The 72,089-nt window shown below is 26.4% G+C and overlaps 3 protein-coding genes across 3 annotated transcripts in view; all 3 read left to right on the top strand.

Moving 5' to 3' along the window:
- Nucleotides 1-7,788, top strand: part of LOC145831741 (uncharacterized) — an 18,575-nt gene extending 10,787 nt beyond the window's left edge. Inside the window, exons 6-9 of the mRNA XM_082939067.1 lie at nt 3,462-3,623; nt 5,419-5,592; nt 6,255-6,533; nt 7,248-7,788. Coding sequence (XP_082795193.1) covers nt 3,462-3,623; nt 5,419-5,592; nt 6,255-6,533; nt 7,248-7,385 — 753 coding nt within the window. The 3' untranslated portion in view covers nt 7,386-7,788. The remainder of the gene's footprint in view (nt 1-3,461; nt 3,624-5,418; nt 5,593-6,254; nt 6,534-7,247) is intronic.
- A 9,975-nt stretch (nt 7,789-17,763) lies between these two features.
- On the top strand, nt 17,764-64,302 carry LOC145837790 (uncharacterized). The gene is made up of 17 exons (XM_082945239.1): nt 17,764-17,844; nt 18,465-18,615; nt 18,788-18,887; nt 21,923-22,019; nt 24,394-24,483; nt 28,334-28,448; nt 29,315-29,367; nt 30,891-31,103; nt 31,238-31,456; nt 32,797-32,937; nt 33,279-33,357; nt 49,643-49,818; nt 56,113-56,220; nt 56,390-56,590; nt 59,949-60,099; nt 62,974-63,047; nt 63,986-64,302. The coding sequence occupies exons 1-17, from the start codon at nt 17,806-17,808 to the stop codon at nt 64,034-64,036; spliced, it is 2,058 nt and encodes a 685-aa protein (XP_082801365.1). The 5' UTR covers nt 17,764-17,805; the 3' UTR covers nt 64,037-64,302.
- Nucleotides 64,303-69,586: 5,284 nt separating this feature from the next.
- On the top strand, nt 69,587-71,461 carry LOC145846923 (folylpolyglutamate synthase, mitochondrial-like). The gene is made up of 2 exons (XM_082953473.1): nt 69,587-70,303; nt 70,385-71,461. Exons 1-2 carry the CDS (start codon nt 69,799-69,801, stop codon nt 71,353-71,355), a joined length of 1,476 nt encoding a protein of 491 aa, XP_082809599.1. The 5' UTR covers nt 69,587-69,798; the 3' UTR covers nt 71,356-71,461.
- Nucleotides 71,462-72,089: the final 628 nt, after the last annotated feature.

Below are 72,089 nucleotides of genomic sequence, written 5' to 3'. Positions count from 1 at the left end.
TTCTTTTGTTTGTTTTAGTAAATTTAAGGCGAAATAGGGATTGTCGCTATCCAAACGTTCTACTTATACAATGTTATGGGCCTGATTTAATACTTATAATTATACTTATACATTAAACGTAATTCGAATCTGTGATAATGATTATATTTAAAATGAAATTGCAAAACGAAAAGATGATAAAAAACTGCACAACATAAAACTAATAAATCGAATTATCAATTCTTTTAAAACACGAAAATACTTTAATCAAAGAAGCCAAAAACTAAACGTTTAAACCAAACTCAAAAAAGTGTTCTAAAATCGAAATAAACTCGACAAACAAGATTAAAACCATTAACAACCCTAAGTGCAGCGAAAAGCTGCACTGACTTCAGTTTGCTGCAATGCAGCAGAAACTAAAAGCCAAAACTACGCGCAATTTTCGAATTTATACTCCGCTTAAAGGAAAAAGAAGAAAGTAATTAAGAGACAATTACCACGAGAGTGGCACATTTCCTCTCCATACTTTCGTACTTTAAAAATTTATGCTCGACTTTCCGAGAAAAAACATTAATTTTTATTCATTAACACTTGTAAGAATGCTTAAAACTCCCTATGTAGAAAAATGAACGAAAAAACGACCGCCGACTTTTATCTCCTTAGTTTAAAAAGTATTACTTTACTTTGAAAATTCTATAAATTGGTTTAAAATACACAAAATTAATAAAAGTATGATATAATTTTAAAATGACAGTAAAATGTAGCAAGTTTAAAAAGTTTCTTCGTATATCTTGTACCTTATCCGTCTCCTGGCCACATCTTTCCGGTCTGTTGGCGCTACGGAATCCTCTGATCCGTCTCCTGGCCTCACCTAACGGTCTGTTGGCGCTACAAAAATCCGTCTCCTAGCCTCACCTAAGCGGTCTGTTGGCGCTACGGAATCCTCTGATCCGTCTCCTGGCCTCACCTAACGGTCTGTTGGCGCTACGGATTCTGTCTCCTGGCCTCACCTTAGCGGTCTGTTGGCGCTACGGAATCCTCTGATCCGTCTCTCCGTACATCTCCTCGTTCCTCTCCTCGTACATAAAGCGCTCGGTCTCCTCGTGCCGCTCCTCGCCGATTCGTTTCTATAAAATCCTTGTTTAAACTAAAATCCATAAAGCAATAAAGAAGCGAACTAAATTTGCTTAAACCAGATTGAAACCATTCACAACTAAGTGCAGCGAAAAGCTGCACTGACTTAAAGTTGCTGCTATGCAGCACAACTAAAAGTCCAAATTACGCGCGATATTCTTAATTTATACTGCGCTCAAAGGAAAAAGAAGAAAGTAAGTAAGAGACAATTACCACGAGAGTGGCACAGGATAAAAAGTTAATAGTTGTGTATAAGTTTACAAATATTTTCGTAGTTATAGATTATTTTTAATGTAAACTACTTATAAATATGATAAGCACTAGTCTGCACTGTACGACCCGTATAGTGTGAAAAAGTTGTGTTTTTTCATAATATACGCTTTACTTTATAAAATAGTTTAAAGTCCAATTAATACAACTTTTTTTTGCTATATTTTTATATGTGCTTTTATCACTACTACGCTTTTTTTTTCAAACTTAAAATATCTTTTTATACTTTAACGTTTTAAAACAGCTTAATAGATATTATTAATTGATATAAAGGTTATCTAAAAGACTCACAGTAGTTTAAATTTTACACGTGTTAATTAAAGTACTCCTGTTTATAAAATCCTAAAAAAGACTAAGCCCATAAGTAGTACAACTTTAATTTAGTTTTAATTTGTTCCACACTGGTAGTAAAGTTTTCTAAAAAAGTGTTTATTTTATATTATAAATGATATAAATTTTATGATATAAAGTGTTTATATATGCCAACAGTTTGTTTCTTTAAGTATTTTTATTTTCTTAACTTTTTAAGCAAATTTATCAACTAAATTATTTACTTCGCGATTACTACTACTAGTACTTTTCAAAAAAAAAAAATTTACACTATAAAAACTAGATATATAAACTCAGACTAGTTTGTAGTCACTCAGCTAATTTTGGTGAGATTTAGTCTATTTTCATCTGTATTAAAAAGTTGCAACCCTGAATACGGCTAAATTATAAAACTTTCGAACTTTGTTTTAAATTTATTAAAGTTAGTGTGAGTTGTAATAACAAAGTTTGACGTGTTTACATGGTTTGTCTTTTTTTCAAAGACTTATAGTTTTATAATTTCTAAAGCTTATAAATTTGTACCTTAAACACATTAATGTTTATGTTCTCTATCAGTCAAAGTTTAAGAAAGTTTCAGAAATTCAAAAGCATAAGATGCTAAGAGTTTACAGAATTTCTGTAAAAGTGTCCGTTTTTTTTTGCTGTTAATTTTCTAAAAGGGTTTAATTGCATTTATGTTAAAAAAACTTATCTAAAATAAATACTGTGAATCTATTTGCTTGAAATTATGAATAAATCCCTTAATTTCCGATAACTATCAAATTTTTTGTATACAGTTGTTTTCACAAAACCGTTTTGATTCTATAGACTGTTCTTTAACTAAATACACGAGAAAAAACACTTGGTCACTGATTAGTAACAACATTGTCCTCACTAATTATAATGTATCTGATGTTATTAAAAAACGTAACTAGATAGCAATAGATTTATTTTTATAACAATATCTTCTTTTTTTTTACAAAGTTACTAGCTTCATTCATCAAAGATTTCTTTTTACCATATTAATAAAATTTTATAAAGATAAAATTCTATTATGTTTTATAATGCATACTAGTTTGTGCACATAAGCTCTTTTACAGAAACACTGCACTATTTTTTTTTATTTCCTTTACTAAATATTTTAGCTTTAGCGATAAGTTTTTTTGATAAACTTCTGTTAATGCATTTGTTTTTCGTATGAAACCTGAAACACTTGAAGTCAACGTCTAACAACAGTTTAAAAGTAAAAGTTCTTTTTCAAACTAATCATATAAACTTTTTCATTTATAAAACTTTGCTTCTAAAACGTGGTGTTTAGTAATAAAATTCTTAATCTTTTTCTTTTAAATAGATGCTTTAGTTCTAATAACAAATTTTCACAGTACTCTTTCTTTATTAAACAAACATATGTTCACTCAACTAAACTCCGTTTAACATTTTACAGAGCTCCAATATGTTTGATTAATAAAGAAAGAGTACTGTGAAAATGTGTTATTATTATTATAAATTCCAGTGAACTTGCTTCGCTAGGATCTCTATTAGCAAATGATTAACTTTAAATTTTGAGTTTATACTTTAGTTCTATCTTTTTAACAGCTTTCTAATGAAGAATAGACATATAAAAAAGTTCAAATGTAAAGTTCATAGTTCTACAAAAAGAACTAATAAATGTATAGGGATACTTACTTAAGTAAAATATTATTAGATTTATACTTAAATAGAATATTAAAAACAGCATACAGCTTATATTAAGCAATTTTATTTTTCAGTGTCAAATGGAAACTCAGCAGGCCGCAATGGAGTACAAGCAAGTGGTAAACGAGCACAAAGCTGCTAGGGACATGGTACGAGTAGCAGAAGAGAGAGTGATGCAAGCTATTGACAAGCTTGATCCAACATGGCAGGAAACACTTAACCAAGCTAACATGAAAGTAAAAAACTTATGAATGTGCATTTTACTAAGCTATTTCTATTCAGATTTTGTTTATCTATTTTTAATAGTTGTAACAGTAGTTATTTGTTAAAACCGAATTTAGTTATAAAAGTCTGGTTCAACCTCAGAAGTAAATATTATTTTTTTCAGTTAAACAAAATTACAAGATTTTTTGTTTCAATAACAGTATAGTTTCAATAAGTTTCTGTAACTTGAAATTAAGTTATATAGCAGTGAATTGTTAATTAAAAAAGGATCAACAATTACTAAAACTGTTAGCTTTTCATTAGTAAACCAATTAGTTAAGTAACCATTACTAAAGTAAAGTAGTATTTAAAAAAAATTCAAAGTTTCATACTCGGTTACATAGTTTAAACATTAGTTTTTATGCATTTCAGCTAGTTATCCTTAGCTCAAGATTAAAACAGGGTAGCCACACACTCAGGATAGATTTAATTAAAAAAAAAAAACACAGACGGACTCAGGCTAAATTGTTTATCTTTTATGGAACTTAGGCTAGTTATAAGAATATTCTAGTATTTAAGTAATAAAATTTTCAATAAATTCAGGCTAGTGATTTTGTTAAATTTAAAATGAATATGAAATGAATATTTTTTAAGAACAACAATTAGAGTTTTCAACTTGAATTGAAGAAGATAAATACAAGTTTAACATTTTAAAGAATCCATTTACTTAACAATGCTTCGCCTTGTAGGGATCTTCTGTCATAAATAAATCTAAAACAAATAGATATAAAGATATTAAGGCTTATCTTAAATTTGCAAAGTGTATATAAATAAAAGTATATAAAAGATTAGTCAAAAGCTTGAACGTACTTTCAATGAGTCTAGAAAACAAACATGTTAATAAATTATGTTAAGTGCATGAACACTAGCTAAAATTCAAAAACAAAGTTTGTTAAAAAATGAAATAGTTAATTATTAAATTGTTGTAATTAAAAAGATCTGAAAAACTTATAAACTTTAACAGATATTTTCTAGTTACTACTTTAAATGTAAATTAAAATTTGTCTTTAAAAGGTGTTGACCTAAATTTGCAAACTACATAAAAAAAAAAGACTCGTGGCAGGTTTCAGTCTACTTTAAATAATTATATAAACAAAAAATTGTTGATAAATTTATAGTAACAAAATTATTTTGCTACTAAATTAAGTTGTGAATTTCCCTCTGGTTTGAAATAAAAAACTAGTAAATATCTTTAAAAATTGTTTTAATAAAACTGCAATAGAAATCTTACATCACTGTTGTAAGTATAAAATACAGTCTAAAACTATAAGCGTTATGTAAAAATTTTAATTTAGTTCATATACCTTTTTTTTAATCAGTACGCAATCAAATTATGCTTTCTAAAGTATAGTCAAATATTTTATTTATTTGTTAGTAGAAAAAAAGTTAATTATGTTTAGTTTTTATATGTCTTTTTACTATACATATTGATCTTAAAATAATTTTTTGAAATATTATATTTATACAAAAAAAAAGCTTAAATTGTTTTATTTTTTACCAAAAGTTATCAACTTAAGCTTTGTTTAAAATATAAAAAAAAAATCTTGCAGTTTGAATATTGTGTCAATAAGTTGGAAATAATTTTCATATTATTATGTAATTTCTTATATGGTAAACTTTTGTTATATGTTTAAAGAACACTACAATATAAATAACTTATACCTTAGCAAAACATTAAAAAAAACTTTTAGCTTAACTATACAATAAAGTAAACTAAAGAAAACGTTTTGAATTTAAGCATGCATGACTGAGTTTATGTTGGCTTAGGTGAGTAGAGCTTCGAAAGAGAAGCAGCGAGTTCACCAACTTCACATGCAAAAGGCAAAGAAGTTTCAGCAAGCTGAACAGCAGATGCAAGAGCTGAAAACAAAGTTGGAACGGTTCATTGTGAAGTCAGAGCCTTACTTCGACATACAACGAGAGTTTCAGCATAAGCTGGAGGTTAAATTAAAGTTTGTATCTATTTTACTTAAAATTGTACTATAACATATAGTTGCATGTTTGTGGGCTGGTATGCGTTAATTGACTTTTTTGTGGCTATAAATTCAAACTAAAAGCTTTACATTGTTAAATAGAACTGAATTAATTAAAAAAAAAATTATGCGTTAAGTATTTAAGAAGTTAATTAAGTTTAAACGCGACAAATTTTTGTTAATTTTTATTCAAAAGTTACTTAAAGTTATTTTTAATTTTACGTCAAAATTAAGGCTTGCAACAATTACACAAAAATACCTGAAATACTTACCTTTTTAAATACTTTATCTTTTTACCTTTGTTTAAAAAATTGTTTTTTTTTTAACTCAGTGGTGATTTTAGGGAATACTTATGATCAAACAACCAAAAAGTCCTTAAAAAACCTCACTTTTTTTAAAGTTAAATATTATTAAATTTTACTTATAAAAAAGTGCAAAAGTGTCCCCTCGTGCAAAAGTGACACCAACCCATTTCAGGTATTTGTGTAGATTTTGCAAGTCACTTATATCCAAAAATTTGAAGAATTTCTAATATTTTTTGAAATGAACCCACTGTTTAATGAGTACATAGTGTGTATTGAAATCATGTTTATTTTTGTTATGAACTAGGATGTTAAATGATAAATGCAGGTGACAACAAAAAAACTGAATGCATTAGAATTAAAACTTCTTGAATTTCGCCACAATTACACTATCATGCTGTCGAGGTTACGTCAAGATTCTTCGTCTAAATTAGAAAGAGGATCAGGTGTTGGAGCAGAAAAACCAAATTTAATTGACTCTATGCTTGCATCCCAACTACCCCGGCCAGCACTTAATTACTTGGAAAAATTCTCAAATCAGGTTTTTCCTGATTCTCTGCCGAAACCGGAAAGCAGTTCAGAACCTACTCTCTTTGATAATAACCAAGTAAAGTTCTGATTTTTGCTAATTTGCTTGTACCACTAAATTAAGTTAATTAATTAGTTAATTTTCAATACTAGTTTAGAATAAGTTATAAGAATATGTATAAGACAAGAGTTATCGAGTTGTAAAAACTTGAATTTTTTTATTGTAAAGAAATGTTTTTTATTTACTTTTATGAAGAATAGACAAGATAAACAATTCTCGTAATATGTTATTTAAATAACTATTCAAAAATTTAGTTTATAACTTAGTTTAAGGTTTTAAGTTTCTATAAACTTAAGTTATAGAACATTTTTTTCTCAAAATGTGCACCAATAAAGTCTATTTAAAGGTTCTTAATAATTTAAATGAGTTGTAAAAATATTTTCAAAAAAATTGTGTAATTTATCTTAATTTAGTTTTATAGTGATTTTTTATGATGTATATGTATTTTATTAGTAAAAATTGTAAATTGTTTAAAGTGCACAAGTTTTTTTCTAAACAGTTTACTGTGTGCAAAATTTTTGAAAACTATGAGAGCCACAGTCATAGAGCATTGTGTTAATTTTTGAAATTTGAATAGTATAAGTATTATATTGTTTACCCTCAATAAATATTTATCCATAGAACTGCTGCTTTTATTATTAAATTTTTAGATGTACTACTTTTTAATAAGACAGTCATAAATTATTTTTATTAGAATTATTTTTTAATACTTGTAAATTAAAATTCTTACAGACTATTCATGACTACAACCCATATGATCTTACCTATCTGAACGACACTGATAATGAAGTTACAAGTGACGTGGACATTTCCAGTATAACATCATCAGATCTCAACTCATCTATGCAGGAATATATTCAAGATTTCTAGTTCTGTAAAAAAGTTATTAAATTAAACCTTTTTTTATCATTGTTAATTAGTTTTAATAATTAATATTTGTACTTTCTGCTTGAAAAAGCTTTTATTCTATAAATAAGTATAATTAAACTATAGTGTTATTAACATAAGTACTTGAAATAAAAATGTCTTTTAGAAACTTATTTTACAAATTATTTAGTCATTTCGATATTTTTATCTGCAAACGTTTCTTTACGAACTAACTTTTGATGCTTTTATTCGACAATTTTTTTTATTTGAAGTGCTTTACATTTGAACAACCAAAGTTTTTTTAATTCCCATATAAGGTTTTATTGCAAAACTGCAAAGAATTTTATTTTTCAAAAGTTTTATAATTTTTGAAAGTTTATACTAGAATAATAATCAAGTAGCTTATACGTTTACAAAGTTTTTTTTGAAATTTTTATAAGATTTAAATCACACAATCATGAAATTGAGCAGATTTTTATGTAAGCAATGTTTTTTTACCTTTTAACTTATTCAAAAATATAACAAAACACATTTCTTTTTTTTTAATTTATTTGAGTACTTTCAAGTAAGTCTTGTCAAAAATTGTTTCTTACTAAATTAAACTGAATTGAAATAAAAATATAAAATGATGTATTAATCAAGTGTAAAAATTAACTAAATGCTAATACTAAAGAATTTTGCTGTACTAATAAAACTTAAAAGAATAAAATCAAAGTAAAATAAACCAGCTAAAAAAACTAACAATAAAAATAAAAAAACACTTTTTAAAACAATTTAAGTAACTAATTACTTTAAAATTTCTTAGTATAAGAATTTTAAAAGTGTAGTTTTATTTTTATTGATAGTTGTTATAGCTGGTTTATTTTAGTTTGATTAAAATCTAAAAGTTCAGGAAATACAAAAAAAAAAAGGAAAAAGTCTAGAAAAAATGGGGATTTTCAAAAAAAAATCAGAAAATTAAATATAGTTATGCTCTTTTAGTAAAGTAAAGTTATCATCACTAAAACTGCAGTTTGCTAATGTTGTTTTTCTAAAATATATTACTTTTGCAGTTTATCTTTTTTGGGGTCTAATTAAACTTTTGAAAAAAAATAAGAAGTTTTATGATCTCATATAAGAATTTACTATGTGGTAGAGAGTGAGTTTATTTTTTGTTTCAAGGTGTGTAATTAGAATCACTTGTACAGAAAACTAAAACTTTCCCTATAGGGTTTTCAAACTCAGACTAATCATTGTTGTTTTTTATTTCCAGATCCGTTTACAATACTTAAGTAAGTTTGTATACGTATTTGATATTTTAATCAACTCAAAGTCAAAACCAACATATATCAAGAATTCTTTGCTTTCTAAAAACAAATTCTAAATGGCTCAGTATAGATAAGAAGAATTTTTAATGCGAATGGTGTTCATTAGGGTAAAACTATGAAAACGGCCACCTTTAAGTTTTCAAAAAAAAAAAAAACATTTCCAAAATACCACAAAAACAGCCTATAAAAAATTTTAGACAGTTTGAAGAAACTTTTAAGTTCGATTTTTTGGATTTTAGCTGGAAGTATTTTTACATGCGGCAATTATCACAAAAACACATTATGCACAATTTAAAGAACGTTTTATGGTGGTACTTCTTGATTTTTTGAACAAGAAAACCTGCAAAAATTTATAAAGGTTACATTAAAATAAAAGTCAAGAAGATTACATAGAAAAGTCAGAATTGTTTTACTTTATCTATGGCAACCCTGGTAGTTCTTACATTTAATTAACAAATTTCTTAAAAATAAATTGTATACATTCTTAATTATTGCCACACCAATTTAATTAATAACCAAAGTTAATTAGTTCATTTTAACTTAGAAAATTGCAATGAACTTTCATAAATCTATTTTAATAAGTGTAAATTATTTTATGCAAGATTTTGTAAAATTCATATTAAAGTTTCACTATTTAAGAATAACTTTGTTAAAGTAGTATTTTAGGTTGTTTAAATATTCTGTTATAACATCCCTTCTAAGTTACATTATTGTGTTTCTTAAGTTACAACGCTTGAAAAATATTTTTTGTTGTTAAAAATAGTTCAAATTTTGTTCAGTTTTTTTTTTAATTTAGAGAATATGTTGAAACCTAAATTATACATAAAATTTAAATTTAAGAGTCTAAGTATGTAAACAGGCACAAAAAATGTTTGAATACTAAACAAAATTGTTTAAAGGTTAAAAAAAAGACTAGCTACTATGAACTTCATATTTTAGAAGTGTTTTCAGTTTTTTTTTTTCAAAATAAAAATCGATCAATACCTAATAAATTTGGGTAAACAAAATAAATGAGAATCATTGAATGAAATTTACAATTATAGATTAGAATATTATAGTATATGCTGTTATTCAAACTGAACAAATCTTATTAGTAAATTATCTCCATACATAATATGACTATTTTAAGATGTTAAGTAACTATCAGTGTATTCCTGAAAGAAATAAAAATGATAACCCAAAGGAAACAATTTTAGATTAGTTCAGATATTTATTAATTTAAGTATTTTTCAGATTATCCTAGAACTCTCTAAGCTGAAAGAGCGTCTTTAGCAGAATTTGAACCTGCGCGAGCAGAACATCATTAAGGAATAAGATAATACAAAAGATAACCTTAGCAAAAAAGCTTAATTCAGGGATGTGCAAACTGCGGCCCATGACGCGTAAAAGATCGGCCCGCAAGCATGATTTTGTTAAAATGGTATTAAGAGTAAGAAAAAAGTCATAAGTATAATTGACAGAAGATTTAAAAAGTCGACGTTGTGATTGAAAATAGAACTGCAGCCCGCGAAAACTTTTATTTTCGAAGTTTTGCCCGCAATTATTTAATTCCTGCAGACCCATGGTTTTTTTTTTTTTTAAATTAATGGTTTAGTCAATGACTAAAAAACGCTCAGATTATTTGATTCCAGGACCTTGTATATTGAATAACCTTTCGGTTATCGAGTTGTTTACCACTTGAATACACTTTAATACATTCGACTTTAGTATTCCTTAACGACTTTTACTACTCAAAAAGATACTCAAAGAGATTTAGTCTTTTATAAAACTAATATGTTTAATTTTTATTTTGATAAATTTATAATAAACTTTAATACATTTAGTAGTTTAATGTTATTAGCTTGGGCTACAAATAAACAAAAAAATTTTTGTTAATATCTTTAAATATCAATAGCATTTAAAAAAAAATCAATAAATATTTGTGATTTTTTTGACTTTAAATTTAAAATAAATTTGTTTTTTAAGTAAGTAAATAAGCTAATAATAAATAAAATATATAAATAAGCAAAGCTAATATTTTATACTTTTATAGAAGTTGGGTTCAACAAAAATATCTTTTTTTCTACATAAAATCTTTAACAAGTCCTGGACAAGACGTTAAAAGGTATCCGTGATGTGCGACTCGATTACCGAATGGTTCTTTGTGCACCAGGTTCTAGGACCTAACATTTTGAACAAGTGTTTTGTCGTTCAATAAGCTAATAATACAAACATCAACACAAAAAAAAGTATTAGTTTTTTATTGATTTTGATTTATCAAAAGAAAAGTATGAAATAGTTTTTTACTATAAAAACTATAAATTTTTATTAATACTTTGGTAAATTAGAAAGTTTATCAGATGCATAAACAAAGACTCTGATAATTTAAACTTTATTCATCTGTTGAACTTAAAACAAACGCTTTAAAATTTAACATTAATTACAAACAAAAACAAAGATATTATAATTTTACAAGTTGTACAACATTTTTTTATTCAAAAATTCCATAACTGACCTTTGAGCATAGACCACAACTGCTAAATATTAAGTATGGGGGAACGGGTCAAAGTTACACGAACACAAAATCGCACGAGGTTACTAAATTGCGCGAGAACAAAATTGCATGAGTGCACAAAATTGCAGAGGGAACAAATTTGCGCAAAGACAATTTTGCACTAAAGGTCAATTTAGCACGAGTTACATTATTGCACGAGAGTAAAAAAACAGAAAAAAATATAATCAGTAAAAAAAACTAAACGATAAAAAAAAGTTACTGACCGAGGGTAAGGGTTAGTGGTAACAGTGATAGTAAAAAAAAAAAAAGTAAATTAATTAAAAAAAGCTACCGACCGAGGGTAAGTGTTAAGGGGAACAAATATAGTATTAAAAAATAATTTAAAAAATATAAAAAATTGAAAAAATATTTATTTTTTTTTAAATTTTAAAATCATAAAAATAAAAAGTAATTTACCGACCGAGGGTAAGGGTTAGGGGTAACAGTGAAAGAAATGAAAAGCAAAAACTAATTTGAAAAATTAATATTGTTTATTGATTGTCAAGAAAAGCGCCCAAAAAATTGATCCAAGGAACTGATGTACGAAAAAATATTTTGGTTATCGAGTCTATGGTTAATGTCATGTCCAGGACTATAAAAAAGAAAAGAAAAAATTGTTTACCCGTGCAAAAATTTCTCCGTGTGAAATCGTCTGCTTGTACAAAAGTGTCATCGTGCAAAAGTATCTTTGTGCAATTTTGTGCACTCGAGCAATTTTGTACGCACGTGCAAATTTGAAAGCTACCCTTAAGTATAGCGTAAACCTGAAATTTTTTTACAAAAAAAAAATTGCTTTAGTTTAAGTCGTCAATCGTCTATTTTTGATTAGTAATAAAAAAAAAATTAGAAGTTTTTAAATAGCTCAAATAATAGCAATTCGTTTCAAACGGTCTCTAAAGAAAGATTTAGCAGAAAATGTCAGAACAAACTAGATAAAATTGTTTTGACAAGTATATTTTTAAACAGATTAAAGAGACATAAAAATATAATCTGTTATGTTTCAGCATCACGTAAATTTTAATAACAGTTTAATTTATAATAAAATGTTTGCTAAATACAGGTTTATATAACTAACACTAGAAATCAGGTTTAACTATTCAAATAATTTGTTATCTTAAATCAAGCATATTGGAACAAAACATTATTAAAATATTTTTTTAACTTAAATTTTTGTCGTTTAATATGAAAACAGTAAATTTACTTTAGATTGGACTAATTTTGAAGTAATTTTTAAGTTAAACACGCAATTTTTTTAAGTATTAAGAGCACAATCCTTAATATCGTTTTTTACAGATTTAAAAAATTAGCTTTTTCTTAAAAAAAAGCCCTTGCATGTACTTTGTTAATGAATTAACTGAACAGTAATAGTTTGTCTACAAGGGAGGGTATTTGAAATCAATGGTGCTATCTTAGCAAATAAAACAGCTGATATTGTGAACTGTATACAATAATAGGGCTATTTATTACAAATATTTAGTTTTAGTTGCTTTCTAAAGTTTTAAAAAGCAAATGCTTTTAATACCAACAAAATAAATGTAAAATAAGAATTTGAGGTACCAAACAGTGTGGTGCCCATGTTTAACTATAGTTTAAACTATTAATATATACAAATATTTTTATACTTTACAGTCCTGGACAAGGCGTTAAACTGTACCGTTATGTATGACCTGGAAACCAAAAAGTTTTTTGTACACCAAGTCATAGCACTAAATATTTGAGCTCCTTTTTTGTTGTTCAATAAACAATACACTAAGAGTGAGCAGCTTTTCTAATTGCTGGCCAAAATTGTTATAGATAATATTTCTATAGGCCAGTCTTATTGATAAAGTCTTATTTGACCCTTAATTAAAAAAAAAGTATGATAAAAGTTTATAAAATTTTTCAAATTGCAATTAAATAGTATTTAATAAGCACTACTTTTTACTTAAAATCAAGTTAATAGCTCATTTATAAATATTTTTTTTAGTTTTACAAGATAAAAAGTAGGGGTAATAGGCCAGAGATTTCTGTTAACCAACCAGATGTAGCTTGCAGTCAGTAAATAGCCCACTCTTAGTTTATATGTCAATATTTGTTGTAGCAGGGTTGCCAAAAAACCTGGAATCCTTGAAAAACCTGGATTTTAACAATTTAGGCTAAAAAAACTGGAATTACACAAATTTTGAAAAAAAAAACTAGAATTATTGAAAAAAAATCACTATTACACCTGAAATTTTAACAATAATCACTAAAAAACCTGGAATTTTAAACAACTTTGAAATGTTAAGTAGTAAAATTTCAATTTGACACAAAATATTGATTGTATTGAAAGCTGTTCAAAAATATAGGTTAAATCGTTTGCTAACAAAAGATCCTAGTGAAGTAACTTCACTGGAATATAAATAAAAACAAATTGTACAGTAATCTTCCTTTATTGTACTAACATATGTTTCTGTCTGTTAACAAATCAACACACTTTAAATGGGTTCTGTAAAATATAATTACTTTAATGAAAGAATAGAAGCATAAAAACAATTAACAACAGTAAAATTTGAATCAGTTATTCTTTCCATTAACGTGAGTTGTTTGTTTGTATTATAATTTGTTGTTTTGTTGTGCATTTTAGTTTACTTTACTTATTTTAGACATAATAATCACAAATGTTATATAGTTTTATAATAGTCTGATTTTATATTAAGTATTTTACCTATTATTAACTATTATCTGTAAAATATATTTTATTTTAATAAAAACATGTATACACTTACTTTATTCTATGCTTCTATTCTTTCATTACAGTAATTATTTTTTTACAGAACCCAGTTGAAGTGTGTTGATTTGTTAACAGGCTAAGTCAGTTTTTTTGAAAAAAGTTAAAAAACGTCAGGTTAAATCTGTTTTTTAATTTAAAAAAATTGAGAAATCATTTTAAGATCAAATTAAGATGTGAATTAATTCCAAATAAACATTTAGTTATTTAAGACAAAATATGTCAGTATTTGTAAAAATAAATGCTTAAACATTTAGGTGAATCTCTAAAAAAAATTAAAGAATCTTCCTTATTTTGTTTTGAGTAGGTTATATATGTCATAATTATGAAAATTCATAAAAAAATACAGTTTAAACAACAGTTTAGTTCAACAACTTAGCTGTTTGTATGAATTTGTTTTGATAAGCTATGTTTTTCAGAGCTTTGTTGTTTGAACTGTTTAATTTCTAACTTAAAGGCTTTATACCAAATACTTTTTAGATTAAAACTCTTAGCAGTTAATTCATATATTTTACTGTTTGTTTAAAATTATTAGGAGATATTCACAACACTAAAACTTAGCTTTAAGATATAAGTATTAAATTTTGTGGGAGTACATGTTTTAGGTTCAATTCATTTTCTATATAAGAACAAAATATTAAAGGTTTTTTTTAATTCAAGAGTAAGCTTTTTAAATCTGATATTACATCAACAATCACTGTATTTATTTAGAGTTTAGGATTTATAATTATATATCAGTTTTAAGTTTTAGTCAAAATACTATATAAAGTTGTTTTTCTTATTTTAATACTTTTGTAAGCGTTTCATTATAAAATTTTAATAAAACACAACAATGCAAGTTGTTTTACTATAAATGTTATGGTTATAATGTTTTTACTTAGTGCTTACAGGGTTGCCACTTTACCTGGAAAAACCTGGAATTTGACAATTTAGGCTAAAATAACCTGGAAAAACCTGAAATCTTGATCAAAAAACCTGAAATTTTTAATAATTTTAACATTTTCAGTTTTAAATTTTGATTTGACGCAAAAAAGTTATCATATTATTAAGATTTTTTGTAATCTTCAAATTTTTTTTTTTTAAACATTTAAAGTAACTTTACAGTATCTTTTCAATATTTTTCACTATTTAACACAGTTTCTTAATAGAAATTAACTTAAAACTAAAAATAGACCCAAAAATATGTACTTTTAAAAACCTGGAAGAAATTTGAAAAACCTGGAAAAAATTTGAAAAAATAAGTGGCCAACCCTGTGCTTAATTAAACTGAACAATTGTGTTTAGTAATATATACTAAATTTTTACACTATTAATAGATTAGATATAACACTTATTCTAAAACTTATCACTAAATCTGTTATGTTAAGGGTATAGGGGGTAAATCACCTTTTTCACAATTTACAGGGCTGCCACTTTACCTGGAAACCTGAAAAAACCTGGAATTTGAGAATTTAGACGAAAAAACCTAGAATTTTGAACAAATATCACTAAAAAAACCTGGAATTTTAACAATTTTCACATGTTCAGTAGTAAAATTTCGATTTGACTTCAAAAATCTGTCATATAAATAAAAAATTTTTGTTTTCATCAAATTTTTTTTATTTAAAAACATAATTAAAGTAGCAATACAGTATCTTTTCAATGTTTTTATATTTTTTAAACAGTTTCTTACCTTAAACTTAACTTAAAACTAAAAACAGACTCAAAAATGTGTACTGTTAAAAACCTGAATTTTTTTTTTGAAATATTGAGTGGCAACCCTGTACTAAGATCAAATTTTAAAGTTTTCAAAGAAAAATAAAACCAGTTGTAAAAAAAAAATTGTTAAAATACTGATTTCACATACTTTAATTTTAATTTATGAAAATTTCATATAATCAGTTAGTAACAAGTAGAACAGATTGCAGTTATTTTAACTGTTGATTTTAAACTTCTATAAGATGATAATTAAAATATAGTAATACTTACTAATAAACTGCTTTAAAAAGTAAATAAAAGATGAAGATGATCTCCGGCTTAAGTCAATGTTTCTTTAAAACTATTAAAAATCTTTGCACAGTGTATAAAGAAAATTCTTGTGCATACCAAATTATTTACTAAATATTTTAAAAGTACTCTTTGTAATGGAAGTTAAAATAAATTAAACCAAATCAAAATCTGTCAACAGTGAATAATTAAAATACTTTGAGATTAAATAATTGTTCTAAAATTAACCTTGACTTTCTAGCAGATATTTTTATTTTAAAACATTTCCTTGAACTTAAAAAGTATAAGTTGGAACCCTGTAATAGTTATAAATGTAATTGAATATTTAAATCATCAGTTGTTATTTTTGTATTTATCTTTACAATAAACTTTTTATTTTACATACTAACTAAGTATACCTTTTATTTTTATTGGTGTTTTGTTGTATTCAGGGCTGCCAACATTCAAGATAAGTCAATGCAGTTTGAAATTTTTTAAAAATTTCAGAATGACTCAAGATAAGTTGAATTTTTTTAAGCTCAGTATGACTCAGACCAGTTTGGTTTTCATAAAAAACTTAGAAGAGTTTTGAATTTTTTAAGAATTTTTAGTCCACTATTTTTTAGTATTAAATGAGGCTTAGTTGTTTCAGCTTCAATATTTTGATATTTATTAACCAACTTTGTTCAAAACCATGTTTTTTTTATTGAACTTTGAAAGTCTATAAATTTGTTTATTAAGGTATGTAAGGTTTTTTAAAGCATTTAAAAAAATTAGGATGACTCAATACAGTTTTTTAAATGATTTTCCAGGATAAACTTAAAGTATGAAAATCCTCTGACTTCCCTATTTTTTTTTTCCTACTGCTGGAAATTTTTGTGATAATAAATCAAATAAAGTTTTTTTTATAAATAAAGTATTTTTATAGTTATAAAACTAAACTAATTTTAAAGGAATATTAAACAATATTTTAGTTTAGATTTTCGTTTTAAATTTATTTTATGTGAATAAGAATACTAAACACAGTGAGTTGATATTTGTTTTAATTTTAATTGGTGTAAAGTTAAAAGGAAAAGTTATATTTTAGGAAACTTAAATAATTCTGTTGTATTCACTACAATTTTTTTTTTTTCCTTGTATGTATAATATTTTAATATTATTTCAGTATTGTAAGAGTAAAAGTTAGGTAACAGTTGTTGATATTTCTTAATTAGTAGTTTTTACTTTATCATAGCTAGTTCTTTTAATTTTGTAAGTCTGCCAATGATAAATATTTGTTCTTTAATTTAAATTAAAAAATGGAAATTCACAGATTTTTAGAAAAAAGTATAGTAAGTTACTTAAAAAAGAAGCACTTAATATGTTTCTAAAGGTACAAAAGTAATAAGTTTTAGATATTTCATGGTTCGATTTTGTCGAGTAAAGATTGAATATCAGTATGGCTGAATTGCAGTACAAAACACTTTAATAATTATTGGCTAAGACGATTTTAAGGCTTAGATAAAAACATTCTTTATTATATTATTAACTATTTTGTTATTGGTGTAAATTTACAAGGTGTTTATCTTCCACAGACAAAAAGCTCTTGTTAAGCATTTAAACACAAAATCCTTAAATTAACTACCAAAATAACATTAAACATTTTTTGCTATATTTCTTTTATGTATTTGTTGTGGAAACCCTTTATAAAAGTTCTTATAAAACATTTTAAATATTTTTTTTTAGTTTACTAGTATTAATTTTTTTTTCTTTGAAAATTCTTAAAAAATTTAATAGTCATAGTAAAACTACTAGTATAATTTTTTTATTGTGTCAATATTTTTTTTAGTTTAAGAGTCTTTTTGATAAGAACTTATCTTTTAATACACAATGGAACAAGAGGAATTTCATTCAGAACTTTTAAGTAAGGTTAGAAATAATACCAAGCAGTATATGATGTGTTTTCTATATGTTTTTTTATTTAAAAGAAATGTGTATTAAACTAACTTAAGTTTTTATTTACTAAATGCAATTGATTAAATAGTAATCAGTTGTTAGTAAATTGTTCTACATTTTATATTAAGCTCAATAAATTTTTCACTTCATTAACTTATAATTTTAGAACAAAAAAATTATTAACGCAATCTTTAGATCAAACTTAGAGTTTGATACTTAAATCAAATGTGCAGAAAAATCTTATTTGATTTGTAAAAATTTTCGAATGATCAATAGAGTAAATTTATACTGAATAATCAATACATTTTTTTACAATTCTCTAAGAATTTTTACCTACAACGTTTTGTTAATCCTCATTGTATGATATATTGACATACAGTTATAAATTGTAATAACTTATGTTTTTATAGTACATTGCTATTTGTTTTAAAATTAAAAATATTATAAACATTTAGCTTTTTTATTACAAAAATACTAATATTTTAGAATTTTACTAAATTCAACAATAGAGACACACGTTTCTATAAATTATTAAATATTACTTTGTTTAAATGCATCAATTGCTCTACTCTTAAATTTATATTAATTTTCAGGAGTTGGAAGATAAAAAACAAGAAGTTCATGAATTAAAAAATAAGTACAATATTCTGAAGTTAAAATGTGATGACTATGAAGAAGATGTTGTACTTTATGAAAATCAAAAAGAGGACTTGATTAAAAGCAATAATCAAAAAAAGAGACTTGGTTAATTTCTTTAATGCTATTAATGCTGTACTTAGTTCTTAAAATTTTTAGCATCAAGTAACTAAACTTCACATTTGATCCTAAAATATTTTTTGTACGTACTTGTCCGTTTATTATGAAAGGTAAGTCGGAGTACAAAAGTTTTTTTAAATAAATTAATTTAATTTTTCAGAAAAGAAGGTAAATGAACTAGAAGAAAAGTTAAATGATTATGAAGCACTTCTTTTACAGAATCAAAAAAAGATTGAACTAGTCCAATCAGAAAACCATAAGTTGTTTAAATTATTGTTGTATTTAAATGTTTATTTAATAATAAAAAGATAAATATGCTTTGAACAAGTCAATATCTGATTAAATTAAAAACTAGTGTTATTTTAAATATTACTGTAAATTTTCTGTATATTTGTGGACTACCACTCTATTAGGCAAATGAGAAAAATTTTATAAAAAGTTGGAGTCTTTCAGGGTTTGTGCGCGTCAGGCTAAGTCAGGCTAAATCAGTTTTTTTGAAAAAATTTGAAAAACGTCAGGCTAATACAGTTTTTTTATTTAAAAATTTGAGAATCTCAGTTTTTCTCAGTTCAAATGCTTAAAGATTTTTGATAAAAATAAATTGAGAAACCTTTTCAAGATCAAGTTGAGATGTGAATTTTATTCTAAATATAAATTTAGTTATTAAAGACAAAATCAGTCAGTGTTTGTAAAAATAAATGCTTAAAACCTTTTGTTGAATCTCTAAAAAAAATTTAAGAATTTGAATTATTTTGTTTTAGTAGATTATATACTTAGCTGTTTGTTTGAATTTGTTTACATCAGCTATGTTTTTCAGAGCTTAGTTGGTTGAACTGTTTTAATTTCTAGTTTAAAGGCTTTATACCAAATACTTTTTAGATTAAAACTCTTAGCAGTTTATTCATATACTTTACTGTTTGTTTTAAGTTATTAAAGATATACACAACACTTAAACTTAGCTTTAAGATATAAGTACTAAGTTTTGTGAGAGTACACGTTTTAGATACAGTTCACTTTTCTTTACAAGAACAAAATATTGAAGCTTTTTTTTAATTCAAGTGTAAGCTGTTTAAATCTGACATGACATGACATCAACAATCACTGTATTTATTTAGAATATAGGATTTATAATTATGTATAATTTTTAAGTATTAGTCAAAATACTATAATAAACATTTTTTACTTAGGGTTTTAATACTTGTGAAGCGTTTCATTTCAAATTTCAATAAAACACAACAATGCGCATTGTTTTATTATAAATCATCTGGTTATAATGTTTTCACTTAGTGCTTAATTAAATTGAACTGTTTTGTTTAGTAATATATATTAAATTTTTACACTAGTAATAGATTAGATATAACACTTATTTAAAAACTTATCACTGAATTTGTTATGTTAAGGGCATAGGAGGGGGGTCAATCACCTTTTTATACAATTTAGTCTTATTTTATTGAGTTGTAACTCTAAGCTATGAGTCACTTTTTGCAGATTTTTAAAGCTCAAAATATTTTAAGATTAAGCTGGTTGAAGTCATAGACTACAATACTACTAATCAAGACCCCCTAATACCTAAAATGACTTCTAAAGGGGATTTTCCTTACTTTGAAAAAATGTCAGGCTAATTTTGTCTCAGTCAGGCTAAATGAAAAAAAATTGCGCACGAACTCTGTCTTTGTTTTTTTAAGTAATTTCATCATTTTTGTTTTTATAAATGTTTTAATTTTAATTATTATGTCAATTTATTTTCCTAAAAGTTATTAATTGCAGAAGTCTTTCTGTTAAAATAAACTTATACTTTATGAAATCAAAAAAACAATTTAAAAAAAACTTACAAAAAAAAACACGCAATACATTCTAAAAAAAAAACAACAAAGATTGAGCAATTCATCTATAAAAGGTTCATAAATAAAGTATAAAAAATAAAATAAAAAACTGATTAAAACTTGTTTTTTTAAGTAAAAGTAGGCAAAGTATTTTACTTTATCTGTATTTACAAACAAATTATGAATATAAAATTTTTTTTTTTAGTTCATGAGAAACACAAGTTTAAAACTATAACAACACATAGTGAAGTTTACTTTACTTTAGATGTTTTTAAATATATATTAAATTTTGTAGTAGCTTGCCTCCTCGTAGACACTTTTTGTTGTTGATAAGTTTTTTCATAAATTTATCACACATAAGTTATTACAGAAATTTTAATTTTCATAATTATTATCAAGTGCAGCTTTCATTTCTGCTGAATACATTTTTCCTCTCAAAACTAAAATACGTCATCAATAATATTACTTGATAAATTTAGATTGATAGTACTATTCTCCATCGGCTCATCTTTGTCTGATGAAATGTCTCCTTTTTGCAATGTTTGCTGCCCTTGAATAAACAGTTTGCTTCATCTAGAACTTTATCTTGGAAATACTACCTCTGTCATCATCTGTTGTTATGTGACAAATTCAACCAAGTCATCTAATAGTTAAAAAAGTTTAAAAACCCCTCATTTTAAACATCAACAAAAATATTGTTGAAAGTCAGCAGAGCAGAAGCCTGGATTTATGTATGCTATGAGACAAGCTCAAGTTCAACATAAGGGTTGATCGTACCAATTCTATCATCAGACCACAGATTTTTGGTAGACTGAGACCGTTTTCGTCCTGATTAAGACTCATAAGTCAGTCACAACCGAAAACTTGCAGTCTTGAATCTACAAATGGGTTATATATGCAAGCATGAAGCAGCCATTTGCTGGCATTGATTGACGTCAGCACTGTCTTTTGCCGTGCAACGTTCAATACATTGTCTGCTAGACAAGACAGCTGGTACGCTCGTATTTGATACAATCAAAAAAAACATTAGCGAAAGTCAGCAGTTGCACTATAAAAGACAATGCTGACATCACTGATCAATGCCAGCAAATGGTTGCTTCATGCTTGCATATATAACCCGTTTGTAGATTGAAGACTGCAAGTTTTTCGGTTGTGATTGACTAAGAAGTCCTAATCAGGACGAAATGGGTCTCAGTCTACCAAAAGCCTGTGGTCTGATGATAGAATTTTACATTTTAAACATCCTTTGCCTTTGCAGCATTCAAGTTTGTTGTTAAATCCACTTTTATTTATTTTTATTACAGTAGATTCAATAACTTTAATAGTACATTTTTCTGATCTTCTTTAAAGTAACTAGCTGCATCTGGTAGTTAAGCAAATCTACCGCAACACTCTAACAGAAACTCTGCAAAGTTCTAAAGTTTCTCCTTTAAAAGTTGGTGGTTATTGTTGCTAACCATGTTTTTTTATAGACTTGTACTGGAAAAAGTAAGCACAGATGAAAATGTTGCATTTTATCAGAACAAAGCAATAAAACAAGAAAACTTGAATAATTTTATTCAAAAAGAAGTAAGTTTAATTGATTAATATCTGTAAAACTGGAAAAGCACAAAACTTAAAAAATTGAATTATGTATGTATAAAAAAGCTTATTTATAGATTTTTTAATATATTTTAAAGTTTTTTTTAATAGTTTTTATAAGGTTTTAAGAGCAGATGTTGGTAAGCTTGCTTGTTATATAACTTGACCTTGTGAAGCATATCAGTACATAAAAACTATGTGCACACTAGTCTAATAGTTAGCATTGTTTTATCAAATACTACTGTTATTAAGGGTAATTTTTTTTTTGATACAAATCGTGTTAGAACGTATTTTGAAGTATCAAAAAGTTAAAAGAAACTATAGTAGGTAAAAAACCTATTTTTGTACATAGTTTAAATAAAATCAAACCACATTTAAAAAAAATTGGTGCAACCTTCTTTTAAACCCTGATTGATTCAAGACATTTCTCTATCCAACTAAAATTACTGCGTACAGTTTACCACGAGTCAGTATATCTGTTATTTTTAGTTTTTGGTATTCAGAAAATTTAGGTCTGTATAGAATCTTGAGTTTTTTTTTCGGTAAACCATTTAGCTTTTTTAAATTCTTTGAAATAGTTAATTATTATTTTACAATTAAGTTACAAAACTACTTTATATATTTGAATTTATTTGAAATTATTATATAATTTTTCGACTGTTAGCAACATATTAAATAATAAAGTTCAATCAATTTAGTTGAATATTAAGAAGTTGTTCTTTTGAAAATTGTAGTTGATTTGTTTTAAAGAGTAAAGAAAATGTCGTTTTATTTTTCTTATAATAATAAAAATAAGCTAAAATTAAAAAAAATAAAAGTTTATATATTTTTTTAAAGTTTCTTTATTTACTCACAGTTGCATTTTAAAAATATTTCAAGTGTTTTAGAAATTTTGTGAAGTTGATTTAATTAATAGAAAATAAAACATTTTTAATCAGTTGTTATAATCACTTATTTAATTTTAAACTAGTGATCTACCGGATCCATAAATTTAGGATCAGACCAGATCCTATGTGAATTTTAAAATTTTCCTTAAATATCTAGTGTAAATTTATAATTACGCATAATATCTAGTGTATTTTTTAAAACTTTCTGGTAATATCTAGTGTAAGTTTTTAGAATCCCACCAAATACCCTTGAGACTTTTTTTTTTTTGCTATTTATCATAAACTCCAGGATATCTAGTATGTATTATAAGTTTCAAAATTTCCCATAAGATCTAGTGTAATTTTCAAAATTTTCTTAAATACGCCTAAAACATTTTTTTGCTCTTCATCCTAAACTCCAAAATACCTAATGCAAGTTTCAAAACTTACCTCAAATATACCGGAGATCTTTTTTTCAATCTTGAAAAAAAGGTAAAAACCACTGCTCTGGAATTTTCTAAGCACGTCAAACTTAACCAGTTTTTTTTTTTAGAAAAAATGTTAAAACGTCATTTAGTTCAAGTGATTGAAAATTTCTGAATGTCAGTTTTTCTCAGTTCAAATGCATAAAAATTTGTAGAATTATTTTTGAAAATGAGAACCTGTTTGTTTTGATTGCCTTATTAAGTTTTAAATTTCTTTTTAAATAAGAGTTTTGTCTTTTCAGTTTTTGTTTTTGTCAGTTCAACTGCTTGAAAATAACATAATTTCTGTAAAACAAGCTTGAAAATTTGTTTAATTTTAGTAGACCGTACTTACCAAAAATTTACTTTTCAATTGACTCTTTTAAGGGTCATATGCTAAGAGGTGAGTATATCTATGAAAGGCGAGTACAATAAATGAGTGTATGAATATTGAAATAGTTTAATTTATTTTAAAAGTTAAGAAAAAATTAGTCAGCAGTTTGCAAGTAAAATGTTAAATATTTCTAAAGAATTTGCATAGTAATTCGAGTTTAGTTAACAATTTTAAAAACTAACCTAGTGTAATAAAAATACTACAATTAGATTAGAACAAATTATTTTTGAAATAATAAATTATTTTTGAAATAATAATTTTAACAGTTTAACTATTTTATAATAACTTTTTTGATTTCTAAATTCTAATTGCTCCAATGCATGATCCCACGCGACGCCTCTGCTTCCAGCGTTTTATTTTATTTAAATTTGTTTTTTAAAACAAGCTCCGCCCTGATCTTGATCCGGTAGATAACTTATTTAAACCAACCTAGTATAGATTTTTATCTTAATAAAATAATAAATTTATAAAATAAGTATTTTATTACATATTTTAAATATATTTTACAACTATCATGTATAATTGTAACTTCTACAAAAATATATTTGTTCTCTTTTTTGCAATTTTTTTTTTTTTTTAAAGATGAAAAAATATTTCATTTAATTAGTTTTGTATAAAAAATTTAAATAAAAATGTAGATGTCAGAAAAGCAACTATCTTTGATTGAAAACCATCAAGCTGAAATAAAATTACTTAATGAACAGATATGCCGTGATGAACAAAACTATGTGAGTCTTTATATTATATACAAATTTTTACATGGATTAAAAATATAAAACTTTGTAAAAAATATCGACAAATACATTGCATTTCTATATATAGTAGATTTTATTTTCAGTACAGTAACCTCTCGCATCTTTACGCACTTATGACTTTACACACTCTCGTTTTGTTACGCATTTTAGAATTCTAAAAAATTCAAATATTTTTTTTTTTTTTTTTTAATATTGCACAAATTAGGTTTATTGTATATTTTTTATTTAAAATAGGTTTTCAAATTCTAACTCACGTCTCTATATCTTTAGACTTTGTTAACTTATGTTCCTTGACTAATTGATAAGCATTTAGTTATACCTCATTATATCAGAAATGTTGTTAACAATAAGAGATTAAATTAAAATTCTAAAATAAATATGACTGTGTTTAATAATGAATGTGTAATGAAATAATGAGAGTTTAAAACACAAATAAATAATACAGCACTCTTGCCCTATATATGAATAAACATCTAAAAAAAATCTAATGAAACTTTCTAGCAAAAAGTAAGAGTGATACTTAATAAATATAGAGCTTACAATTAACACAAATCTCAATTGTTTTTAAGTCAACATATCACTAATTTTCATTTGACGTTTTTTTTTACTTTAAGTTCTTCTTCTGTAACACTTGCTTGGTACTGCAAGCGTTGAAATTTTTCGCACGTTGCCTTTAATTCTTCGTAATGCTCACCAGCACCAGTTACAGCTTTAGAAGAACACAAATGCGCGTTAAAACTAGTGGTCTTCATTAACATTGGTTTAAAACCCTCGAACTCAAATTCTTCTTCTTGCTCTGAAAAATATTCTTCATCAGTTTCAAGATGATTCTTTGAAGTTCCAGGAATGTTTGTGGAATCAACTTCACTTTTTGCAGCTTCAACTTCCTCTAAAATACTTTGAGAGAGTATTCTTCAGTTGTTTCATTGTCGATTGTAACAAAATTGTATATATCTTCATCCTCTAAATCAATGTTAATTTTTGAACAACCTTTTATCAGCCCATCAAACAAAAGTGGTTGTTCTACTTCAGTCACTAGGTTCATCTTTAAATCAGCTTTTATAAAAGAATTTCTCACAATTTTCTCAGATATGAGCTTCCAAGCATCACAGACTATATTAGCAGCATCACAGACTATATATTTTGCATCCCAAAATTTTCTCCAGCTCGCCCCCTTAATTGTGACATAGATCTTTGCTTCAGTTCACTTTTTGCTGTATTATCAAGTTGATGAAAGTCTAACATTTTTTTTAGAAACATGTACTTGTATCGCTTTATAGTGCAGCAATTATACCCAGATCACATGGCTGCTTCCAGCTTGTGATATTAGCTGGAAGATACCATGTTTTAACATAATCTTGTTCTTTATAAATTGAATTTGCTAAGTAGAATAGAATATAAATGTTAAGTATCAGATAAGTCACATATAAAAAAAGATAAAGATAAAATCTACTTATTATTAAAATTAGTAAATTTTTTTACAAACATTATAAATTTAATTTTTTTTTCAATATGTGTATAGTTTTATCTTTTGTTTTCATATTTATAAATAGAGTAAACAAATTGTTAAAAAGTGGAAAGTCACCAGTCTGCTTTTTACTAGAAGCAATATCAAAAAACAGCCATTGTAGTAAGTATATTTGGTACATCTCGTATCTTTACGATCTCTCGTATATTTACGCATTTTTCTGTGGACTGTATGCGTAAAAACTATTGTTTTAATAGCATAAACATTTTTCATGATACTTCTTTTAAAGTTAAAAAAAATTGTACTCCCACAGTAAACTATGTTGTTTTATATTCTTCTGTATCTAAAATATTATGAGATTAAAAGTTTTGTACAGTCAATAGCATTAAGTTAAAATAATTTTTTGTTTATTTTTACTTAAATCTTTCCGAATGTTCTAATAATCAGCAAGAAAAAAAGTTTAATTTTAAATTTTTTAAAGTTTATTTTGTTTTTAATTCTTGAACACAATAGTTTTGGTTAAGTTTGAAATTAAGTATTTTTAGGGTTGCCAAAAATCCTGGAAATGCCTGGAATTTACAATTTAGGCAAAAAAATAGAAAAATCTTGAATTTGAGAAATTTTGAAAAAAAATATTGAAAATCCACTTTTTTTTTGTTACGCTTCCTTAAGAAAACCAATTCACAGTGTCCGTAGTATAGAAATTCCTAACATTATAAGCTTGAGTTCTAATACAGGGTTGCTACTTATTAAGACTAGTTTTAAGTTTAAAAAACTCTGGCTGACCTTGCTCAACTCAGATTAGTTTGATTGTTTTTCAGACAGAATCAGGACAGTTTTAAATATTTATTTCAAACTTAGGTAAGTGTTCAAGTGATTTTAACATGATTGCTTCGTTTTCAGGATAACTCAAGAGGTTTCGATTTTTTTTTATCGCAGGATTACTCGGGATATTATGATTTTTTTCTAAAACTCTGGTTGAGTCTGGATTGTTTAAAGACTTTTTAAAATCTCAGGGAATATTATTTTGTATTAAATGAGATATAAATGATCCAGTTTCAGTGTTTTGTAATATTATATAAACAATGTCGTTCAAAAACTTGATTTTTATTTATTTAAAATAAATAAATGAAAATGTTTAGTCTTGCGGCTAGCTCTTCACTACTCTAAGAAATATTATTGTATTTTTGGTTTAAAACTGAAATTTTTATTTCTCATAATTTGAGTTTATGATAAAAAAAAACAGTTAAGCGATATAAGACTTAAATTAAGCATCATAAAGTTTTAATAAACTTTCTAATTTTAGTTATTTTTAAAGTTAAGCAGTGTCATATTGTTTTATATATCCATATTAAAATATCAATTGATTCAAACTTGAAGCGTTGAATCTTTGAAAACAATTTTTCTTATTAGTTTAGTAAACATCAAATGTAGAAGCATATATATTAGGGTCTTTTGCTCCTCAAAAATGAAAGTGTTTGAATTTCGCTGAGTTTAATTTTTTGACGTTGGGAAATCACATGAATAGAAAGCACCAAAATAATTAGCTTCCTAGCATTAAGCCTGATGGAGAAAATTACTTTTGAAAATTTTGCTTTATATTGGTATATTTGATAAAGGGAAAAAAGACTATTTCACTAAAAAAATATTTTTTCTTACGTTTTTTGAGATAATTACCTCAAACGTTTAGGAAATGTTCCATGCCATATTTAGAATATTCTTTTTAACAAAATTTATTTAAAAAAAAAATTCTATTCAATATAACGAAAAAAGTTCAGTAATTTTTTTAATTTTGTTAAGAAAGAATTTTCTGAATATGGCAAGGAACATTTCCTAAACGTTTCACGTAATTATCTCAAAAAACGTAGGAGAAAATAAATTTTTAGTGAAATAGTTTTTTTTTCCTTTATTAAATATACCAATATAAAGCAAAATTTTATGAGTTAAAATAAGCAGTTAAATGAACTTAACTGGTCAGTGTTCTTGTTTTTAATAAAGATTTGTTGAGATATAGGCCTATTTTTTTTTTCAGTTTTGGTCTTTAATCTTTTTGTTTGGTTAAGAAACATTTAGTTTAAAAATTTAAGCAACAGAGTAAATAAGATTTTTTTGTAAACAATTTAAAATAAAAAATGCTAATTTTAATATTTTATTTTAATTGTGTTACTAAAACTAAGAAAAAAAACAAATGTTTTTTTAATGTTAACTTTACAAAACAATCAATGTTCGAAATCTTTCAACTTTTCTAGGAGATATTTAATTTATATGCTATGTTTTTAAAAAAGTGTGTGCTTTATTAATATTTTTTAACTATTTAATAGATATTTATTTTAGTTTTAATATATTTTTTCTTAGAAAGAAAGTTTAGAACAGTTCCGGATAGAAAAAAAAAATTTTAATGAAATGATCAAGTGCTTAAAAACTGAAAATAAGCAATTATGTGAAGAGTTGAAACTTATAGAAAAACCTGGTAAGTTTCTTTTTAGTATTAATTGTATGTTAAATAGTTGTTATTTTCCTCAAAAATTTAATGTGTTCATTTGGGTGCTTATAAATACAGCGACTTTTTACTTTCCACCCGGAAAAGAATCTACGTTTCAGAAATATCACAAAAACACCCTGTGCAAATTTGTGATGATTTTAAGAATCTTTTATCTAAGCAGAATTAGACTTTCTGAAAACCACCCCGATGCAAACTGTATGGTACCAAAAAAATTCGACCTTAGAGTTTAAACTGGAATTTTTTTTCATATGGAAATTATAACAAAAACATATTGTACTTTATTTAAGAGGATTAAAAAAAAGTTGTATGGTGTCATTTCTCAATTAAATGCTATATAGATAAATTCAAGAAAACCTACAAAAATTATAAAAGTTACATAAAATCAAGAATTGCCTCCATGAAATTTTCTTTAAATTCTCTTAAATTAAGTACAATGTGTTTTTGTTACAATTTTCACTTGTAGAAAAATCAAGCTAAAAACTTTAAGGTCGAATTTTTTGGGTCCCATACAGTTTGCATTGGAGTGATTTTCAGGAAATAAATTTCCAACGAGTTGAAAGTTTCTACAAATCATTTAAAATTTTGCTCAAGGTTTTTTTTGTGAAATTTCCAAAACTTAAGGTTTTTCCAGCTAAAAACTCGAAAGTTACTGTAGTTATAAGCCCCCTAATGTACATATATTGTTTATAGAGGAAGTTCTTGAAATTTTAAAATATATCAACTTTTTTGACTTTATATTATTAGTTCTTTTTTAATATTATTTTTGTTTTATGCTATTATACAAAGGTCAGTAACAAATTAGCAATCTTAAACAATCATAATTATTTCTACAGCTAACTCCAGCATAGTTGAATGTGAAAAACCAAGTCTACAACATGAAATAAAGGTGTTATTGTTGCTTTTTATCCTTTATATATCAAAAAGTATCAAAATTATTAATACTTAATATTATTTATATTATTGTTGTTATATAATTTTACTTCAGAGGTTTAAAAAAATGAAAGTCAAAAAATCTCATTTAATGATTTTGTTAAATAATATCCTTCTTATTTAATATATAAACAATTTATTTTTTTATATTCAAAAGATTAACATGCATTTCCAAAACGCAGGATTCTAATAGAATATTTACATATTGTTCTTCGAAAACTTTTTTGCAAATCATAAATTTAAAAATAGATAAGTTGGACTAAAAAACTTTCCCGACGTCAATAATTTTGTATTAAATAAAATTCAGTAAAGTATAAATTTTCATAATTACTTATAAACAAAATTTTTGTATTAAGAATAAACTCATTGTTATTTTTTTGTGCAAATGTTTTTTATTCAATAATAGACTAAGTACGCAAATATAAGACACTAATATGTTAGCGTGAAAAACATATATCTACATACAACTATACAACAGACTAATGTACCATAAAACCCAAAATGTTTTTGAACTTCTGTCTAGTATTTTCTCCTTAAAATGCTTTAAATTTAGAAGTAAATTCAATATAGGCTTAAATGATCTATAAACTAAAACTATGCATATTAAAAGTGATATAGATTTTACTAAAAAAGTTAAAATTGGCATAACTTTTGATTCGTTTAATAGATTTTAATATTTACTACATTGGAAATAAAACTCATTGTAAATCTTAATTATGGCCATAAATTTATTGAAAAAAACTGTTATATTAAAGTTTAAACTGTGAGCTATGAGTCACCTTTTACTGACTAAAAATGTTTTGAGATATAGCAAATTTTGTAAGGGTTTTCTATACATAAATATGAACCGCAATTTTTTTCATTAGCATTTTTCTTTGGTATTTAAAATATCACCATAAAACCTTGCCTTTTTTTGAGCTAAATACCTAAACTTTTCAGGCAGCATTCTTTAAACTGTTTAAGAAAAATACCACTTAAGAGTTTTTTAAAAAGTAAGGTTTAAGGCTTATAAAAGTATTTTTTTTGTATAAAAAGGAACTGTTCTCAAAATAGAGAAGGTATTGCACCTAATCCAAATATTTGATTAGAATAAACTGTAGAATATAGAGGTTTTTTTATTTAGAAAAAAATTATTATGAGTGAAGTATTTTTGTTACTTCTTTTTGGTTTGCACATTCCTTAAGGCACCTATTGAACTTGCCAACTTTGATTCGAAAATTTACTTTAATTTTTTAAGCAGTAAAAATTGTATTGAAGCTGTGATAAAAATCTACAAAATAAGATCAATTTGTATAAAAATAAGGCAAACTCTCCATATAATAGCCTTAATTATTTTTCTTTAGAATTAAAAAAAAATATTAACTGGTGAACTAATTAAAGCTTTAAAGCTCTAAAGACTATGAATTAAAGCATACAATAGATTTTACTAAATGTTTCTGTTGTTACTTATATTTTAGAATAATTTTTTTTTGGTTATAGATAGTAGATCTAGAAGAGAAAGAAAAAATATTAGAAAACAAAGTTTCTGAACAAAGAAATATCATAGAAAACTTAGAAAAAGAAAATTTGAAATTGAAGAACGAGTTAAAAGAAATTGAAAATCTAAATAAAGAATATTTTGATTTAAATTCAAAGTTTTCTCAGCAAAAAATTCTATTTGAAAAACAACTAAATCATAACTTTTCGCAAAAAGTAAAAGTTTTTTAGTATTCTATTTTGTAAACCAATATATCAGTTTCTTGACAAAATTTAGTTAATAAATTAATTGTAACGTAAAACTTCAACGTTTTATTTGAGCTTTGCTTAACCCTTAATTATTCTTATAGGTTGAAGATTTAGAAGAAAAGAAAGCAATATTAGAGAAAAATAGTTCTGATCAGAATGAAAAAATTAACAACCTTAAAATAACTAACTTTAACTTAATAACTGAACTTGATCAAATCAAAAAAGTACAAGAAGAAAAAGTATGCCTGGAAGAAAAAAACTCTAAGCAAAAAGATGAATTAGTATTCCTACGAAATAAAATAAAAGAGCTTTCACAGTTTGTTAGTTTAAATTTTTTCAACTTTTTTGTTCGTTATAGATCTAGTAGCACTATAGATCTAGTAGTACTAGTTTCATTTCAGAAGGATTATTACCTTTTTGAATTACACTACTTATATTGAATTTTTTTTTTAAATAATGATTACTATATTACATAAAAACTTGACACAACAAATTAGTGTTAATCGTTCTAATAAAAAAATAAAATACACTTAATATTATTGTACAAATTATAGTTAGACACAAGTTTCAAACATAATCTGAAATTAAACTAATTAATCTTAAGTAATAAAAAGTTTTGCTGTTCTTAAACTAAAATGAGAACTATAGGTGTTGCCTTTAAACTAAAAAGACTTACAAAGTTATAAATTTTCTTTATATTAAGCAATGAAAACAACAACAAATGCAAATCTAAAATACAAGCTGAGACTAATAATATTAGATAATAATTCAGTTTTTTCTTCAACTTCTTTAGTCATAAATTGTAATTTTTAGACACCTCGTGACTTGCAATTTACTAAACATAGCACTGCGTTTGTCTTATTTTCTAAAACTCGTCATTCAAATAATGAAATATACATATAAAGAGTGAAATTTGTTACACCTTTTTTTTTGACTCAAAAGCGTATATGCTTTTAATTTACCATCAATATGAATAAAAATCAACACCAGTGACTAAAGTTATGTTTTTACTGGAGGTATATTAATATTAATTACTTGCGTACCTTCTACTCTCTCAAATATGTCCATGATAACTATTCTAAACAACGTTTTAAGTTTATTCTCAATTATTTCCGGAACAAAATAAGTCTGTTATAAATGCATACTTTCAAAAAACCTCTGATCTAATTAAATCATTTCTTTATAACGTTTGTCAAAAGTCAAAACAAACTAGGAGCTTAAAAGTATTTTATAAGTTAAGTTGTTTATTGATTTTTTAGTGTTATTTAAAGTAGTTTATAGATATAGTGATTGAATGTTTTTGTACATAGCTGAAGCTATTATAGAATTTTTTAAATATCTTAAATGCTGTTTAGATAACAATTTCTGTATGTTTTTGTACATTAAAAAAAAGCTTATTGTTTTTTATATATGATTAGCAAAAAATAGTCACTTAGTTACACTACTATTTATACTATTTTACTAAAAAATTACAGCTTCTAATATTCATACTCTTTTTTTTAGCTTTGGCATATTTTTTATATTTATAAATAACAGGCTAGCAGTACCTAATTAACTATATTATAAATTCTTATGATAAAGAGCTAAGCATTACTAAATATTGATGAAAACATTAAAATTGTTCAAATCATCAACTTAGCAAAACTAAACTCGTTTAAAGCAACCAAAAGAATTGAATAAGCTATGTTCAAGCACGCCTCTACAAAAGTCATTCCAGATTAATTCAAATTTACATCACTTAAGCATAATGCAAAAGAAAAATGTAACATGTGATGACTCCTTAATCTATGAAGATTCGTTGGTAAATTTAAAATTGATTTTTTAATTAGCATATAACATTTTTAATACACTAAACATTTCAGTAAAAAATTAACAAAAAATAAATATAAAAGCAAAAAAGTATTTTTCAATAGAATTAAATAGTTTACAGTATTTGTTTGGGTTTTTCAATTTTTATTTCTTATTTAAAAATTATACAGTTTTCTTGTAAAATTGATAAAGACTCTAACGATTATTCAAAAACTATCACAGCTTGTAAAGGTTTTAAGTATAGTTTATTTGTCTACAATTTTGATAATTTTTTAGTGTGCTTTGCTGTATACCTATATTCTAAGTTTTTATAGTCTGTTAACATTCTTATAGAATCAAACAGTTGATAAATCTATTTATCATACACCAAAAAGTGAATTAGATGAAAGTATTAACTCTCAGCTTGTACCAAGTAAGTTTTTTTTTTTTTATGGAATTACGTTCTTGAATATCTGTAGTTTGCTATTGTATTTTTTTAACTTTTGATATATTAAGGACATAGGAAATCCAGAATTTTTTTTACTAAAATTAGTATTAGCTTTTATTTGAAAGCTTAGAGTTTATACTATAGGATACTATAACCCTCAGCTGTTACAGTGATGTCTGAATGCACACTGTGCTGGTCAGAGACGGTATTGAGCTCAGGATTACTTTGTTGGGTGCGTCTACTAGAGCTTGCTGCCTTATCAGCCGAATGTGCGCGCTTAGCATGCTTATAACCAGCTTAATGAGGCTAGTGGCTGAAAGGGTTTTAGGTTTCTTACTAGTAGTACTCATCGCTTACCGAGGTTAAAATATTGATTACGGTGTCAACTAAACGTAGTTGATTTTAAATGTATTCTTGAAGTAAGCTTAAAGGTAGTTAGTTACTCTAGTTCATAATGATTTTACTATTTATTTGAAATGTAGTATTAATTATGACTAGATGGTAAATAAGTAGTATAGTTAAACTAATCTTAATATACCGAGGCTAAAATGTCGGTTACGGTGTCAACTAAACCGTAGTTGATTTAAATGTATTTTTGAAGTAAGCTGAAAGGTAGTTAGTTACTCTAGTTCTTAATAATTTTACTATTTATTTGAAATGTGGTATTAATTATGACTAGAAGGTAAATAAGTAGCTTAGTTAAACTAATCGTAATATATCTTACTATAAATGTTAAACTACAATATACTAGTACTAATAGTCTAAGGCAGGGGTCGGCAGGCAGTTGGTGCTCGCGGGCCAAATTTCAAGTTTTCAAAATCTTCGCGGGCCACAGTTTTAGTTTTAGTGATATTTGAATAATCTTTTGGCACTAGTTTTGGTCACACTAGAGATAGTTTTACTTTTATTCACTTTATTACTTTAAATGACTTTTAACTACACATAGAATGCCTACATAGAATATAAATATTTATTGGAAAAGAATTTACATTGTTTAATGTACTAAGTCTTAATAAAATATGTTCTTTCTTAAACACTTAATAAGTTAAACTTAATAAAATATTTTTAATATTTTACTTACAACCTAACTCTCTATAAAAACCCAGCTTGAAAAACATTTATGGGTCACTTTTATACATTTTTTATATTATGAACCACATTTTCATATTTAAAAAGATTTTAATTTTTGAAAATATTTTTTCGTTTTAAATAGTATGCATTTAAAAAAAAAAACTCAGTAATTAGTTAGTTAAATAAAAGTAATACTTCTTTATACTGTAGATAAGCTATAACATAATAAGTGCTGGAATACTTTAATAAAATACATTATTAGTAATTTATTAGTCTTTTACATGGCTACCACTTTAAAAGCAAAAATTTCGGAAAGTTTACTAAAAGTAATAATAGCTAAAAACTTTCTGTTAGTCAAGCTTAAAAACATAACTAAAATATCATTAGTATAAAAAATCACAATACGTAAAAAGACAAAAAAATACAATTAGTAAACTACACTACAATCATAAAAATTATTCTGAGAATTAGAAGATTAAAGTCTTTGAAATTAAAGTTTTAGATACACCTGAGTTTTATAAAAAACTCTTAAATTAAAAAAAATAGTCTGAATTAAAAATAAAATTGAACTAGCCTATTTGTTTGGCTACCCTGTTTAGAATAAATTTCACAAAATAAAGAAATACCGAAGTTTATTAACAGTGAATTAATTATATAAATAAAAACGTTATTATTCAGCTCGAGTGTGCAATATAGTTTTTAATAATTTTTAACAAATCTATAAAAATTTATCAAGGTATTAAGAATTAAAAAAAACTATTTTTTATTGAGCATTATAGCAATTCTTTATCTGCAATAAAGATATTGCATTTAAAAAGAGCAAATGTGAATTGTAAGACGAGCTGTTAGAACTATAATACGTTAGTTTGGAGTTATTGCGAGATACGAAATAAAAAGTAAATTGCTTAAGTCAGTTTCAACAATGCACATAATTATTTACAGTAACTACAGAATGATCAGAAAAAACCGTTAAGGCAAGTTATAAAGTAGCAAAAATAATTGTAATTACTAAAAAAAAGATACTGTTTAGAGTTGAAAACTTATTTTAATAATTTGTGTTGGGGTTAGTAAAATCTTTTTGTTTATTTCTACAATATCAACAAGAAATCTTGTTTAGGAAATGTCTGAAGACTATAAAATCGCATAAACCAAATTAGGAATTAAATCAATCTGTTAAGAAGAGAGAACTGATAAAACAGATATTGCTCATTTTAGAATTTCTGTCAGAGGTGTTTTTACTAATTTTGACATTTTAGAAGAATTTATAGGTTTAGTTCCAATACAAAGTACAACAATAGGTAAAGACATTTTAAAAGCAAAAGTGCAATGCACCAATGTAAAGTTTTTAAAAGTAAAACTTTTGCTTCTATTTTTAGTATATAATTAAGTTAAATTAAAAAAAAAACCGTCTTAAATAATATAGAAAAATTTGAAAGATACTGTTAAGCTACATTAAATGTGTTTTTTAATAAAAATTATTTCTATGGTAGATTTTTTGTGTCAAATCGAAATTTCATTACTTTACATGTAAAAGTTGTTTAAAATTCAAGGTTTTTTCGATAGTTCTAAAATTCAAGGCTTTTACAGATCTTTTAAGCATAAATTGTCAAATTCAAAGCTTTTTCGGTATTTTTTTGCAACACTTATATGTATACAATTAGTATAAATAGTAGTTAAATTATATCAGCTGCAAGACTTAAAAACTAAAATAATTTTTAATTCAAACCAACACCGTGTATTGAACAAAACATACATCATATATTTAATTTACCATTCTTTAAAGCAAAAAGGTCAGTCCGAGTGACCGAAATTAGCCTGATATTTTAGCAAAGCAATTCAAGCCAAAAACTGAAAAATGACTAAATTGGCCTGAGATTTGAAGTCTTCAAAAACTCATAGTCTGAGTGTAGCAACTTTTCTTTTGTTTATTTGATCGAATTTGAACTATTTGATTGAAAAGGTAGAAACTTAATAATTTTGCATTTCTCAATCTAGTTTGTATTAAATAGGTAGCTCCAAAAAACAGCAACTGTTTATACTAGTATGCAACGCATTAAAATTCACTTATTTTGCCAAAAGACTTTTTTGAAAAGTTTAAAGTATACCTAACAATTTTTTTTTTAATTTATGTCATATACATTGTGTCCGTAGATAACTGTGATATTATATGTAAAAACAACAACGTTAGAAAATTATGCATAAACTAATTTTTATCTCGTTTAGTATTAAAGCACCTTTGTTCATAGGTGTGCAGAGGAATTAATTTAAAATGCAAAGGAAAATTCTAAAACAATAGTGTCAAAATCAAAAAAAAACCTTATTTCTTTTTATTATAGTTGTTATTTTTAATGTTTTTGTGCGCACTAGAATATAACATTTAGTAATAAAACATCTGTAACAAAAACTTAGGTATAAAAAACGTGTAAAAAAACCAAACAGTAAAAAAATAACATTTTAGTTAATTACTGTGCATCACTTTTGTACAAATCGGAAAACAATTGCATTTAGTTTTTATTAAAAAGGTATTATATAACTATTTTACTAATTCAAAGCATTTTTTACACTTTTTTTAGAAACTAGTTTGCTGTTGTAAAAAGAAAATTACTATGAAATTGAAAAAAAAAAAACTTGGTGAAATGCTAACATGTCATTTCCAAATGTTTAAGCTAAATCAGTAAAGTCTATTACTTGTTTTAAAATGGTATACAGGAACTTAAAACAGAATTAATCAAACAAATTTAACTTAAAATATATTTTTGCTTAGCGGGCCACTTTTACATGCTCGCGGGCCGCAAAATTTTCTTTCGCGGGCCGCATTCCATTCAAAAAATTAGCGTACTCGCGGGCCGCAGATTTACCCTTCGCGGGCCGCATTTGGCCCGAGGGCCGCAGTTTGCCGACCCCTGGTCTAAGGTTTACTTAACTACGTTCTATCGTTAATAAAAAAATTATTTAGCACTCAAAGTTTAATCTACAATTAAAAAACAAAACGATACAGTAAAAAAAAATATTAAACACGTGCGGGTCAGAGCTCGATGGTTTGTTTCTCGGCACCTTTTGCTTTCAGTTCTCAAGACTCGTAAAATTCTGAGCAAAATTTCTGCTTGAGAACGGTTGTTAAAAAACCGGACAACGTAAACGGAAATCTGTATTGAAAATACGCTTGTTTTTGCTTCTTAGCGGCTCTTGAATGCAACACTAAAGAAACAGTTGTCGGTGAACAACGAAAGCTGATCAACAGTCAATGACTGGATATACCTTTGCTTTGGTTTCTTGGTGAGAAGCTCAAGAAGCAGCTGTCGAAACAACTAAAGCAGAAAAGGCGTAGCAATTAACACAGTCTAACGAACTAACTAACTAAAATTAACACCATCAACATTAACTCTACGTTGTAGCGTAAAATACTAGCTTGAAGTTGAGTAGACTACGAAAGTCAGCTCAACAAACTAAAACCAAAAGTGAGTGAACTCGCCCCTCTCGTGGCGTTCGGTTTTATGTGATTTGCTACACGCGAAAAAAAAACTCTTCTCTCGGAGAGCGAGCGTAATACCAATACCATCTGTTCAATTTTTACTTTTTTTTTTTTAAACAACCGGCATCGAGTCCCACCAACGGTCAGGGGGTTGATCTGAACGCAGTCGATCTTGCATTTCCATCGAGCTCTGAGAAAAAACGGTAAAACACAAAAAAAAGTGGAAAAAAACTAAGCATGCAAAAGGTTGTAAAAACCCAGTAAACTTATTTACAAAAAAAACTTCCTGTTTAAAAAAAAACGGTGGAGTTCTTTAAGAGCTTAAAGTATAACAGATAGAAATACTCTAAAACTTTACGTTAAATGGTTAATGTTCGAAAAAATTATTAAAATTTTTTTAAAAGCAAGGGTTGTGGAATCTAACAAACAACATACATTATAAAAGGTATTATAACACTATAAAACTTTATGTAACTGATTAATGTTCGAAAACACTTTTAGAAATCTTTTAAGAACATGGTCTGTGAAATCTAAAAAATTAAAAAGTATACATTATAAAGGGTAAAATTACTTTAAAAATCTACATTAAGTAATTAATGTTCAAAAAAGTTTTTAATATTCTCTTAAAAAAAAATCAAGTTTGTGACATTAACAAAAAATTATATAAAAAAGTAGAATTACTTTAAAACTTAATGTAACTGATTAATGTTCAAAAAAAAAAAAAACCTTTAGAAATCATTTTAAGAACATGGGTAGTGAAATCTAACAAAAAAATATTCATTATAAAGAGAATAATTACTTAAAAGCTTAACATTAAGTGATTAGTGTTCAGAAAAGTTTTTGTTATCATTTTACAAAAAAAAAACAAAGGTTGTGAAATTAAGCAAAAAATTCTTTAAAAGGTAGAATTATTTTAAAAGGCTTAGGTAAGAGGTTAATGTTCACATTAATCACTGTAACAACTGTAATCACTGTAACCGGCGACCGAGTCTCCACTGGTGTCTTCGCCTTCCTTCATTGCCTGGGTTTTGGCAATAGAAATTTCCGTCTGGATTTTTCTCACTTCTGTTTGTACCCGAGAAAGTATCCTTTTAGTTTCCAGAACTTCCCCTCTTAGTTCGCCCTCTTCGCGGAGGTATCTGCTTTACTTTTATAATACGCGCCGTCCTGCATAGCGCGTGTCAACTGGTCTCGGAGGCTTTTAATTTCCTTTTGCATAAGAGTTTTTGTTGCATCTAGTTCTGCCTTAAGTTCAATAATTCTCCTACCTTCTTGTGTGAGATAAAGACCGGAAGTTTGCTGTCCAGTGTTCCCGTCTTTAGCACTCGTCTTCGATGGTTCTGTTTCCTTGTATGGGGTTGGAGCCGTCTCTTGTGGTGGCTTTCTTTTTTCCTCTTTATGCTTCTTATTTTCCCTGTGATCTGCCTTTACCCCTTGTTTTAAAGAGATATTTCTGTTAACTTTGTCTTTCGTAGATACTTGGATGAGACTTCTCTCTGTCTCGTTCTCTTTAGGTTTTGAGATGTATTGTGGGCCGTCAGTTTCCTTTTTGTTGTTTTTGGGAACGAGAGCTCCGTTCTCGTCAGACGCTGGGACGTATAGTGGTTCGTCGGATCCCTCTTCGAATGTTTTGTTTGCCTTCAGTCCCTTCTTTTTAGGAACAGGAGTTTCTTTCTCGTTCTTGTGAGGTACTGGTCTGTATTTTTGTGGTTCGTCAGGTCCTTTTCTGGTTTCTTCTTTCCGTTTCTTTTTTATTTTTGAATCGCGCCGGAAGCTATATTCTTCTGTCTCCGTCTCTTCAGAATCTGTGGTATATGATTCTTCGTCGTATTCTTCTTTTTTTTTTCTTTTGTGTCTTCTCTTTCCTCTCGCCTCCACTCCGGCGCTCTCTCGTCTGGGACTGTTTTTGTCCTCTGAAGAGCTAGAGGTCTCTCTTCTGCGTTTACCTCTGCTCGTTTTAACTTTTCTTGGCTTCCTCGATTCTTTGTTGTCTCTTCCCTCGATTTTCCGGTGGTTCGAGCTTCTGTTCAAGTCACTAACAGAGCTACAGAAGACAGAGTTCATCCGAAATTATTCCATCTGGCCTTTGGTTTTTGCCAATCAACTCTTTTTTCTTTACCATGTTTGTTAATTAAAATTGAGTAATTTTATTTTAATTATTAAGTCTGTAAAAATATTAGTGGTTTTATCTTTATATACTTGTTAGGTTAGGCTTACTACGTATTTTAATTAACTAATTTTATGAGTATGTCTAAGTCCAGGGGTCGGCAGGCTAATTGTGCCCGCGGGCCAAATTTCAAGTTTTCAAGATCTTCGCGGGCCGCAGTTTTAGTTTTAGTGACTTTTAAACAATCTTTTGATTTTAGTTTTCGTCACACTAATGAAAGCTTTTATTCAAATTATTATTTTTAATGACTTTTAGCTACACATAGAATGCTTATTTAAATTATAAATAATTAATGGAATAGAATTTACATAGACTAGTATACTCAAGACTTAATAAATTTTGTACTGTCTTAACAGTTTTTTATTTAAACTTAATATTTTTTATTAAGTATCACTTACATTCTAACATTCTATAAAAACCGAGCTTGAAAACTTCTAAAAGCCACTTTTAAAATCTATTTATATTATCTACCAGTTTTTCATGTTTAAAAAAAATCTAAACTGTGAAAATAGTTTTTGCTGTTCAAAAAATGTTTACTCTTTTAATAAATAACTAATAGTAATAAAGTAACTACTTAACTAAATAAAATTAACACCTATTTGTATTGTAAAAAAGACTAAAACAAATTTTTTTAACATAAGTAATGTTTAAATACTTTAATAAAGTTCTTTATTAGTAATTAATTAGTCTTTTACAACATTTTTACATAAAACTTTAAAAGCAAAAATGTCTGAGTTGCATCAAACCAGCCTAAGTTTATTAAAAGTTTAAAAAGCTAAAAACTTGCTTTAACAAACAAAAGCTTAAATACCTAAAAAATATCATTATCATAAAAAATTATATAATATGTAAATAAACTAGTAAAAATTACAATAAATAAGCTACACTACACTCACAAATCTGTTCTGAGAGTTCCAAAATTTATTCAAAGTATTTGAAATATAAATTCCACACACACACCTGAGGTTTTTGAAAATGTCTTAAACAGGTTTAACCTAGTGTAAGTTTTTCAAATTTTCAAACTAGCCTGTTTGCTTGGAAACCCTGTTCTAAATAAAGAAAAAAACGAAGTTTATTATCAGTTAAATAATTATATACAGCAGATATTACTATTATAAGTCAGCTTGAATGGACAGTTAAGTTTCTTGAACATTTTTAACAAAAGTTTTAAAAAATATTAAGCCATTAAAGAAGTCAAGTTTTTTTTGTAGCAATTATCTATTGCTTCACTGCAATAAAAATATTGCATTTAAAAAAGAGAAAATGGGAAATAAAAGACAAACTATAAGAATTACAAAACTTGGTTAAGAGTTATTACTAGTAACAAAAAAAACAAAGCGCTTAAGTTAGTTTCTACAAAGCATGCATATGATTGTCTTCAGTAAATACATCCAGATCAGAAAAAATCTCAAGGCAAGTTATAAAGTAGCAAAAGTATACACTAAAAAAGAAACACCGTTTAAAATTGAAAAGTTTTTAAATATTTAGTGTTAGCGGTTGTAAAAGTATTTTGTTTATTTCTTTAATGACAACAAAAAGTCGTGTTTAGGAAATGTCTGAAGATTATAAAGCCGCATAAATACAAATAAGACTTTAATTGATCTTTTAAGATGATACCACTGCTACAACAAATACTGCTATTTAGAAGTGTTTTTACTAACTTAAGTATTGTTTTGAAATTGGTTCAAAAATATGCATCTCTGTACATTGGTGTGTATAGGGATTAATTTAAAGTGCACAGAAAACTTCTATATAAATTTAAATGTGTCAAAACCAAAATGAAATAAACCTTATTTCTTACTACTTTCTTATTTTAAGTGTTTTTGTGTACATTAAAATACAACATAGTGATAAAACATATATAAGAGAAACTTAGGTATAAACAACATGTTAAATAAGCTACCTAAGTAGTAGCTTTCTCCACTCAGAGAGAGACAACACATTCAACGTTGTGCAGAGATAAAAGGAAAGAGACACAAACCCTTCGATCGACCAGCTGAGAAAACTCAGGGCTCCGACCAAATGAGTCTACTCCTTAAATTAATATTTCTCTTTTTTATGTCTTCACTAATTTTAAGTTTTCCTTACGTTACTTAATGACTACTCTCAACCAATTACTATAAGGCTTAGTTGGCAATTACTATAAGCAGGGTTGCCACTCGGTCAGGAAAAGTCAGGAAATCAAGAAAAGTCAGGAAAAATTTTAAAAAATGACAAAACTCAGGAAAAAATGGGGGGTTTTGAAAAAAAGTCATGAAAAGTCAGGAAATTTGATAAAATTTAAAAAAAAAAAGTCAGATTTTGTCATTTTAAATTTACAAAATTCCTTGTTTTCCAAAGCCTTCAAATGGTAAAAATTAATTAAAAGTCCTTTAAAGTCAGAAAAAAATTCCAAAATTTTCCTAGAAATTTACAAGAGTATTTAATTTTATTTCCAATGCCTTCGTCTGGTATAAATTAGTAAAATATCCATTAAAAAACTGCAAAGATTTTCTATTAACATATTGAACAAGCAGATTTTCTGGGCTTTTTAGTATTGATGATCTGTAGCAAGGACACCTCCATAGTGAAACTGTGATATATACAAAAAGTTTATCTAGCATAATTTTAGAATCAAAGTGTTTTTTGTTCAAGTAAATAATTGAGTTCTTTATAACTAAGCAGTTAGTTTAGTATTTTATGTAATATGTTTATGTGTATACTTTACCTCTTTATAATTTTTTCAAAGTTGTTTAAATTTATAAAATAAATTATAAGAGAGGTATATGCCAAGATTTTGTTTACTTGTATTTTTTGTAGAGTAACTTAAGTTTTTAAAGTAAATAAGAGTATATTTATTTGTTACAAATTTTATAAATGAAAGTAAAAATAAATGAGTGCTAAAAGAAAAGAAATGAAGCCCACAAGTTGTGGCTTGAATAGAGAAAAGATTCTTTTCAACAAGTGTAGGGGCAGCAGATGAGAGCAATTTAAATAAAAAGAGGCAAATGATTTTAACTGCCAAGAAAATGAAGCGGAATGCAGTTCAGATGAAGGAAACCATATCTTCATTATATGAAGAGGTTGAAGTGCTAATAAAAAACGGAAAAAATAAATTTTAGTACATACATTTAAAAAAACTGCATTTGATTAAGTTCATTATTGTTTTAATGTTTTAACTGTAAAAGTTCGTAATTGTTTTAAGGTTTGAGTTGTGAAAGTTCCTTATTGATTTAAGGTTTTGATTGTTAAAGTTCCTTATATGTTGTTTCGTTTATTTCGATACATTTATGCTAGGAAATTCTAAAAAGTTGTGTTCTTTATTGTTTTAAGGTTTTAACTGTAAAAATTTGTTATTGTTTTAAGATTTTAGTTGTAAAAGATCGTTATTAATTCAAGGTTTTAATTGTAGAAGTTCCTTATATGTCGTTTGTTTATATAGATATATTTATGCTAGGAATGCTAAAAATTTGTGCCTTTTTTCAGACAAGCTGTGTTTTAAGGTAATAATACAACTATTTTGCTGATAAAGCTCTTTATTACAAACATCAATCATACATAGATGGTTTAAGTGATGTACTGGAAGTTTGATGATAGAATTCAGCTAAAACACTGTTGTTTTTAACCTGTATTAAAATTAGATTGGAAGCTTTATATAGTTTCAAGTGTTAGATTATGTATTTTAGAATAAGTTTTATTTAACACTTTGATTTAGAAAAGTCAGGAAAATTTTTGTAAAAAGTCAGGAAAAGTCAGGAAATTTTTCTCAGCTTGATCAGTGGCAACCATGTATAAGGCTTAATATAAGATACCAATCAACAAAAAAACAAAAGAGAGAGTAAACTTTAATATTTGGGTGACAGGTCAAGTTGTATGCATATAAAACATAAAATACTTAAAACAAAACTTTGTTACTACCAACTTGATTAACAACCTGATAGCAAACTTAAGAAAAAAACAGTTACAGAACAAAATATTGTTTCAAGTCTTCAACTTATTTTGTAAAGAAAATCATCTGCTGACTTACAAAAAAATAAACGATGTTGCTCCGCTGAACACTTTCTTGAAATGAAGAAGTGAAAAGCGAAACGCAGTTTAAGTTTACAAAAGAAAAAAAAAGTTTACAAGTGGTTGCGCACAGAGACTAATGAATTCAAGTTAGTAATTAAATTAGTTTCAAAACCCCCTCCCATCGACTCTTGTCTCAAGGAAATTTCACATCGAAAAATGACTTTGGTCTCCTCGACTCGCAACAAAAAAAAGACGCACTGTATTAAATACAATATAATTTTTTATAGAATAAATGAATGTGTGGTAATTCGAACAAGTTTAATATATTTTCTGCCCTTCGTATCTTTGAGTACCAAACTACAAATCTTTGAGGAACGACATTTAAAAATTTTATTTATCATATTATTTACATTTCTACTTATATTATATTTTTTATTTATATTGTTTAGTTAACCATGTTGTTTTTGTATTATATTATATATTAATATTATATTTTATATAACTATCAGGGTTGCCACTTTACCTGGAAAAACCTGGAATTTGACAGTTTAGGCTAGAATAACCTGGAAAAACCTGGAATTTGAGAAATTTTGAAAAAACCTGGAATTTGACAATTTAGGCTAAAATAACCTGGAAAAACCTGGAATTTGAGAAATTTTGAAAAAAAACTTGAAATTTGATCAAAAAACCTGGAAGTTTTAATAACTTAAACATTTTCAGTTGTAAAATTTTGATTTGACACAAAAAATCTATCATATAATTAAGATTTTTTGTCATCATCAATTTTTTTTTATTTAAAACACATTTAAAGTAACTTTACAGTATCTTTTCAATGCTTTTATTCTATTTAACACAGTTTCTTAAATAGAAATTAACTTAAAACTAAAAATAGACCCAAAAATGTGTACTTTTAAAAACCTGGAAGAAATTTGGAAAACCCGGAAAAAAGTTTGAAAAAATGGGTGGGAACCCTGTAAATATATTGGCATTAAAGTTATTATTATTATAATATCATTTTATTTATGTGTTTTACTACTATTGTTCCTTATATTAAACCACTTCATTATATTTTAATATATTATACAGTTTTTATAATCTAACTTTCATTTATGTTAAATCAGTTTTCTGCGTTCGTTGTTCAAAAACTTTTAAGTAGCTTTTGATCGATTAAGAATATGGTTAATGTTGTGGATCGAGCTATTAGTATGTTGGAAACAGTTTGAAATTAAATAATTGTTGTTGGTACTTTAACGGTTTTAACGGTTTTTAACGTTCATTCTTAATTTCGACGGCATAAAATTCTTTGTATATAAGCGTTTTCTTCTTGAAAAGTTAAGTTTCGGTGTATTTAATCGGTTCGTTGTCATATTGATACTAAAACGCGTTATGTTTTGGTAAGAAATTAGCCAACTAAGTTAATATGTTAACAACCCGTTTTCGATAATTCTTTTAATACAACTCTTATTATAACCATTTTTAAACGTGCGTTCTAAATGTGAGGTTTAAACGTCTGGTTAGCAAGGTTTTAACCTATTTTCATATGACAGATCGTTTGAATCACTCATTATTGATATTATTCTCGTATTTTATCTTCTACTTAGGTCAATTGATATGACCTGTTGTTTACGTAGTATTTGTCACTAACAGTTTTAGAGTTACAGTTAGATATCGAATTATTTTACATGAATTTCTTCATGAATTATGTAAAGACGTCTGTATCATATACAATGGTTAATTTTGTTTCGTTAGCCTGTATCTACGATCATTTAGCGTGATTTTAACAAAGTGATTTTCTAAAGTGTAATAAAAATTACAAAGGCTGAAGAATAAAACTTTTATGCAATTTACCACTTGAGATTTCTCGGTGAAAAGTTCACTCCCAACTAAAATTTTTGAGAAGTCTTCCAATGAGATACAGTTAATTTAATTATTGAGTCTGAGCAAATTTTAAAACTTACTAAACTTTTGACTTGTTGTGCGTAACATGAAAACACTTACTGAAACTTGATGCTTTACATTGAGTTTGTTCAACTTTGATGTATTATGGTTTATTGAAGTTAACTATTTCTTGTTTAAAGTTAAACTTTTGAGAGTATAATAGTTTGTAATTTAAGTTCTGGTTAATTAAGCTCGTCGTTATAATTGTTTGTAACAATATTAATTTTAATTTTTTGGTAAATCGAACTTTGTTTTGTTGCTTCGTTTGTCAATGAAGATAATTTTGTTTCTTTTTTAGAAAACTTTGAAACATTGAACCTTTTTTTCGATATACATTGGCAACATTTTCAGTGAAGAATTAAGTTTGGTTGTGTTAACTATGTGTGTGGTAGTTAAACTAACGTAATTAGTTTGAAACTTTCATCTTCTCTTCCGGCTTTATCTTTTAGTTAAAAGTTAGTTTAGTTAGTTATAAAAGATATCGTTTGCAGTATCAAAACTGTTTCGAGCAATTTACCTTTTTTATGTCTTTTTCATAGACATTCGAATTTAACTCTTTGTTCATAGGAGCGTTATCATGAAAATTATAATTCTCAACCTGATAGATATCTCGAGGATTTGTCGAGCAATCAGGTATTTTCTTGTCCTTGCTATGTACATTAGAATTTACATCTGACAATTTTCCGTCAATGATGTTAATTTATTGTCGGTGACCGCCACTATGCTTACTATGTCTTTTAGGATCTTACATTATGTGGCCACTGTCAGTAGTAGTAACCTGCTGGATATTTACATTTTGAGAAGGAACAGAACAGTTGTTGTTCTTTGTATAATGTGCGCGTTCCTTCTCTAAGTCTCTATCAACATATAAATCAGGGATATATACATTTGGTTTAGGGTAATGTTTTCTCTGTGAAGTATGTATAGTATTAATTATGTTAGATCGCCTATAACCTGTGTTGCAGGTTTTTGGGGTATTTTTGACGAATCTAACACGAGACTTGTTAACCCCACCCCCTGATCCTCGCGTTACTGCGAGGGTGGGACGGAGTTTCCCTGTCGTGAATAATCGTTAACATTATTCGGCCTGGGGGATCGTTTGAATAGGTGACATTACGGCGGTTATTAAAGCTGTTATTAAAGTTTTGTCCCCTGTTGTCATAATTACGTTCGTAATTACCGGAATTATTGTTGTAGTTCCGGTCTTGGCCGTTAAAATTATGGCCATAATTGCCAGCGTTACCGTAATTCTAATTACGGGCGTTGAAGTTGCGCCCGTAGTTATTACCGTTGCCATAATTCTGGTTACGGTTATTGAAGTTTTGCGTATAGTTTCCATTATTACCATAATTTTGGTTACGATTATCAAAACCTTGCACGTAGTTACCACCATTTCCGTAACTTTGGTTAGAAAAACCATCCTGGCCGTTATTACGATGTCTATTAAGTCGTTGGCCTTGGTTTTTTCTTGATCTATCATAGTTTATTGGTGGGTTTGGTGCAGGATGGTCGTGATTTTGGTGTGACCAGATAGCCTGCACACGGCGTTTGAATTGTGTAAGGTCTTCTACGAAATACTCCTTAATCCTGCTCTTTAGAGAGCTTGGAGCATGATGATATAAGAAAAATTTTATGCGATCATCTTCATTAGCAGTTGCCCATTCGGTAGCATCGGTTACATATGCACTAAACGGTGTCTTGCTCGTGTGTACCGGAGGTTTGCCGAGGATGGGTGTTAAGAGATTATCACGTCTCTCCAAAAAATTCTTTAAACGACTGAAAATTACGATTTTCAGGAATGACCAAACCATAGTATAGTGACACTTCGTCGGGAACCCATTTCCCGACTATCATGTTATACTTAGTTTTATCGTCTGTCAAGTTTAGTCGTTCGAATTCCCGATGAAGTAGTTCAGGGTTTGACGTGGTTTAGCAGTTTTAGTAAAGCGATGAAACTTACGGTCAAGATTGTCAGCACTAGTGTCTCTATACAAGACCTCATCTCATAAACGTTGCTGTAGACCGATTCACGGTAGATGTAAGGTCTAGGTTGTTCTAAGTACCGACCGTCTCTAGTGTTGGGACTCTAGAAAACTGGCATAAAGCCAATTTTTCGTCATTCTCGACCGACTCATTTTTAATACTTTTTGTTTCACTTTCATGTATGAGTAGTTTGGCGGGAGGTGCAGTTTGCTGTGCGCAATGCACCTCTCTGGTGTTAGGACTTCCGAAAGCTGACAGATATTTTGCTCTCTATTACACCGTACGTCCGCCATCTTGTTTAAATAATGATTATGTGTTATCTTCCGGACAGAGGATCTGAACTGTTGTGAGCATTGGCCCTCTTTGGTGTCCGAATTTTCGAACGCCGACGAGGCGTCATTTTTTCGATAATTGTTATATCGTGCGTCGGCCATATTCTTTAGTTCCACTTTGTTTTCGTTTCTTAGCGGCTTTTGAATGCAACACTAAAGAAACAGTTGTCGGTGAACAACGAAAGCTGATCAACAGTCAATGACTGGATATACCTTTGCTTTGGTTTCTTGGTTAGAAGCTCAAGAAGCAGCTGTCGAAACAACTAAAGCAGAAAAGGCGTAGCAACTAACACGAACTAACTAACTAAAATTAACACTATCGACTCTACGTTGTAGCCTAAAAAACTAGCTTGAAATTGAGTAGACTACGAAAGTCAGCTCAACGAACGAAAACCAAAAGTGAGTGAACTCGCCCCTCTCGCGGCGGTTTTATGTGATTTGCTACACGCGAAAAAAACTCTTCTCTTCTCTCGTAGAGCAAGCTTAATATTTACAATAATTTTTTAAAGAACAAAAAAAAATCAGTTTTTTTTCAAATATAACCAGATTCGTTAAATAAAATTTTACATAACCGTACGAAATCAAAAGTTTTCAAGGCCATTTATTTCATAATTGCGTAAAATTCCCTCCTCCTTCATTCTGAAGCATTTTACTTCAAAATTTTGGGAAATATTCTTCTAAAACAATTATTAGAAAGAATATTTAAAAAAAAAAGACATAAAAAGAATTATGAGTAAAATTTTAAAATAATCTATTTTTTACTTATTTTTTATGTAAAAAAATGTACAAATATCAAAAAATCTGTTTCTAACAAGTTGCTCAAAATTTACTAAAGATTTTTCAGAAAATTTTAAAACAATCGCTCAATAAATGAAGGAGGAGATAGATTTTTAATAAAATAGTTTATTTTTACCTTTTTAGTTTGCGCCTCCTATAAAGAACCTATTTAACTTTCTAACTTTGGTCGCTTATATCTTAAAAGCTACTTCGATTTTAACAAGCGGTAATGAGTAACTAGTAGCTTTATCAATTTTGTAAAAATTTAGACTAAATTTCTATATAAAATGGTTTACCTCCTTCTCCCTATGCTCTTGATTTTAATTGTAATTTTTTTTTAATTGTTTCGTTATATTAGAAAATGTTGACATTTTGGCCTGCATATTTCCTTTTTTTTTTTGTTTCAGCTTGCATATACCTGTTTTATAATTAAAAAAACATTAGGCATATTTGTTATTTTAAACTTAGGGTAAAAGTCTTAAAAATATACGCGCGTATGAAGAAACTCAAGCAATAATATAATAAAGAAACATTTTTAAGTAGAAAACGGAAACTTCTGGAGTTGTGAGGAACCTGCACCACCAATTTTGTCTGATGCTTCTATAGAAAAAATGGAGTTGCAATCTAATGACATTCCGTACATTGACCAGGACGTAGAAAAAGATGCCGCAGAGTTTGTTGCGCCTGATTATAACATCAACCTTATCACAAAACAGGTAAATTTAGCTCAGATTATAAAGAATATATGTCAAATGTTTTGTAAATTAGTTTTTTAAAATCATAAAAAAGTATTTTATTAATTATTTAATAAATAGATTCTTTTTTAACAAAGCTTTTTTCTCATGTGAAGGTTTACTACTTATTTTACCTCAACAGAGTGAATTATTTTACTTTTGGTGCTAAAAAGCAGAATTTTCATAAAATATTATGTTAGTGATTTTATATCAAGTCAACAGTGTATTTTGATCTATTACGTATTTGGTATTTAGACTTTTGATAAAAACGTTGTATACTTACGAAACACTTTATATTTATAGCAGCTTTTTATTGTTAAAAATATTAATATTAATTAACCTAATTTTTTATCTGAAGATTTTTTATTTTTCCAATTCTTAAGATTTATAAAAAAAAATAAAATGAACAACCTTATTTAAACCAATAAATGCTTAAATAAGAAATAATATGTTTATATAAAAAATATTCTAGTAGCTAACCTCAGGGTTGCCACGGGTCAGGCTAATTCAGTTTTTTTGGGGTCTAAATGACCAAAATTAAGTTTTTTTAGGTCAAAATTTCAGAATTTGTCATTTCTAATTTATAAAATTCCTTAATTTTTAAAGCCTTAAAATGGTAAAAAATTAAGAAAAAATATTTTAAAGTCAGACTAAAATTGCAAAATCTTCCTAGAAATCTACTTACAAAATCATTAAATTCCAAAGCCTTCAAATGGTAAAATTAAATAAAAAATGCTTCGTAAAGTCAGACTAAAATTGCAAAATTTTCCTAGAAACATGTAGAACTATTACCCTATTTGAACAAGTTGTTAAAAAGGTACTTATATTTTTCGTATTGATGATCTGTAGCAAGGACACTTCCATAGTGAAACTTTGATATATACAGAAAAGTCTATTTTAAACCTAATTGGTCATAATATTGAAAAGTCAGACTAAATTTACAAAATTTTGCGTGGCAAGCCTGTAACCTGTGTTTTAGCAGGCAAATATGAATTAAGTTTTGTATATACATTTAATTTAGCACTTTGACTAATATTTTAGTTTTCTTTTAGCAGCAGAAATAAAATGAAGGAATGTTTTTACGTATATTTTAATACAAATAAGATAATAATAACAAATTATTCAGTATCCTTCTTTTATTACACTGACATATGTTTCTGTGTGTTAAACGAGTCAACACACTTCAACTGAGCTCTGTAAAAAATAAATACTGTAAGGAAAGAATAGAAGCTAAAGTAGGTATATACATGTGTCCATTAAAAATAAAAATAATTGCTATAGGTTTTTATAGGTTAATAATAGATAAAATACTTAATGTTAAATCCGACTGTTATAAAACTATATGATATTTGTAATTATTAAGTCTTAATTAAATAAATTAAAATAAAAATACAAAATAAGATAACAAATCATAATATAAACTACTTACATGAAAATAAGGGAAGTACTAATTCTAAAATATTTACTGGTTACTAATCATTGAAAAAAATTTGTCTAATAATTACGTCACGATATATATGAGCATTAGGACTAGTATAATTTATACTACAAAGTTTAATAATTTATTCCTTGTGTTTGAAAAAGTAGTAGAGCTGTAATGATATTAACATTTAATTTTCTTATTTTAAAGCAGATGTTGTAAACTGTTTTACGCAGTTTTCGTGACGTTCTTCCAGTATTAAAAACTAACAATTATTTTATTTTAAGGAGTTAATTTCATTTCAATGCGTATATATTTGCGTTTGTCTCTCAAATACGCGTTAGTCGCTTAATAAGTGAATTAGTTATTCCGCATTACGATAAAGTCAACGTTTTACTTCTAGTTTCGAGAATAAAGAAAACGTCTACATCGCGGAGTTGATGTTAGTAATTATATAACTTTACGATTGTTGATACTTTTTATAGATTTTATTTGTGTCGTGATTTAATAGTTTCTTTTTTCAGAACTAAGAATTTTTATTGAAAATAAAGTAAATTGCATTTATTCAAAGTGTGTTTTATTCATAACTTAAGAAATAGTTTTGTAACTTATAATTTTAGCTACTTGTAACTAAAGCTGTCAGTTAGTAAGTTACTGGAGACCACGTAGTTAAGACATAAACATAAACTAACATTAAAATAAGCCATTTGGTTAAAGAGCGCTTTAATTTAATAATGTAATATGTAATCTATTGTGAATAAAAAGTAAAACAACAAACATTAATTATTGAATTAATAAATTAAACAATAGTAAAGGCAATAAAAGCCACTGAAACTTTGTATAATGTATATTTTATTTATTGAATGTTTATAATGGTTAAATCTAAATTATAAAAAAATTAAAGTTAGATACAATTAGAAACCAGATTGAATTTAAATTTAAAAATATTAAACAAAACACAAAAATCAAACTTGTTATTAAGCTTTCAAAGTCCTGACCAATTATTAAGTTACAGTGCCATACAGAAAACCACCATGACTTAAACTACATGTATATTATACAAAAAGTTAAATAATTAAATATTTATTGTTTTAGAAAGGAGCATTCGGGTATCTAATTCAAAGACCTTATACAGATGATTTAAATATTTAATAATTTAACTGTGTTATATAAATTACGGGTTTGTGTTTAATATGAAAGTTAAAATGTAAAACCTAAAACTACAAGGTGGTTATACGCTAAGTATAAACCTGCAGTAAAAAGACCTCTAGCCGTTCTATTGGGTGTAGTAGGTAAAAAAGTCCGGTTTATCTGTGAATTGAATACAGGTTTCCAATTAAACTTGGAACTTAAAACATAAAAAATGAAGAATTATAGTCGAAGAATAAAATAAATATATAAAATGTCGGAAATACTATAAAATACTTAAGCTTCTATTCTTTCCTTATAGTAATTAGTTTTTTACAGAGCCCAGTTGAAAATTGTTGACTCGATTAACACACAGAAACATATGTCAGTGTAATAAAAGAAGGATACTGTATAATTTGTTATTATTGTATATTCCAGTGAACTTGTTCGGTTAGGATTTTTTGTTAACAAACCCTTAAGTTTATATTTTGAAAGTTACAAATAAGATATGAATTTTTTACTCTATTGAATTTAAATTTTATTTCCACTGTATATATGTCAGAGTATCTTGAAAGATTTTGATAAATATAACTTCTCCTTTAGAAGTTGAGATATTTTTATTAGTTTTTGAAAAATCAAAACATATAATAGTATATAAGTCATTTAAAACACTGCTCAGGATCGCCACAAAACCTGGAGTTTGACAATTTAGGTTAAAAAAACCTGGAGTTTGGAACAATTTTTACATGTTAAGTAACAAAATTTTGTTTTGAAACAAAAAGTCTATTATATAGATACAAAAAATTTGTCATCATCGATTTTTTTATTAAAGAATACATTTGAAGTAGCATTACAGGATCTTTTCTATGTTGTTATACTATTTAAGACAGATTTTTTACTTTAACTTTATTAAAATTGAAAATAGACCCAAACGTGTACTTTTAAAAACCTCAAGAAATTTCTCAAAAATCAGTGGCCACCTTCACTGTTCTTTTAGTAGGTTTTTAGACTAACTATACAATTTAATATTTATACTAAAAAGTTTAATTATACACCTGTGCTTTTTTAATAATTTTAATGTAGACACTCTGTAACTGCCAAAAACTGCTAACAAAACTTAACTGCGAAACGAAAGTTAACAATTACTTTGTTTGGATTTTGATGTTGTTGTGTTAGTTTAATAGTACTGTAACCTGCCTGTTGAGTACGCTCTCTGGACACAGCGCAAAATTGCGTACTCAAGAAGTCCTGGTCTTTTATACATTAAACATAATAAAACATGTTAAAAACCGGTTAAGTGTAACAAGCTTGAAACAGCCATGCGAATTAGGAGTTGTTGCAGCTGTCAAAAAGAGATATAAGTTCCTGTTTTTAAAAGATTTTTAGTAAGTCTATGAGCTGAACAAGACAATTAAAATAACTAAAAGAAAAAGGCTCTAAATTTCGTTGAAAATTTGTTGGTGTACTTTATGGCAGACTTGCAACTCTGCTAGATGCAGCTAACTATGCTAAAGAGACATGGGAGAAAGTTACTGATGAAACTCAAAGTGGTCCAAATCGCGTTTAGCTGGAAATAGGGAATGAATTTTGTTCAAAAATCAGTATTTGTAAATCTTTAAAAATATTTAACTTTAATGTAGTTTAAGGTTATATCTGTTGAACTTTACAAACTAAATAAAAAGAAATTCTTGCAGAACAAAAGTTATCGGACTTTAAGTAGTAGCTCTTATAAAGTGTTTTTGCTCTATGTGTTTTTCATATTATAAATAACTTTGTTTTAAAATTAAAATAAGGCAAATTAAACTCATATTTTTATCAATTTCATTTTTTAACAGCTTGTAGATGTTTTTCGTTAATACTAAAAACAAAGTTGTAATAATAAAAACGAACTCTTTCTACTAAAGTTATTTATTAAAAATTTTAAAATTAGGTTCGATAGGGTTTCTTTTTTTCTGGATTTGTTTCTTGTTAAATAAAAATTCTGGGTAGGTTGATGACGCTTTGTTAGTGCTGTTTTAATCTACTAAATCTACGGATTTTAAAAACATATACATATATGTATAAACCAACCCGGATTTTTTTTTTTTACTAGAATGTCGATAAAAATATACAGAAATAAAACCTTTATTTATTTTATTTTTTTAACATAAAAATATTTTTTAATTTTAAAACTTTTTCTAACTTAGCAATTCTTTAAAGTATCTTTTTAATCTCTATAAAAAGTGTAGTTTTTTATTTAATCATTGATTTTCTATTTCTAAAGACATCAAAATTTAAGCTAAGCAAAAACTCTTCAAACAGCTTCGCGCAAACTCACATAACTCTTGTTATAGATGGAGTATTTTAGTTTAGTTTAAGCACTAAATGCGTTAGAATCTTGGCTTTCTACCTACAAATTTTGAAAGATAAATTCCTAAAAAAAATTCTGAAATCAGACTTCAGAATAACCTTAAACGGCGCTGACACAGAGACAACTTTTGACAACAATGAATTTTTAGAGCTTTTTTAACATTAATGCCAGACATCAAGATTTTGATGAACTTGTTGACATAGATGATGAAATCAGCGAAATATTCCAAGAATAAATATTAGAATGAGTAATTCGTTTTTTCATGTACAGCAATCAGTAAATGAAGAAGTGAATATTGCTTCAGATGAGAATGAGCCAATAGATGATGGTAGCAATAATCAAAGTTTACAAACTACCAATGTCTTTGTTAATGTTTAAACAAAGTCTGTAATTTTAAAAGAAAAGCTGTTTTAAGCAGAAATACAGCTGCTAAAAGCAACTATAGAAGGCTACAATCAGCTTTAAAAAACTTTTGGAACAGCAAAAAGTACCTGATGTACCCAAACAGCGCTACATTCTAGTTAAAAATAAATTTTAGTTCATTCTTTATTGTTTTCTTTGAATATTTGAATTGTAGAATATTTTTTTACACGCGTTTTACATATATGTTTCAATCATATGGTATGTAAATGTCAATTGCGTTGTTCATTAATTTCGGTCATCTAATTTTCTTATAACTTTTTTTTAGTGTTTTTTATTTCTTTATATTATTCATAGGGTTTGCAAATGTTAAGTGCCCTCTTCGTTATTACGTTGAATAAAGTATAAAATAATTGTTTTGAATGTTAGATTTTATATAAGTTTGTAGGTTTATAACCTTTTTCTGATTGTTTTCGTTTTATTTAAATTTTGTACTAGAAAATTTGCTCAAAAATAAATTTTAAAATTTAGCTAATTTCAGGTAAATCTTTTTTAATTTCAAAGTTAAAAAATTGCATTTTGAACACAGCGTTTTTTGCTTTAGAAATTCTAACTCAGGAAGTGCGTACTCAAGCAGCAGGTTACTGTATATTAGCAGTATTTACATTTCTTAATATGATAAAGTTACATCTAGTGTTTTATGTATTTTTCAATGACTCTTAAATTTTAAAACAAACAATTAGGCTTCCGACCAAACACCAGGGTTTTCTTCTATAAATCTATCATCTTAATTTATTATAAAATTTGTTTTGTTTTTGAGGAAAACAAAATACTAATCTATTAAGTAACATTCGAGATCTTTAGATTTTATATACAACTTTTAAAAGTATATAGTTAATACAAACTAACTCTAGAAATAAATATTTGAAAAAAAACTCTGGGATTTCCACAAACTTATAAATTTAAGAGCTTCAAATTCATGTTTTAATTTTGACAGCCAAAAAATTCAATTTTTTAGCTAAAACCAAATCAAAAAGAAAACAAGTTGGAAAGGATAGCAGAACTACAAAGAAGAAATTCAATGATGCCTCCTGCGCTTCGAACTTGTTATCCAGCAGAAACACAAGTTTGTTTTTTAAACATAACGGTTTTGTTTAATGTTAAATTATTTAGATACAAAATTTTAAAATTAGTTTTAAAAAAAGTTTAGTTTAAAAATTATCTTTAAATTACTAATAGAATACTTATGATTCAGTGTGAGTAAAGTATCTCACGAAAACTTATTAAAATCTTAGTTAAACACTCCGAGAAAGTGCGACGACGCAGTTAAATATGGAAAAGTTGAGGACACCATGAAAAGGATGACTACGAAATCAGACGATGAAGTGCCTGAAAATGTTAAAATAGGGTCAAATGACATGCTTACTATTATGCAAAGTACTGAAAAGAACAATAAAAGAAAGAGTTTCTTTTCAGAGATGCATACAACAGCTAAAGTAAAATAGATTTATCTTCTTATTAATTTTTATTATACTCAAAATTTTTATGACAACTAACACTAGTACGGTTAATTTTTGTAAAAAATCTGATTAAGTTTGTTTTACATTATATTTACATAGTTCTTGCTGCAACCGAGTCAGCAAAATGCATACAATGAGTATAATTTTTTAATTGCAAATAAAAGTTCATCGGCTTGGTCTTATTTTACAAGTTTTTTTAACATTATTTAAATATTGGTTGCTTAGTGTTACTTTATTCATACATCTAGTAAAATAATCCTTTATAAAAAGTTAGATCATTTTTTAAATGTTCGATATAAATAAAAATGCTTGTAAGGTAGCGTCAAAAAATCATTTTTTAAACTAATTTTTGAATTTATTTGGTTTAAACTAACAATCTTGAGTTTTATTTAACAGAACTTGACTCAAATAAGTATGTACATCAATTGATTTGTTAGAAATTTATGTTTGTTTCTGGTTGATTTTTTATTTTTAAACAATGCAGTTTGTTTTCAAAGGAACGAGTCAGAATAGCACAAAGCGTCATTTTAGAATAAAGTGTCACTTTAGCACAGAGTGACGCATTGGCATCTTATTTTAGAAGCAGCGATACCTACACCGTATTAGAGTGAAGTTTAAGGCACAAGTGGTTAAAGTGTTTTCTCCGTGCGGAAGCGATTACCCGTGCAAAAATTTCGCTGTTGCTATTCTGACACCTACCTGTAGACAGGGTTGCCAAAGAACCTGGAATTTAAGAAATTTTGAACAGACATCACTAAATCACCTGGAATTTTAATCTATTTTTACATGTTAAGTAGTAAAATTTCGATTTGACACAAAAAGTCTATCGTGTAGATAAAAAAAATTTGTCATCATCAAAAAATTTTTTATTAAAAAACACATTTAAAGAAGCTATAAAATATATTTTCAATGTCGATATAATATTTAACATAATTTTTTACGTTTAACTTAATATTAAACTAAAAGTAGACCCTAAATGTGTAATTATAAAACCTGGAAGAAACTTTGAAAACCTAAAGAAAATTTGGCAATCCTGCATAGAGTTCCTTGAATATTATGTTCAATGTATATAACTGTTGTTTCAACTTAATAAAAAAAATATTTACTATCAACCTTTTCAAAGGTTAAGATTTGTTTAACAATTTTTTTTAGAGTTAGAACTTCAGCAATTTATATCTTTGTACAATATCTAAATTAATTCAAACTAAAAATATAACTTACTTTTATTTTTTAAACTTGTTATTATTCAATAATTCCATGCAGTTTTTTTAATAATTTATATAAGTTAAATGTCTTATGCTTTTTTTTATAGTTCTGTAAAAATTTTTGATAGATATATGAGGATTAAGTTTTAATGAAAATTAAATACAAGGTACTATCAGGGTTGCCACTTTACCTGGAAAAATCTGGAATTTTGAAGAAAAAACCTGGAACTTTTTAAGTTTCAGTTTTTTTTAATTTTTATAAAATAGATAAAATTAAAATACCTATAGTTTTTATGACTTATAAATCTATAGTTTTAGCTAACTTTGTTGTTATAGAAACAATGATATTTTAACATTAACTTTTTGTTGATATTGTTAGTGAGTAAGTCATTAGAAAAGAAATAAAAAACATTACTTTGTACTTGTAACAAAAATGTTACAATTTTTTTACAGAAAAATATGAAGTTGACACAAAACTCTTCAAATTTTTTTAACAACAAATAAAGTAAACTAAACAATACACAATGTGTATGCTGTCATTCTTCTACTTTAGCACAAGATGAATTTAATGTACTTCAGACAAATTAATTTTTTTCTTAAATTTTAAATAAGTTTTATAAAGCTTGAAAAGTATTATTTAAATTAGTTACAATCTATGTACATTTTAATGAAATAGCAGTTTCACTTGCTGTTTTATTTACTTAAAAAATATTAATATACAACATTCAACTGGAGCAAAATATTAATGTAATGAGAAATTAAATAGCAGGAGAAAATAAAACTGATGTAAGTAATAGTCATGATGGGAGAAATAGTATTTATGTATGAGTATGTTGAGAAGAAGTCAGTTTTATTGCAGTGAGCCTTAAGTCAAGACCTTCCAGATGTAGTTCCAGATTTTACTTAAGTACGAATTATATTTTTATTGATAAGTTTTATTTGTTAACAATCTTTACTTTTATAGCTAGTTTTTGATTTCAATTTAAATATTTAAGTATCTTTTTAATTAAAACATTCTTAAGTATTTTTCTCTAAGAATATGCATTGTTTTTACAAATTACTTTTATATTTAAGGATTTTATTTTTTTAAGAGTAAGTGTTGTTGTTTTTTTATGTTATCTTTACCTACAACTTAGGTTCCGTTGATTACTTTTTCATAAATTTTATTAGTAATATCAAGACACTGTAAATTAAAAAAATATATTTGTTGAACAACCATCTTAGGAGAATTTAATACAGGTTCCATATGAACATAATAAAAATAAATTTCAATACTTACAGTAACTCTTAAGTTATTTATATCTTTTGAACAACAGTTTTTTTAGCTAAATAATAACTTACTAAAAGTTACCAAAAAAGGATGTTCTTTCAAAAACCTGGAAGAAATTTAAAAAATCTGGAAAAATTTTTGAAAAAACGAGTGGCAACCCTGTACTATAGTCTCAGGCTATTTTTAAACTTAATGAAAATTTTGAGTAAATTAGACTAACATAGAGGACTAACAAAGTCAAGGCCAAATTTGGTTAGATAAACAAAAATATTTGGTCCACGTCATTATTTTATATTAAAAAAACAAAGTTGAGCTTTTTTTATATTATTTTTTTTTAACGTGATCTTAATTTGGACTGAAGTATAATGTATTGCTTTTTAAACGATCAGATCATTATTATTTTTTATTTTAGACTGGTTTTACAAATAGTAATTAAAATATTTTCAAAACTACGCGGTTGTCAAAGACTTCTCTAACAATTCTAGCCTGCAAGAAACTATTTTATAGTAAACCTAGCTCGCCACCTACAAAAATTTCTCACTCCTAGGCTAAGCTAAATAAATTTAATAATTTTAATTGGTGTCTAGGTGTGAAAACTGTAAAAGCATATCAGACATTCAATAAAAATAGGTTTTAAAATTTATTGAGTTTTTGAATTAATGTTGTTGTAAAAAATTTATACTATAAATTTTTTCTATCGATAAAATTCTATAACGTTCTAATATCTTGAAATAAAATTAGTTTAGTGAAATAAGTTGAGATTATAAGTCAATCTTTACAAACTTTTAGATATATTCTAAAAAGTCAGCCAACTCAAGCGTTTATATTTCTTAGTTAACAATATAAAATGTTTTTGTAGCGATCAAAAGATGATGTAGACGTAAAAATAAAACCAATGGATTTTTTTGAAATAAAAAACACACCAAAAGTCCAGCGGAAAAAAGGGAAAATTCAAAAAAAAGTCAAGTCTGGAATTTCAAAGTTAAGTCGTAATAAAACTACACGAGAATGTAAGTTGTACATTCATTTTAAAATTATATGAAGGCTACTAATACATACGTTTTTTACAGTCTAATAATCTTTTGAAATTTACATTTTTACTTGTTTTGTTAGAAAAGTTTTCTAACTGCTTAGTTAGATTGAAACTAAATTCTTTTTTTAACCATTTCATGAATTTTGTAAGTGTAACATATCGTTTTGCATGGACACTGACCAATATTTATTAGTTTACTTAATTATCAAAAACCTCTAGTAAACTAAGTAAATATTTTCAAAAGATGTCATACTTAGTTAATTAGTTGATTTTTTTACTACAATTCTAACTGTTTTTAAAAATAGGAGAAGTAGTTTAGAGTTTGTAATCTTTAAAAACTTATCATAATTTTTATGTAATTTAGTATCATTCTGTACTTTTTTTTTTTTAATACGAATAAAACTTCAAAAAATGAGAGTTTCAATAAGATATACCATATACTTTTGTTCTGATGTTTTTTATTATAAATATTTTAAGACAGGATTTCCACTTTACCTTGAAAAACCTGGAATTTAACAATTTAGGTAAAAAAATCTGTTCAAAACCTGGAATTTTAACATGTTCAGTAGCAAAATTTTGATTTGACTCAAAAAATCTATTCTATAGATAAAAAAAAATTGTCGTCATCAAAAATTTTTTTATTAAAAAACACATTTAAAGTAGCTTTACAGCATCTTTTCAATTTTTTTGTACTATTTAAAACAGTTTCTTACCTTAAAATTAACTTTAAACTAAAAATAAACCCAAAAATGTGTACTTTTAAAAACCTGGAATAAATTTTGAAAAAACGAGTGACAACCCTGTTAAGAATAAGCATATGAAAAATCAAATGGTAATGAAATCACACTTTTTTTCTTAAGTGTTATTTTTCTAGACTACTTGTTTTCTTTCCACTCATTTCTAAATATTATAAATTTCTGTATTGTAGTATTTTTACTGGTACTTAGCTTGCATGTTTCTAACTTTTACCGACAAATTTGCACGCTCAAGTTACAAAAAAAATTGGTTATTACAGTGACATATTATTTGATTTTCCCATCACAATAGTTTTTTTTTAGTGATGTTTAAAAAATGTTAATGCTACAAAGTAAAAGTACTTGGATTAATACTAGGAATTTTATGCTATAATTTTAAAAGAGTATAGGGTATTCATGATAAAAATATTTTCAGGGTTGCCACAGAGTCATGAAAATAAAAAAAGACAAAAGTCAGAAAAAATCAGGAAATTTGATATAAACATGCTCTTAATAAGCAAGTTAATCATCACTCAAACTGCATTTTGCTAATGTTATTTTCTAAAAAAAATTGCTTTTGCATTTCATCTTTTTTTAGAGTCTAATTTAATTTTTGGGATATATTAAAATATTTTATGCTCTCACGTGTGTTACTACTATGTGATAAAGATACAAGTAGTTTACTGATAGAGCTGTTTATTGCAAATACATCATCATAAATAGATGGTTAAAATGGTGCAATGGAAGTTATATGATTACATCCAGCAAAAGTACCTTTGTTTTAACCTGTATAAATTAAGATTGAAAACTTAACATAAATTCAAGTGTTTGTTTATGTATTTATATTTTAGAATCGGTTTTAATTAAGAATTTGATTAAGAAAATTCAGTAAAAGTCCGGAAATTTATCTGAGCATGATCTGTGGCAACTCTGGATTTTGTAATTCGATTATTATTTTTATGAGTTTTTATAAAAAAAATTTATTGCTTATTGCATATACTTATAAAAATATTTTACTAAACTGAAAAATGTTCTATACTAATAACATAGTCTTTAAAGGTCTTATTTTTAGTGTAAAATAGTATGTATTAAAACTTGAGCAATATACAAGTTAAAAAAGTTCCAGTGTTAGATACTTACTCGGTAAAACAATTTTTTTGAGCCTTTTTTTAAAGGCAAGACTATTAATTTGTTGCAACAGCAATAATTTTATTTGTCAAGTGTTACGTAAGATTTCTATCAAGATCTCAAAAGCAGAACCTGAATCTAAATTCTGCATGACCTGATCATTTGCACAATGCACAGCAAGTATTTGTATAATTAGAAGTTAATAAGAATTGTTAGGTTACAGTAACCCACTTGGTAATTTTGTATGTTTAACCATTCGGCAAAAGTGCAAAAATATACAGTGGTTGCGAAAGAACCGTGGCAGTTTTAAACTTGGGTATTAAAATGATGTTTAATTGATACATTTGTTATTAGTTGTATGTACAGCTTAACTTAGCAATTGAATTTAAAAGCTTTTAAAACTTTTAAAGTATTTTTTTTCATTAAAAGTTTACCAGTAAATAATACATAAGTAAATTTTTCCAAACAAAATTTTGCCTTAAGAACATCATACATGTTATTATAGTAACTTTATTCAAGATATAGTCTACCATATGAAAAAAAAATTGATTCTATTTTTTTCAAATTTACGCAGCAGGTACTTTAAAAATAGTTTCTTTGTACTTCTAAAATGTTTAGTTTTAAATCAATCAATAGCTTTGTTTTAAACTTGTTTTAACTAAAACTCAGAAGCTGAACTGTGTCAATTAAGGCCATAATTACAAAAACACTAGCTCAATTAATGTTTAACAGTTCGCTTAATGTGTTATAACTTGTTAAAGTATAAAAAATTGTGAAAATAATCTAATAGTTTTTTAGTTATGTTATAGCAGTCAGTTTCAATAAAATAAAGTTTTAAATAATGATACATTTATGAGTATTTTTTTTTATTTTCAAGGTAAAAGAAATTAAATGTTTTCTATTTTATATATCTAATTAAATAGTTTTTATTTCTTATAAAGTAACCACAGATGCAAAAGAATAACTTTTAATAATTTTTATTTTAACAGCCAATTCTTTTATTCCATCAAGTTTGAGATCAAATACTTCTAATTTGTCCTTATCAAGTAATAAATCTTCCAAAGTAAGTTTTATTGGCTCTTTTTGTTACTGTAAATTGGTTTTTGTATAAGTATTATAAATGGGACTAATTAACTAGAAAAGCTGTCTACGTTTTGTTTTGTTTTTTATTCATATTTTAGATTAATTATTTTACAATGATCACATTACTTGATAAATTAATTTTATTAATCAAAATCAATTATTTTAATTTATTATTAAAAAAGTACTTTTGTACTTCCTGAACGTATCATAATCTGTATGGATGACTGCTTGATTTTGCAGTCAGCCATACAGATTATTTAGACGATTAGAAGATTCCGAGTCTATTTAAGTTGCTTAATGAAAAATATTTCGAAATTCAGTCGCTTAACTTGAAATATTTAAAACTAAATCATCTAGTACATCAATCTTTTCCCTCGATAGTCTAAGGATCCATAGTCTTTGTCTTTGAGGTAGTAACCATATAGTTTAGCGTTTTAAACAACAATTGGGCCATTGTTATCGCAAGCATATTTATTTTCCTCAAAAAGATAGGTAATTTGTAGTTGTGACCAAACTGTTCAGCATTAAGTAACAATTAAGTATTTAACACGAACTGTTTTAAAAATATGAAACAGGTTTCATCAAAACTCTTTGTGTTATTATACAAGTCGTTTCCGAAATCTTAAAACATAGTTTGCAAAAAAATTAAAATATTTTGTTTATTGATCTTTTTTTCATTACTTAATATAGAACATCTGATGTTATTTTTTATTTAGTTTTAGTAAGTTTTAAATTGATAAGTTTTATTTTTACAATTTTTTACGTTTTTTAAATTTATATATGATCTATTTTATACTGCACTAATGTTACTATATGTAAACTGATTGAGTTGGATTTTTTTTTTGAAAGCTAGTCAGTTAGTAAAAAAATAGCATCTTTACTGTTTTCTTTAGAAATTTGATCGTTTTTTAATTTCAGGTGGAAAAAGTTAAAATGATTAAGTCGATTTTCCAAAGAAACAAAGACTGAACAACTAAAAACTATACACCGAAATTAAGCTTTAAGAATTCTCATTTTACTTACGTTAAAAAATATAAAATGATGAAATAAATTTTGAAACCTTATTTTTTTACAAAAAGATAAACATTTGAAGTATTAATTGTATTAAACTTAACACTTTATGTCTTAAATACTATTTAAAGTTACATTTTATTTAACTTCAATAACTATATTAAACGTATTTAAATATTTGTTTTTCTTGATTTTTTGTATAAAAAGTAAATAAAACTTAAACTATTTTCCAAAACAGATTTTTTATTTTTTCACAAGTTGACTTATTTAAACTACTAAAGAAAAATTTTACTAAAATTTGCTTTACGAGAAGTGCTTACTGTTTTACACTTTGTTTTATGAAGACATTATTTCTAAATTAGTTATATAAGTTATGTATACTATCAACTTATATTCAGTTTAGTTTATATCAATTCCATTTGTACTTAACAAACTGCTTTCTATCCGAAATACCATTTTTTAAATGAGTTCAATGCTTGTACATAACTTGATATAATTTGAAACTTTAGAATATCAGCTTTTATTTATAATAATCAAAAAAAACAAAGACTACTGAAGTGTATGATTTCGTTAAATTATTTTCATGGACCTTAATTTTTAATATAGCTAAAACATCTATTTTTACTATTGAAAATATTCCATTGTATGAATATTTTATACACGTAGTTACCTAAAACGTGGGTAACGAAAAATAAATGCATTCATTTTAGGTGATATATAGTTTTAAATTATAGTCATTATAATATTTTAGTTGAGTTAAAAAGTATCTTTTTTTAATGAAATGCAACTTTAATTTATTTTAAAACTGTGAATGTCTAAAATTTTAGCATAAATAAGTTTTTTATATTCTGTTATTCATTGGTTATATTTTAAAACTTCTTTGATGTTTCTTAACATTTTAGATGACGAAAAAATCGTCACAAGTAGTGAGGTATCGTATGTACTTGGAATAAGATCTGTCAATAGGTTTTGCACATAGCACGACTAAAAACCTGTAATTTTCCACATAAAACTGTTTATAAACCTGTATTAAAGTAGTTTTTACAATAAAAACAAACATTTTTTATGTAGTCAATAACTTGTGGATAATTAGTTTTAAAAGGCTTTAATATACATACTACGTGTTTTAAAATTCTGCAAAAAAAATATTTTGTAAAGATTCGTTATATATACTAGAAATCTTTTGTAACATAGGTATACTTATTTGAAAACTTTAAGCGAATAGTATTAAAATTATTATCTATAAATAAGTATTTATTATTTCAATTGCAAATGTACATAAATGTGTTTTTATATTTTAGTAAACTATAGTATATTAAATGAAAAATAAAACACTGATAATATTTGGTCATAAGGCCTGGTACACGAAAAAACCTTTCGGTTATCAAGTCGCACACCACGGATACCTTTTAACGTCTTGTCTGAAACTAGGAAAGGTTGTAGAGTATTATTTTTTATTCAAGATCTGACCGGATCTAGTTAATTTGAAACTTTAAACGTGTTAAATTACTATTTAAAATTATTTTTTCATCCATTTTCTAGTCGAAGGGCAAGATGTACAAGAAAAGTCTTTTGCGGGCTAGACGTAGTAGAAACAAAATCTTGGCAGCCATGTAGTTTTTTAAGTATTTGTTTATAAATCTTTAATTCTTTTTTGAAAGCTTTTTAAAAAGCAACAATCACATCTAAAAATATTTTTATATGAATTAATACTTCTAAAATCATACTCAAGTACCATTAAAAGTGCCATTAAACTGTTTTATTTGAAGAGGTCGGTTTATCCAACCAAAACCAGGTCATAAAATAAATTTGCATTTTTTGTTATTTATTGGATAACGAACAATAACAAAAAAACGATTAATAAGAATAAATAAATGCCCGTGATTAAGTCTTTGTTTTGATTAATTATACTGTAAACAAGTGGTTCCCAAAAATTAAGAAACAAAAAAAAAGAAGTTCCTTTTTATACCCCGCACACCGAAATATTTTAATATGATAGAGAACGATGAAGTTTTGTATATCAACTAATTTTTTGATAGTGTACTATATTGACAAAAATTAAAGACATGGAAAATACAACAAACTGCATTCAAAGTAGTTTTTTTTGTAAGGTAGAAAATATCAGAACCTGTTTTCCCCTCTGCAACAATAAACGTTTTCTGAAGGTCAGTAAATTGAGTTTTGAACTTATCACTTGTTATTCTACCTGCCCTATTTTTAAAAAATATTTTTTGTTTTTTAACTTTTAATCAAGCGAAATTAAAAAAAAAACAATACTAAAACAAAAAAAAAACTATTCTATATTTTTAATTAAAAAATCCCTAATGACATGTCGTTTGGCAAATACTCACAGTCACAAGGTACTTAACGAAAAGTTATATTTTTGTTTCGCAATATTTTTTGGAATATATTAAGAATTCAAGTTAAACAATCCACTTTGAATTTAATGACTCTTGGTTATAAAACCTTTTATACATTTTAATATGTTAATATGAATTAGGTATTAAAAAAAACTGTTCTAGCTTAAGCTAAATTAATATTTTCAATTAAAAACTATACATTCACATTATTCTACAACTTGTAACACACTTTAGATTTAGGTAATCGTAAAATTTTTTTTTATGAAGTAACAGCTAAGATCAAAAAATCAATTAAATTAGTATGGAGTTTGAGTGCTTAGTTAAAATTATCTAATTAGACTATGATGTTGCTATCAAATTATTTTAATTTTTATATGATTTGAATTTTGTGTTAGCTTTAAAAATCGATAGTTTTTTTTTTGTTTAGTAAAAGAAATTTCGGCTCACAGTCGCCCAGATTAAAGGAAAATCTCCTTATTTATCAAAAAAAATTAAAAGCCATCTTGCACCCCCTGGAATGCTGCCTCGCACCACCAAAGGATGCGAGCACCCCTAGCTAGGAAACCCTGCTGTAAATGCAAATAGTTTGTCTATTATGTTTTTACAGTTATTTATTAAAATATTTTTCAATTAATTGTGGTGTACGACTCGATAACCGAAAAGTCTTTTCGTACACCAAGGTTCTTAGAACTTTTCTTTTATTAGAACTTTCTTTTTTTTTGGTTACAAAAACTTACTAACAAACATTGCTCAATGCATCAAACAGCGTGTGTTCTTATGAACTCTAACTGTAAAGTTTACGTTCGTATACATTGGCTCATGTTAGTAGAGCTTTCTCTTGACAAAACTTGATTATAAAGAAACTAGTTTAACAAAAGTAAAGCGTACAGCAAAATTTTTTGTCAAATAAGTCCGGCATGTTGTGTACAAATCGCCGACATATCAAGTATACCGACTTAAAGAAGTCGCCTAGTAATATTTTATAACATTGGAAAAGTTAAGCTGATTTATTTAGAAATAAAAAAATCGTTAAAATTTGAAACACTTTATGAAGAAATTTTTTTGTTAGTTATAAAACGAAGGAAGCAAAACTACTAGGAGTTAACCATTAAAGATGATTTTGTTAAAGTATACATATGTAAATAAAGAGAAATTAAAAAGTTTAATTTGTATTTTCTTAAGTTACCATGAACTACAAATAAGTAATTATAAAAGTACAATATACATCAGTTACAAATTTTAAAAGTACCGATACAGTTAGTTTGTTCATTCTTGATAGTTAACTCGTTTTCAAAAAAGATTTTCTCATAGTTTTATTGTGTTTTTTTAATAAAGACTTTTTTTCAATAATAAAATTACTTTTGCTTTTCTTAAGTAGTTAGACCCCGATCTAGTTTTGGGTAACAAATTTAAAAACTAGTGTAATCTACCGGATCAAAAATATATAGTCGGCTGAAACTAGACTTTTTTTTTTAATTAGGAACCGGCCGGATGTGATAATTATATCATAAACGATCTAAACATAATTATTGGCTTTAATTTCAAGATCATACTAAATTTCTAAAGTTTTTATAAACTATAAAATTTAACCGAGTCATTTTATTTAAACATATATTTATTGTGAATGTTGCTTGTTAAACGATAAAAGAAAAGCGCTCAAAAAAATTGGTTTAACGACCTGGTGTACAAAAAAATAAACCTTAGGTTGTCAGTCACATATATGTATAAACTTTATTTAGTTTTCTTACTAAGGTTTTTTTTAGATTAGTTTTTAATGTGTTTTTACAGTAATCCATTAAAAAAAATGGTCTAGTTGTAACCTTGTTGCTAATTATACTCTAGCACAGTGCTTCTGAAATAAGGTTCCGTGACGCCTCTCAGGGGTTCCGCGTCCCGCGAAGTTTTTCGAAATTTAAAAAGAACACTTATTTAATTAAACATTTTATGTAAAATTAAAATTAGGGGTTCCGCGGAAAAGTTGAACTTTTGAAAAGGGTTCCGTCAATAGAAAAAGGTTCAGAAGCACTGCTCTAGCAGACATATTTTAAGCTTACACAAGGCAAGCAACAATTTTGAAGTGTGTAATCATTTAAAACTATTGTATTTATTTTCTTCGTGTTAAAATATATTTAGAACATAGATCAAGGCCCGACGGAGTATGAAAACATAAATTTATTAAAATAAGTTGATACAATTAATCAATTTAATTTACAAATTTACGCAAGCGTATAAAGTTTTAAATTGTAACATACCTTTGTTAAATATACAGCGTCGATTTTTTGCTTTTTCTTGCAACTTTACATCAAATAGTATAAGATAGATATAAAAATTGTTTTTAAACATGTGTTTTATTGTTGAAATAGATAAAAAAGTAGATATTATAATATAAAGGAATTATATAAATATTTTAAACTAAGGTAATTTTTTAATTAAATTAATTTTTTTAAACAATTTAAGAACGTTTAAATAGAAATCATGGTAGTCTAAGCAATTTATTTTGTACTGATGTTTTACTTGAAAACATCGTTGAAAACTTTGTTCAAACATTATAATACATTTTTATAAAAATAAAACTGCACAACTATATCTTGACAATTACAAGGTAAAATTATTACTGACTAAATTGATAAAGAACACTAAAAAACATAAATAGCCGAAAGTTTTTAACCTTTTCAGGGGCTTATGATGGCCTGTGCCATCATTAGCACTCAAAACGAAATGTAAAAAAAAGTGTCAATTTTATGTTAAAATATACATACAATACCGAGCCATTGATAAAAAAGTATATACTTTTGATGTTGAACAGTTGAATCAATATAAAAGTTCTCGATAGCTCTAACCAATAAATAAAAACATATTTAAAGCTCATGTTATACGATCTATTTTATTTTACAAAATTATGTTTCTTAAAGTTCGTGGTCAAAAAAATACTATTAAAAGATTAGACAAATAGTACGCTGTAAAAAAAACTAAATAAATTGTTAATATTTTTGTGTTTTGAATAAAAAAACTAAAAATAAAACAAATACTAAAGCTAATATGACTATTGCTTCCAAATCGCAAAATTTCCACTCGCTTTATTAATTTTGTATTAATCCTTAAAATTGTATAGTAAATTTTCAAACCAAATTCAAACAAAATGTGTTTTTTCTACTAACTTGTCTTTAAGTATCACTTTCAAATGGTTTAACAAAATAATCTTAAGTGACAAGAAAGTCTATCTCACTTATATCTAATTGAATATGTATAGTGCATTTGAAATGTACCCATAATTAAATTAAACCAATAGCTGTTAACAATTATCATATAACTTGTGGCGGAAGAGAGTTGAAAATTTAGGTTAAAAACTCCTTTTTCATCATGATTTTCACTTCATACAAATTTATGTTTCAGTCATTAAATAGATTGAGGGCTCCTAAGAAAACAATGGAAACTGCATTGTTTGTTAACTATATTAATCATTTTTCAAATACTACTGAAATGCATATTAAAAAGACAAAGACTTCACAAAACTATTTGAAAGCTGTAAATGACCTAAACAGCTTGCAATGTAATCAGGTTCTTAACAAGAATGAAAAGCTAGATGGGAAAGGACTTCTATTAATGAGACAACTTTTGTATCGGACTGGAGTTACAGATGAGGATATGAGTAAAATGAATGTTGTACACATAACAGGAACCAAAGGTAAAGGGTCAACAAGTGCACTAGTTGAAGGAATACTTCTACAAAATGATGTAAAAACAGGTTTTTTTAATTCTCCCCATCTAGTTGAAGTGAGGGAAAGAATTAGAATTAATGGAAAACCAATAAGTAAACTTTTGTTTTCTAAATACTATTGGGAAGTGAAACATGCTTTGGATATTAGTAAAAAGAAATATAGTATTCAAATGCCATCATATTTTTATTTACTCACCACTTTAGCTTATTATATATTTAAAAAGGAAGCAGTAGAAGCTGCAATTTTTGAAGTAGGAATAGGGGGTGCATTTGACTCAACTAATGTTATTAAAAAACCTGCAGTTTGTGGAATTGCAACACTTGACTTGGACCATGTAACTATGCTTGGTGATACAATTGAAAAAATTGCATGGCAAAAGGCAGGAATAATGAAACCAGGTGTAAAAACTTATACAATTCCCCAAGCAGTAGGTGGTATGGATATTCTCATTCAAAGGGCTAAAGAACTGGGTTCAAATTTAAGTATAGCACTTCCACTTAAGAATTATCTGAATTCTGAAGATATAAGGTTGAGTATGGCTGGAAATCATCAAAAACTTAATGGTTCATTAGCTGTTGCCTTAAGCAGAGAATGGCTTTCAAAGTGCAGAGGTATAAAATTTATAGACTCCAAGCTTGACCACAAAATTCTCAAAGGTTTGTCTATAGGAAAGTTAAATGGTAGAAGTCACATTGTAAAGTACAACAATAGGTTAACATTTTATTTAGATGGTGCACATACAGAACAAAGTATTAAGTGTGCTGCTAATTGGTTTAAAGATCAATCTGATAAAGATTCTTCTCTTACAGGAAAAAATATTTTAAAGTTAATGGTGTTCAATTTGACCCATAATAGAAGCTCTTACAACATGTTTAAAAGTTTAATAAAATGCAAGTTTGATAGAGCATATTTTTCTCCAAATATTGTCTCAATTTCACAAACACATGTTGCTGATCAAAATGATTTTTCAAACTCATACACTAGTCAACTAGAAATGGTGAAAAAGAATTACTGCAATTGGAAGGAAGTAGCACCTGAGTGTGTTTTTGAAAAATCTAAATCATTTCCCTGTGTTAACAATACTTTAGATGAAATATACATGCTATCTAATGATAAATATGTTCAAGTTCTTGTTATAGGAAGTTTCCATTTGGTTGGTGCTTTTTTAAGCATCATACATCCAGACTTAAATGACTAAAAGAATTGTATTTGAATGAGCATGAAAATTTATAATTATATGTGTTTTGTAATATAAGTACGTTTTGATTATTTTTTTATATAACAGGTTAATGCCACTAATATATTTTAAATTTCATTTTTAAGTTTTTAAACTTCTGGTTAATATATGATGCTGTTAACTTAAGATGTATCTTAAATATTAAATTATATACTAATGAAATGATGTTAATTTAAAATTAACAAATTTTAAGAGTTTCAGTTTCATTATTTAATTAGTAAAACATTAATAGTTGAAATGATCAGTTAGTAGTAAAAATATAAAATTAAAACTTAATAGTGTCAAAAATATAACACTTTAAATAAAATTTCATGCTGTATAAGCCTACAGGAATCTGATTTGATATAACCAAAATAACAGGTAACTTATAATTAAAAAATTGTATCCTATTTAGAAAAAAACAGGAACACTAATATTATTACTAATTTCTTAGTGTATTATGTTATCAATTTTTCAGAAACTTGTTTCAGTTTTTTTATAACCACCTGGCCAAGTCTTACATAAAAGCTAAAATCTGGCAATGTCATTTGAACTTTGTTGTATATAAACTAAAAATACCATTTCAACTGCATATTTTTTATTATGCTGCATCCCTAGTCCACCTTATACAAAATTTAACACCTAGGTTAGGGTATAAGTGTGAAAAGTTTGTTTAAGAAGGACAAGGATATAAAACCGGGGATATATAACTACCA

Source organism: Thalia democratica, chromosome 1 (genome assembly GCF_965202585.1).
Source record: "Thalia democratica chromosome 1, ktThaDemo2.hap1.1, whole genome shotgun sequence".
Classification (NCBI taxonomy): domain Eukaryota; kingdom Metazoa; phylum Chordata; class Thaliacea; order Salpida; family Salpidae; genus Thalia; species Thalia democratica.
The sequence above is the reverse complement of the archived record's forward strand: the minus strand, read 5'-3'. Positions and strand labels throughout refer to the sequence as shown.

What these genes read in the sequence shown, in the direction of transcription:
- LOC145837790 (XM_082945239.1), top strand. Translation starts at nt 17,806, where the DNA reads ATGGAACAAGAGGAATTTCATTCAGAACTTTTAAGTAAG. An exon ending in TAATCTATGAAGATTCGTTG is followed by an intron (nt 32,938 to 33,278) that starts GTAAATTTAAAA and finishes ACATTCTTATAG; the next exon opens with AATCAAACAGTTGATAAATC. An exon ending in TAACTCTCAGCTTGTACCAA is followed by an intron (nt 33,358 to 49,642) that starts GTAAGTTTTTTT and finishes AACATTTTTAAG; the next exon opens with TAGAAAACGGAAACTTCTGG.
- LOC145846923 (XM_082953473.1), top strand. Translation starts at nt 69,799, where the DNA reads ATGATTTTCACTTCATACAAATTTATGTTTCAGTCATTAAATAGATTG. An exon ending in GAAACATGCTTTGGATATTA is followed by an intron (nt 70,304 to 70,384) that starts GTAAAAAGAAAT and finishes TTAAAAAGGAAG; the next exon opens with CAGTAGAAGCTGCAATTTTT.